Source organism: Copadichromis virginalis, linkage group LG6, assembly GCF_057382275.1.
Source record: "Copadichromis virginalis isolate Kocher_CV1m ecotype Utaka linkage group LG6, C_Virginalis_male_GT1.1, whole genome shotgun sequence".
Taxonomy (NCBI): domain Eukaryota; kingdom Metazoa; phylum Chordata; class Actinopteri; order Cichliformes; family Cichlidae; genus Copadichromis; species Copadichromis virginalis.
In genome coordinates this window covers 15,595,784-15,666,548 of record NC_140623.1, presented here as the reverse complement: position 1 = coordinate 15,666,548, position 70,765 = coordinate 15,595,784, and the positions used below count along the sequence as shown (strand labels likewise).

Here is a 70,765-nt window from a genome sequence, read left to right as displayed (position 1 = left end):
CAGTATTTGTGTTACGTTGTGATATTGGGGATATGCACATGTTTCTGTATGCTCTGTCTCATTTCTGCATATTTGCAGTTTTGTTGCAACGCTTAAAGTTTTATATCCATCTAGATATTTGAGTTGGATCTTTCGTACTTGGTACACAATTTTGTTTTTCATGTTTGTTAAATAGATTATATGTGGGGCGCACGGGGCTCCACGGTATTTTTTTTTTGAGTATTAGCGTTCAGTCAGGCTGGCCCTGGTTCCCGGCTGCCTCCCTGTTGGATATAGGGGGTGTTCCGCTATCTTTTTTTCTGCGGTTTGTGGGGTGGGTGGGGGTGGGAGGGGGGGGGGGGGTCTACTTGTTTCTAAATATGTGTCGTTTTTGTTTTTTGATGTAAGTGCCAGCTCTTTATTTGTCAAACCTCAAAGCCTTCATTTTGTCCTTCCACATCGTCGTACACCATCCACTCACTTAAGATGGGGATGAGCCACATCACTTTTACAACCTGGAATTGTCGGGGTATGGGCAAAGCTCTTAAACGTGGTAAAGTATTTTCGCATTTAAAATCTCTGTCTTCTGATATAATTTTTTTACAGGAGACCCATATCCAACCTTCAGAGCAGAGGCGATTAAGATCGGTATGGGTGTCACAGGTGTACCAGTCCGCCTTTTCTTCCAGGGCGAGAGGGGTTGCCATTCTTGTTCGCAGAACTATTCCTTTTATATTCAAAACTCAGATATGTGATCCAGGTGGGAGGTTCATACTTGTTACAGGTACAGTCAACCCCACCCCTGTAGTCCTCTTGAACATCTATGCCCCTAATTTTGACAACCCTGACTTCTTTAGTAAAATATTCAATCTTGTTTCACAATACAATGACCATAATATCATTATCGGTGGTGATTTTAATTGTTATTTCGATCCATTGTTGGATAGGTCTTCTGCGTCCCTGGCCCCAACCTTGAGAGCTGTTTCTGTACTCAATACTCTTACTAAATCTTTGGACTTGGTTGACATTTGGAGGCACCAGCATCCGTTAGAAAAGCAATACTCTTTCTTCTCCCCTGTCCATGGCAGCTTCAGTAGAATTGACTATTTTCTTATTGATTCCAGGCTTATTTCGAAGGTGGTTAGTTCCACTTATCACAGTATTTTAGTTTCGGACCATGCACCTCTCTCAACGGTAATTGACTTCAACCTATATACCCCCCAATACAATTGGAAATTTAACCCCTCTTTATATCTAAATGACTCTTTTACGGTTTACCTATCTACTAAAATCGCAGAATTTTTACAATTTAATGATAATGGTGTAGTTTCAGACTCTGTTTTGTGGGAGTCCTTTAAAGTCGTTATTAGAGGTCATATTATTGCTTATCAAGCTTCTCAGAAGAGGGACAAACTCAGGCTGCGTACTAATATTGAGGCAGAGCTGGCTGTGTTGGAGGAGAAGTATCGCGATACCGGGGCTGCTGACACACTTAATACCATTCTCAAATTGAAATATGACTACAACCACATGTTGGGGGAGCAGGTCATGAATTGTATTTGTCGATTAAAACAGAAGCATTTTGAGCTTGGTGAAAAGGCTGACAAGGTGCTTTCCAGACAGCTGAAGGGCATTCAAGCTGAAAGGGCGATACACAGAATTCTCTCTGCAACTGGCCAGTTGCTGTCTGATCACAAGCAGATAAATGACAGATTTCGCAGGTTTTATTGTCAGTTATACACATCTAGTACCATGGCCACAGTTGCTGAAATCACTAATTTTCTTAATGCTTTAGACATCCCGACTCTTCCTGAGGCTGCACGGGGCTTACTCGATGCAGACTTTACGCTGGAGGAAATTAGAAATGCAATCTGCTCCTTTCCTAATGGAAAAGCTTGTGGTCCGGACGGTTTCGGGATAGAGCTTTATAAGACACATATTGACGTTATCGCTCCCCTGCTACTTCGGATGGTAAATTGCGCAGTGTTAAACGGCTCATTCCCTCATTCTTTCTACGATGCCCATATATGTCTCCTCCTGAAAAAAGACAGAGACGAAACTAATGTTTCTTCCTATCGTCCCCTAAGTCTTCTCAACTCAGACCAAAAGATAATTGCTAAAGTCCTAACCAACCGGTTAAATAAGCATATAGGCTCTATAATTCATCCTGACCAATCGGGTTTTATCCCCAATAGATTCTCTTTTTCTAATACTAGATGTCTCTTAAATGCGATGTACTCAACGACACTGCCCAATTCTGCGGTGATTTCACTCGATGCCCAGCAGGCTTTCGACCAGGTGGAATGGAGTTATTTGTTTGCTACTCTTGAAAAATTTGGTTTTGGGTCGAATTTTTTGAATATGATTAAGTTGCTTTACGCTTGCCCTCGTTCCTCGGTCCTTACCAACCATGAGAGGTCGCTCCCGTTCCTCTTACACCGTGGGACAAGGCAGGGTTGTTGCCTCTCTCCAATGCTTTTTGCTTTAGCTCTTGAGCCGTTGGCCATTGCCATCAGAGCCAATTCCCATATCTCTGGTATAAATTGTGGCACATCAGAGTACACCATCGGTCTGTATGCAGATGATATCATATTGGCTCTTTCAGATTTAAAGATCTCCCTTCCTCCACTTCTTAAGCTGATTGACAGCTTTGGCCACCTATCAGGGTTCACCATAAATTGGAAGAAGTCTGTTCTTATGCCGCTGTCGTCTGGTCTGGGCCCTGATTTCCTGTCTAGTTTGCCCTTTAAGGTCTCCCAGGATTATTTTTCATACCTGGGTAACATCCCTAGGAACTCAAAACTCCTCTTCAGGCTTAATTATTCGGTTCTAACTGATGAGCTCAAGTGTATGATAGATAGGTGGAAACTTCTCCCACTTTCAATGATTGGCCGTATCAATATAATCAAAATGGTTGTGCTCCCTAAATTCATGTACCTATTCCAGAACGTTCCTATTTTTCTCAGGTCTTCCTTTTTCAAAGCGTTGGATGCCATTATCATGCCTTTTGTTTGGGCCTACAAGCCCCCCCGCATCTCGAAGTCTCACTTGCAAAAGCCCTCGGACGAGGGTGGTCTGGGCCTTCCAGTTTTCAGACATTATTACTGGGCCTGTAATGCCAGAGCCTGGGTCTTCTGGAATCTGCCTATAGTTGGTGATGCTGTGGGATGCAGGTCCAGCCCTAAATGGCTCGAATTGGAGCTTAGCACTGCTATCGAGCACACTGGAGCATCCTTGCCAGCTATCTTATTTTCAAAATCGGTTATTAAAAGTGCATGTGATGACTTTATTCTTTGCAACTCCATAAAAATATTGAATCAAATTAAGAGAATCTTGAACCTCCCAGTAGTGTCAACTTTTGCCCCGATCTGCCACAATCCTAGCTTTACGCCTAGTACAATGGATGCTGCTTTCAAACAATGGCCTGTCAAAGGGTTAATTGCTATAAAGGATCTTTATATTGACAATCATTTTGCCTCTTTTGCTCAGCTTCAGACAAAGTACAATCTCCCTACAAGTCATTTTTTTCGGTACTTACAAATTAGGAATTATGTCAAGCAAGCATTCTCAAATTTAGATACCATCCCCATACAGCATGTCTTTTACAATATGATGAACGAACCTCCCACCTCAAAACACTTAATTTCTCGGCTTGTCAACCTTTTTTCTTCGGCAGCCCCCTCTTGCCATATTAAAGAGGCTTGGACAAGGGACACTGGTTTGGTTATCTCTGACGATCTATGGGCTGAAGTGTTAAGTCAGATAAAACTATCCTCTGTTAACGCCCGGCTTCAGTTAATTCAATTTAAGGTTGTCCATAGACTGCACTATTCCAAAACCAAATTGAACAAGATTTTTCCTAACGTTTCCCCCAAATGTGATAAATGTAAACTTGTGGACGGTACTCTTGGCCATCTTTTTTGGTCCTGTTCTACGCTTACAGCCTTTTGGACTAGTATTTTTAGTTTCTATAGCACTGTTTATGATAGGCAACTGTATCCTGACTGTCTTATGGTGATCCTGGGCTGCTCCAGCGACTCCTTGGCACTTCCCTTTGCTGTTCAACAGGCCCTCATGTTTGGTATGGTGATTGCCAAACATCTGATTCTGGGGGAGTGGAAATCTGCCTCCCCTCCCTGCTTCAAGAGGTGGCTCGAGGAGATGGTCTCCTGTCTATACCTGGAAGAAATTCGGTTCTCTACGTCTGATTCCATGGAGAAGTTCAGGAAGATATGGGGGCCCTTTATAGACCATATTAAGAAGGACAGTCCACGCCCTGGGTCCTGACCACATTGTTTTAACTGCTTTCATTCTGAGCTGTTGCCCATAACTGTTTTTGCATGATTGTTATCAGCTCTTCCTAGCGATCTTTGGATTTGATCTTGTGGATTGGACTCACTAGATTGTGAGTTGTTTGACATGTATACCAGTTGCTTTGTTTGCTTCTCTGCTGTTTTTAACAAGTGCTGGCCTTGTACCCTGTTGTGTGGTTTGTTGCTCTGTTTTTTTTTTTGTTTTTTTTTTGTTTTTTTGGTTGTTATTGTCTTTATTGTCTGTGTTCTTCTGTCCCGCTGTTTGTGAATGTGTAAAAAAAATTTGAAACTTGCATAAATAAATACATAAAAAAAAAAAAGATGAAAGACTTTAGACAGTTTTTCAACTCTCAGTAATGCCATAGTGATCGTTTGATATATGGACCTGCAGCAGAGTTTAGGCCCAGACACGGCTAGTGACGTCAGACTTAACAACCGGATAGGTTGTCACAGAGGCGGGCTCAGTTATAGTTATTAGAGCGCTCTGGCCAGGCTGAACATTTAGAGTCTTTGCATCTGATGCTGTGAAATTCTGATAAGTGTCTCATCTTGTGTTTACATCATGACAAATATAAATTTATATTTTATATTTTTCCCCTCATAAGCTCTACATTACACATATATACCTGCTCAGTGTTTCACATTTCCTGTTGTTCTTTCTAGCATCTGTTTTCCTGGATTTGTTCTGACCGCTTGCCTGGCGTAAAGTCTGCTTTCATCTCACTAGTTCTATCTATAAATCCTGGAATTAAACGCCCTCTTCTCTGAGTCAATCAGATAATATTCTCCTCTTTAAAAAAGGATGTTTCTCTTTACTTTTTTTGCAAAACTTTTTTCTCAGTTTTGATACTTCTGCAAAGGAACCCCTGAATGTATTAGTCAGTTTAGGTCAGTTTGAAATCTGTTATTTCTGTTTCAAAGACCTGCACACATCTAAACGCTTTGCAGGCAAACACAGATGTGTCAAAAAAAATCACAATAAAGATTTGTGGGTACTGACGTTGTTTTTTTTTTTGTTTTTTTTATCATTGCTGTTGTTGTTGTTTTTATCATCACCTTTTATGGATAGGGGTGTCCTCCTTTAAGTTCCTCGGCACCCACATATCCGAGGACCTATGCTGGTCCACAAACTGTAACAGTTGCTATCGTAATGCAGTGTATCACCACATGGCGGCGCCTCCTGTCTCACGACTGGTGTCACCCCCTTTTTGTTCTTCTTCGCACTCCTCCTGTAATGGATGCTCCCGTGTGTACGCGGACTAGTGTGCTCTTCAGTAATGTGTGGTAGAGGTAGCACTTATTTTTGATATTGTAAATAAATGAGTACTTTTTGGAAAGTCAGAAGCTGTTGCTCATTCGCTATCCACCTGCACACCTCCGCGGCTGGCTTCATCTCCACCGCACGTTACAAAACACATCAGCCCTAGTAAAGAAAGCCCAGCAGCGCCTCCATTTCTTGAGGGTTCTGAGATGGAACAGGCTGCAGACTGAACTCCTAGTGTCCTTCTACCGTGCCACTATCGAGAGTGTGCTGGTGCACGCCATCCTGTGTGGTACGCTGGTTGCACAACAGCTGACAAGAAGAGACTATAGAGGGTCATCAGAACTGCAGAGAAGGTGATCGGCTGTCCACTCCCCTCCCTGAACTTAATTGCCAGCTCAAGATGTCTCTCCAGAGCCAGGGCAATTATAAAGGACCACCTCCATCCTAACCACCACCTCTTCAACATCCTGCCCTCTGGAAAAAGGCTCAGATCCATCAGGTGCAAAACCAACAGACTAAAGAACAGCTTCTTCCCGTGGGCTGTCAGAACTCTTAATGCAAACTAAGAGTGTGTAAAGACTTCCCCAACACATCCACCCTGACACTGCTGTTGATCATCTATGTGCAATATCTCAGTCTTTCCATGTTCTGTGCAATATTTTTGGCTCATGTGCAATTATTTTGGTCCACACCATGTATATAGTTCCACTCACATATGTATACATATACACTGTTTTTTATTTTATTCTATTTATTTAATTATTTATTTATTTTCCGCCTTTGTTGTATATTGGTTTCTCTTCTTCTTACTTTAGCACCTTTGTGGTTCAGCTACCCAATTTCGCTGTGCAAGAAACTGCACAATGACAATAAAAAGCTCGAAGTCTAAGTCTAAGTTGAACTGTGTGTTTGCATAGCCATATACTGAATATTTACAGAGAATTTATTAAGATGATTTCACAACATTGTACTGCATATATCACTTTCCTTGTTACTGTTGAAATGGGAGAAGATTAACAACAGTCTCTGCAGTAAGCAGCAAAAACATTTAATTCTGAGCATTGTTGTCTCCGCCTATTTTTCCCAGACAAGGCGTTGTCAAAAACGATTGAAATAGCAGCAGATAATAATGTAATGATATGACCTATGAGCCATAAAAGTAATGCAACATGAAGGGAAATTCAAATTGTTTAACAGAATAACAAAAACTAATTACAATAGAAGGAATTTATTGCGCTTTTGTCCACATGGTACAAACAGTAATTTATTCTACAACATACAAAAGTAACAAGTTGTGTCATTTCTGTGAGTCTTATCACAATACAATTTGCATACACCATCACACTGACATATATTGTATTCGTCTTCTTCTTCATCATCTTTCTCCCTTTAGGCGTCACCACAGTAGATCACCTGCCACCATCTCACCCGATCCTTAGCGGTCTTTTCTGTCACATCAACCCGCTGCGTGTCCTGCTTCAATACATGCACGAACCTTTCCTTTCTCTTTTCCTGCTGCTTGGGGGGGGGAATGTCCATCATAATCACATGTCCAAACCATCTCAACTTTTCCTCTCTCACTGTGAAACCTGAGCTGTCCCTCTGATATATAATCTTCATTCCCAATTAAAATCTTAACATCTTGAACTTTCATTCCTCTTCAGAGCACAACTCCATCCTTTCAGGTACTCCCTCACTGAAGATCACAATGTCATCTGAAGACATGCCTGACCTCATCTGCTAACCTGTCCATCACCACTGCAACCAAGAACGGGCTCAGAGCTGATCCCTGATGTAATTCCACCCCCACCTTGAACCCATCTATCACACTTACTGCACAGCTCATCCCTGTACTCTATCATATATCTCAGTCATTATTTTATTTAAATGTCTTTGAGCTTTATTCAAAGTCTTTAAAGTTTTGCACCTAAGTCATAATACATTTGTGCTAAATAAACCTGCTAAACTACAGTAATATCACAGCTTACTTAACAGTTCAGAAAACTACAAGAAAAAAGAAAGAAATTAAAACAGCCATATATAAGAAGTTGAAACAACAACCTAGAAACCTTGTTTCCAGTGTTTTCAGTAACACAGCAAAAACAGGGCCAGAGTCCTTTCTCTCAGGTCGGTCTCTCCAGGGGTCATTAGGCAGCCATCCAGATGGTGAATGAGACGAGCAGGATGAGTACAAACATCAGCGGCGTCACGCAGCCTACATACAGCGCAGTGCACACGCCACACAGTGCAGTCAAAAGGGCGCTCAGTCTGCTGAACACGATCTTCCGTATCGTAGTGCAGAACTGGGGGGAAAATGTCGACATTAGGCTGTGATAAATGACAAAGTGTGTGAGATAAATTTAGAAAAGTAGAAGATGTTTGTTCTGAAAAGGGAAAGTCTTAATGACAACAATGTGGACACAAAGTAACACTAGATGGAGCTGCTCGCCTCAGGAAATAGTTAAGTTCAAAATAACAAATGCAGGAAAACTTAACCCCCCCCCAAAATAAATAAATAAATAAATAAACATAACCTTTAAAAAGCAAGTCTTTGTTTCAATATAAATCCCTAAAAAGTACTAATAAACCATTTTTACACACAGTTTAGTGAGGTAATTATAAAAAGTCCACCCTATTTGAGGAAAAGTCTAAATTAATGTTTTTCCTTTCTAAAATAACACCTATGTAAAAAGTTTATATATAAAATGTCTGGTACAATATATATGGTCCTGGCTGCTTTAATTATATTTCCCGTCTGCAATAGATACCAGTAGATTTCTTTCTAATATGGTTTTCAAAATAAAGTGAATAGCAAAATCTACTGTCTTCTATAGGTTTTTTATTAAAAAAAATACTTTGCAAAATTCAATCAAACAAATATTTTGTAGCAGTCTAACTTCCTTAAATGCATTTATTCTGTGTGTGGCAAGGTATTCAAAAATTATGTTTCTACAACAAGAATAGACACGAGGTTTAAACGCAGTGACAAACAACCTATTTAGTCTTGTTTGAAGTCAGACTTGGAAAAAAGTGAACTTCATCCTTTAGTCTTGCTGCTGGGAGGCCTTTCTGTGTGGAGTTTACCTGGTATGTCTGGTAGCTGATGGCCATTCCATATCTGCAGTACATGACGTAGTGTTCACAGTTGTACCACAGCAGGCTGTAGGTGACTGAGCCCAGGAGTTTCTCTGCCCTCCGAGCCACCTCGTCTCCATCTAAGGGAGGCTGTGCGCACACTTTATCCACGTGGTTGATCAGGATCTCGGAGCCATAAGCAAAATCTGCCACAGAGTCCACTCTGACGCTTGCTTCTTTGGTGATGGCCCCCAGGATAAGGCGGTTATTTGTTACCATCTTTGCAATCGCAGATTTGTTTTTGGTGATCGCAGGCAGGATGTCCGGAATGAGATGAGCCACACGATCGTCCCCCAGGTAAATCCCGAAATGTGTGAATAATGTCCTGGGTACCTCAAGCAAGTCGCCGCGCTTGTACAGAGATAAATCATATTTGGGCTTCTCTTCCTTTTTAGAAACTACAAAGAAAAAGCTGAGCAGTTGGTAGAGAAACATGATGGCAGTGTGCAGCACACAGGCTGACACCTGACCGTTTTATTTATAACAGAAATGGGAGGGCCGAGTCTGCCGAGGAGGATTAAATGTTGCTCAATGTTTTAGTGTGAATTTCACAGGAAAACAAAGGAGCTTTCTTTAATCCCTTTTCTGTGTGGTTGGATTTTGAAATTCAGGCCTATTTGTGGGGTATTAAGGTGAAGCGCCCCCATCAGGAAGGCTAATTGGGCAACAAGTTCAATTCCAATTTAAAGGTCACAGTTATTGAGCCATTACACCCAAAGAAGCACCTTTTGTTAGTTTCTTTGTTGCAGACTAGATCGGCCTCCAAGTGTTCAAACCAGTCTCATTATTATTCAGTGATTTGTTGAATATTGAGAGAAATATATTAGATAGATATCTGTGATCTGTATTTATCGTAGGTCTGGGTGTGAGTGGTTGCTGGTTGTCCAGCAGCAGATTGGCAGCCTGTGTAGGATGTACCCCGACTCTCAGCTGAGATAGGTTCTTATAATTTCATGTCAAATACCCTTAAAGCCAAATGTAGTCCTGTGATGGGTTTGACTCTTTCTTGATATAAAAGTATAAAGGTTTGCGATAATCCATCACTTGCTCTCTATCTGTTTGTCAACTATTGTTTTGGAGGCTTTCTCACGCAGCCTGTTCCACAGCTGACCCTATGACCAGTTATCTGCCATTAGCATGGGTGATGCAGGCCTCTTCTTCCACTGGCATTCATGTGGCGATGTAAGAAGAGTCAGATTCACACGAGGCAAACATGTAAAAATGCATTGTTTATTAAACAACTGTCATATTCATAACCTTTATTTACATACAACATTATTATTGATTTAGTCCAATGTTAGCAAAAATAACTCACTGTATTCTTCTAATAAAGAAATCAGTTTAGTCCCCACATTTTGAGAGTAAAATAAGAAACTAATGATGCAGTAACAACATAATACATCAAACACTGTTGGCCAGTGAAATCAGAGAACTGTGACAAAGCATGAAGCTGGAGTTCAGTGTTCAGGGAGGTTTTGCCAAGTAAAAGTTCATCTTCTTTATTGGCTTCTTGCCTTGAGCTCTTTTAACCAGCCATCCAGAGAGTGAAGGGAATCAGAATTGTGGGTAATGTAGTTAAAGGTGCCATACCAAAGTAAACAACAGAGATAATTCCAAGCAGCCCGGAAACGATAACAGTGCGCTGGTCCCTGATGATTGATTTTAGGACCTCACAGAACTGCGGAGGGAAGAAAACAGGAAAAAAAAAGTTATTTATCATTGTAACATTTCTTAAAAGTCTCGGCATACTTTAGACATGGCCCCAGGCAATTCGGGATGTTTACCTGCTCTGTTTGCCGGCTCCTTGCTGCTCCGTACCTGCAGTACGTCACGAAGTGTTCACAGTTACTCCACAGTAAACTGTACGGAAAGGCTCCTATGAGCTTTTCAGCTCTCTTGGCGACGGTGTCGTCGGGCAGAGGTGGCGTCTTCATCATCTTATCAGCATGGTTCACGAGGATGCTGGCGCCATACGCGAAGTCCTCCAGCGTGTCTACGCGCACCGTGGCACACCTGTATATGCAGCCGAGGATGAGCCTCTCGTTTGTGATGACAGAGCTGATGAGCTTGTCGTTGCTCGTGAGCACGGGGAGGATGTCTGGAATCAGGTGGGCTACTTTGTTGTCGCCTAAATAGATGCCGAAGTGAGTGAAGAGGGATCTGGGAACCTCTAGCACGTCTCCCCTGCGAAGGGGTGGCGATGGAGTGCGTCGCTCAGCGCGCTCCCGCTGCCGGCTTTCTAACCAGCTGGACTCAAAGAGTTTGAACTTGAAAAGAAGGGAGACCTTCTCCACCAAGAATGTCAGCAGCTGCAGCATCGTGAACATATGCGGAGGAAGTACACCAGAGTGCGTGGGTGGAATGGCCTTTTTATCCTTCCTCGCACGAGGAGGAGAAAGACCGTCCAGAAAATCCCAAGGGCACGATTGGCCAGGAGTAACTTTGCGCACGTGCGCATTCTTCGTAGTTCGTCTCTTTAGCATCTTGCCTTTAGTTGTTTTCTGCGGTGCACACATGTGCAATTGTTTTCCGCTAAACCGCTTTAATCTGTCTCACTGAGCGCAAAACGAACTCGTGTGAAATATTAGTTCAACGAGGAACGGCAGAGTACGTCTGCGTTCAGACTGCAGATTTGAAATGTTAAACAAGATGAACTCATCATGATATGCATCAAAAGTTTTTGAATACACTGTAAGTTAAGGGAAGTCCTCTTTCACAGAGGCTGTATAAACTCTATAAACTCTATTCATAACAACTGTACTGCTCTGATAGCCACTTGTGCTCCAGCCTTTATTGTGTTTAAAAGTGGAGGAGACAAACAAAAGCAAAGTTATAACTACAAAGGAAAATCTCTTTTTAAGTTGTGTTTTTCTGTATTTTGCATCATGTCAGCAAAGCCTTTTTTTATTTATTTACTTAGTAAATGACAGATTTCTGGATATTCAGTATCAATACGTTTTTAAAAGCACAAGCTTAAGAAAAAGAACATTTGCATGAACAAAATCATTCAGTCACATACATGTGGCCAATTTAAAATCAACAGTTAACCTAATATCCATGTATTTGAACTGTGGGAGGAAGCTGTGGAAAGAACCCATGCAGATGTGAGTTCAACCACATCTGCATGGGTTTCAAAGCCAGGGGTGTCTTGCTGTCAGGAGATGGTTCTAACCAGCTCACCACTTTGCTCCAACTGAGTTTGCTCCAACTGCTCCAACCGAGTTCGATGGTGTTAGATACCTGTACATAAAACAACTAGAATAATATAAAAGAGTATTTAAAAAAAATAAAGTTAAATGAAAACTTTGTTCTCATTGGAGCTTTTTTCTGTCAAGCTAATTATTGTCATGCAAACTGTTTTTTTATTTGTGTTTTCAAATTGGACAATTAAGCTGATTATCACCCAAACAGGCATTTCTGGGCCGTGGATTTTGTTGACTCACAATCCGTCCTTTTCCATCATCAATCCAGGATCAGTCTACCAAAATAAGTTGGATGGCCTACACTTTCCCAGAGGAACCATATGATGAGATTACCTTAATCCTTCAGGCTTCACTTACACGCTCATCTTTAACCCAGATACAAATACTTTGAGAAACACAACAGCTTGTTTCGTTTTGTGCTTGTCTTTGGATCATTTGTTGCACATTTGTCTGCTGACCTCGATTCTGCAAAATCCTTTCAGAAAAGGATAAATCGTTGCTGGTATTTGACTGTGTCTGTGAGAAAGCCGGTTTAATGAGGTGTGTGTTTGATTAATGACCATAAAAAGCAATAAGCTATACAGCTCACTATAAAACTTGAGTTACACTCATAAATTATAAGCAAAGATGAGGATCAAAGTCTCATATCAATATTTGTGCTGGAGGTGTCCTAATTTAAGCTATGATTATGATTAATTAAGATTAATCACTTTAATTTCAGCGTAAATTAGTATTAGTAAGACATGTTTGTCTTTTATTATTAGTATTATTGGATAGATGAAGTCTAAAAATGCCAATATCTGCTTAAGGGAAAACCTACAATGTGTAGGTATTGCATCTAGACCTAAAGGTAAAGTGATTCTCTGATTTATAATTCAGTGTCTAAAACAATATTTACAATGAGAGTTCATTAAAAACTCTAATTGTGATGAATGAAGGACCCAAGTAAAAAGCAATGGGTTGCAATCAGTTGAAAAACTGATATCAGTCTCTCACGGCAGCAATGGTTGTTAGCAGTAGCAAACAACGAGATATTTGGCTCTTAGCTGGGGGTTATTTCTCTGTGTAGCTGACATCTAATGTCGAAAAAACATCAACGGGCAACAAGTAGCACGCACAGCTGTGAATTCACCTGTGGATGATAATGAAGAAGAAGCCACTTTCAGCTGCTCCCCACAGTGGGTGACTCCAAATTTTTGATTTTGTAGAGATTTGCACCAGAGGCTTTTTCTGACACAATCCCAAAAGGGATTTGTGTCTCCAGCTGGAACCAGCGACCTTTTGCTTGCCAAGTAAATGCTCTAGATGAAGTAATGTTTCATAAAAACTGCTTCGTGGTCCAGTTTTAAGGAAATCATGAGTAATGTTAGGCTATTCAGGACTTTGTATCTGATGAGTGCGAGGGCCACAAACAGTGCACAGAACATTGTTATTGTTATGCATTCCACAAAGGTTCGATCTGATGTATTTCTTATTAACACATGAATGTGCATATACAGCAGACAAACACAGGTAGTTGCATTATTAACATAAAAAGTTTATTTCCACAAAAACACGCCAGCAGAACCAAATAAAGTCTGTGTGACTTAAGCTGACTACAAATCTGTTACATTACATCCTGATATTAGAAGAATTACTGATGATGATAATGTACTTTTTACTCATTAGTTTGTGATATGTGGACAACAAAGTGTCAATGTCCCCGCATGTGTTACTGCAGATCACACCACCTTCAGCTGAGGCGACTTAACGTGACCGCAGGTTGAACCCGAATGTGGCCAAACCGCAAACCTTTGCCCTCCATCCTGGGGAGATTTACGCCACAGTCAAACAGCTCCAGAATTATAGTTGTGACCGCTGAAGCATCCAAACAAGGCTCTTTAAATTTAATTCCTGGTCAGATGACCTGTGAACTATGCTGACTTTGTTTTTCAGCTTTGGTGCTTAAGTTGATTACTGACATAAGGACGTATTTTCCTAAGATGTGGAATGTGGATGTTTTCATTTTAAAGAAAACTGCATTTATTCTGCATAATATTCTTGTGACCTATTTCCAGAGTATGCACAGTCTTTGTAAAGAAAACTAAAAACTTGCTTTTTTGGTTGCTTTGCATCCTGATAACGCGCGAACAGTGTAAGAATGTCAGTCGGGCATGAGCATGTGAACACATCGACAATGGCCCAAAACACATCTAAACATCCTGAACCCGGTGTTTAGAGAGCGTGCCTGTGTCTTCATGGCACTTAGAGAAAGAAAGAGGCACTTTCCATCTGGTGTCTCTAGAAAGTTCAGCAAAAGTTCAACACTGTTTAGGTTCATGGGCCTGGCAGTTCATTCTCAGGTCAGCGAGGCTTTATATCCATCCTGGGCTTGTTTTTTTTTCCACATAATAAAACCTGGTCACACAAAGGTTTATCATTTAATGTCAACATGGGGCCCACAGATCAACCATTATTAAGCTATATTAAGTCACATGTATCTTTACTGTTTGTTCTGTTGTAATAACAAGAGGTGCGTTTGCTCACAGCACCTTGCAGAGATGGCCACAGAAAAAACTATTTTCAGCAGCTACACCTTTTTAAAACTAAACACCATCTTTGGAAGGATCTGTTTACTTAGTTGTGTTTTTAAAAAAATTTAATGGCACAAGACTATTCAGTAAAACGAGGCACAGAAGAGAGTTTGAACTTTGACCCGGGGATGAAGCAATCCTTCAAGGAGCCAAATCCGGATTGGACGTAATGTCAGCTGCTGTTAAGACTAGTGTCTCCTTCATCTCTTTAAATTGAAAAAAACATATTAAAAATATGAACACTTTGATTTAATTTAGTTGTATGTCATTTCCTACAACATTATGCAGTTGCATTACAATATAAATGGCCTGTATTTGTATAGCACTTTTCTAGTCCCTAAGGACCCCAAAGCGCTTTACACAACCTGTCATCCACGCATTCACACACAGGTGATGGCAAGCTACATTGTAGCCACAGCCACCCTGGGGCGCACTGACAGAGGCGAGGCTGCCGGACACTGGCGCCACCGGGCCCTCTGACCACCACCAGCAGGCAACGGGTGAAGTGTCTTGCCCAAGGACACAACGACGGAGACTGTCCAAGCCGGGGCTCGAACCGGCAACCTTCCGATTACAAGGCGAACTCCCAACTTTTGAGCCACAATCGCCCCAATAATGTTTGGTTTCTAAACTCTGGTCCTTGAAACTGCTTGTTTTAGGTTTTTAGGTGCTTCTCTGCCCCCACAGCACTTGATGTAAGTGATTTAATACCCATAGTATTTTTTTAATGAGTGTACGTGATGTGTTGGTTGTATGGTTGTTGTTTGTTTTGACATACTGCGAATCAATTTCCCATCAGGGACAATAAAGTTACCATTGACCATTGACCTGATCATTTGACGTGTATGAGCAGGGATTACAGTCACGTTCCCAGAGCATTGTGTGATGGCATATATTAGCTGATTTGTTGATTGATTTGTCAACAGGGAACCCCAAGGGTGAGTAGTATAAAGGCTAGCAAAAAATTCCTCATGATGTATACATGTATCAGTATGTGTATTTTTATGTAGCAAGAAGGCTCAGGGCTCAAATGCACTGGGTTCATTAACTCAGTTAGCTGTTATACTACTGTTATTGCAGTGTCTGCGGACACTGTGGAGTAAATCTGACTATGTGTTCATGTATTGTCTTATGGGTATTAAACAACTAAGTACTATTGATAAATGCAATAAAAATGTAAATTCCCTCAGAAACTAAAAAATGTAATCTGCTAACACTCACCCTGCATGCAGATTAAATGTGCATTGATGATGAGATTACTTCAGATGGCCTGAATGGGACTATATGTCCCTCTAAAATAAAGCAACTTTAAAAAATGTTTTAAAATGGATTCATCCACAACAAAGCTGTTGTTAGTTACACTGATGTGTCCATGAAATTGGAATTAGCCACTGACAAAGAGTGCTGCAGTTACTCATTAATCATATCTGAGCTTTCTTTGACCACACGCCACAGTTTGGGGGTTTTCTTTGCTCTTTCACGTTGGTCTGTATTTGCTTCAGTTTGACTCCAGCTCAGACAACAATAACGCAGCAGCACATGTGCTCCTTATAAATTAAGCCTGTAACTTAGCTGCTTTGTTTTCCTAGAAAAGTAGATTTTTCCTGCAGAATTAAGGAAGAGGATCGTTAGTGTTCCCCTGCATACATACAGACTGCAAAGTCCACAGGGATTATTCCACTATGATTATTTCCAACAGCATTTTGTTCACAGACACTTTGTAACAGAAACTTGTTTTCATGAAACTTCAGTAAGGCAAAGCTTACTTCGGTGCACTTCAGTGCTGCTTATGTAGCTTATTTTCAAAGATTTAGATAGTTCTGAAAATGGTGTTAGAGTTGTCTGTTCTCGCTCAACAACAACAAAAAATAACCATTTAAAAGTCAGTTCACTGCATCAGTTTGGTGGTGTGTTTGGTGTCCTGTGTATACAGTATGTGTCTTGTGGGGTCTATTGTGATTCCACAGCCACTAGTGGTTGGTTTTACATGCCCGTGCAGTCAACTTTCAAAATAAAAGTTTCAAAGTATCACAGCCTGCCCTGTTATTGTAAAACAGTTTATCTAGTAAACATATTTTAGCGACATTATAAGGCTTGGTGGATTCACTACAGAAAGGTTTTAAAGGCTTTACAAGTAGGCTGCCCGTTGTAGTTATGATGAAGGCCTTTCCTGATTTATACCATGACCATATCATCACATGTCAGAAACCACAGATAACTACTTTGCTAGGGTTGGGGGACCCTTGTTAGGATAGTAAAGAATAGTAATAATTTTAACCGGCTGATTGAGAATCAAAGTGATCATTAAATAAAATTACTGTTGTAGGGAGAAAAGTCTCATTCATGCAAGTGTAAATTAAGCAAGCCAGAATAATTTATTAATGTGTAATTTTGGTTATTGTCAGTATGGACACTTAACACTATCTTTTGTGTTGTTAATAATTGTAATTTTTAATCAGTCTAAAATATAAAATCCAGTTTTTGTTCACAGGAACATATTATGGCATTTTTACAAGGATTGCTTGTTGTTTGTTTTATCAAGCAAAGATTAAGAAAGGTAAATAAACTATGTTACAATCTGAACTCTTGGCTAGAACGAGCTCAATTACGCTGGTTTCCAAATTCAATAATACTGTCAGGTCTTAAAGTGCAAGATGAGTCACGATTTCTTCAAACTTGCTGACAGCCTTACCATCACCAGAGTTTACAAAGACGTACAGTACATGGCGATCTCATACAAGTGTCCTTTACCACAGCTATGAGTTTCAGACCACGTCAGCTCCTGACAATGATGGCTGTTGGACATTTGAGTCACAGGATTTTCACAACAAAGTGAGTGGGATTGTTTACCTATGAACCCCTTATCAAAGTCTGGACTGAGGACCTTGTTCAGATAAATAACCAACAGAGTCGAGCTGCTCTTCATTCTCCAACGAGACGAAACCACAACTGGCAACCAAAGAAACATGGCTCCATCACTTCTTACAACAGCAGGGGGACTTTTATTACTTTTCTCTTTCTCGTCAGCAGTAAGTCACTGAGCACTGTTGCACTTTTGCTGATGTAGTTTTATTGAGCATAAAAATTGTATTGATTGTTCCTTTTTTGTGCAGCAAATCCGAGGAGACAACATACAAGAATGCAGGCTCAATGATGGCTTTGTAAGTGCGCAGCTTTAAGTCAAAGCTTTAAATGTTCTTTCGGGATGGATTATATTTCTATAAAAGCACACTGTCGTAAAGAGTTTTGTTTGTTTTGTTGACATGCTCCATCTGTGTTTAGGGAAAATACTGTCCAACCACATGTGGAGTTGCTGATTACATGCAAACATATACAGAAACGGTGGACCGGGATTTGGACAGCTTGCTAAGGGAACTGGAAACAATTGCCAATTTGACTCGAGGGGCTGAAGAAACAATTACCTACATGAAAGATACAGCTGTGGCACATCAAAAGAGCTCTGACCCGGGTAACGCAGTTATTTTGTGACATCTAATCATCTTAACACTTACATTGATGCGATCAGGTTGAGCAGCATATTGATGCGAAATCGAGAATACGGTCAAACCGGCTCATTTTTTCCATTTCAGACGTGCATTTCAAAAAGTCAACAAGTATCCTGGATGATGTTGTTCGGTTTCAGAAGACCATAACTGCTCAAGAACGGCAAATATTGTAAGTTACCTTACCAAAAGTTCAATTTATACTCTTATAACAGTTAGTTACTCCACTGCATTTGGTTACAATGCTCATCTGTTGATTGATTTTTTTTAAATCAACAACATATAAATGATTCTTTTTGTTAATATAATGTGTTGTTGCTGAATAAACATGAACTTCTGTCACGTTCTCAATGTGCAAAACACAAAACTCTAAAGGAAGCTTGAAACTGAATCTCGATACATAGCAGCATCAGTGTCCACCTATTCCCACAGTTCAATGCACTCAGGAGACATTTGTTACCCACCCTATGTCCCTAAAAATCTTTGATCTTATACGTTATATTAGATCTTTGTATAAGTTTGGGTTCATACTCAGGATTCATCTCAGCTTTTTATCTATGTATAAAACCAAGGTACATGTCATAGACTGTAATCCTCCCTTCCAGTGAACTTCAGAACGTAATCTCCTCCAATGACAGAAGAATGGCAGACTTGAAACAGCTCTCGAATCAGCTGCAGCAGAAATGCAATGAGCCCTGCAGAGACACAGTTGGGATCCAACCCACCACAGGAACAGGTAAAAAAAAGAAGAAACAGACCTCTAGGTCCGTTTCACAACAAGTTTCTCAATCTTGTCTCATCCAAACAACATTTGTTCTCTTTCAGCGTTTAGTCACAGGCTAAATCAATATGCTGCTTCAGAGCAGAGCAAACATTTATCCTAGATGTAATGTCCTGTGACCTTTTCTAGTGGATGTGATTACATAATTATTTACCCAACTTAGAAAATATTCAGGTTTTTGTGTTTCATAATAGGCTGCTCATTTTTTAAAATGCGTTTTTCTAATCAGACTGCCAGGACGTTGCAAACAAGGGCGCCACCACCAGCGGTCTTTACTATGTGAAGCCAATAAAATCAACGGAGCAGTTCCTGGTCTATTGTGAGATTGACAGCTTTGGACGTGGCTTCACAGTAATTCAAAGGGTACGTATCATCTGAGGCCATAAGTATCTTGATCTTACATTAAGTGATTCCTGTGTATTTATTTTGGGATGGAAATGAATAATAAGAGTCAGACAAAAGTCACGTACACGTGAAACCTAAGAGTAACCAAAAATCGAGGCTTTGGCTTTAAAAACAAGTCCTCTTCGGTGTCATTAGCATTTCTTTGGACCGTCCCTTTGACTTGAGAAATCATGACAGTGATTTAATAACAGAAATCATAAAATGAAACGTTTGTGATCTATTTTAATTAATCTCTAAATTTATGTAAAATTAAATATTCACTACAATTTTCATTAAGCCATGAAGGCATTAAATCATTAATGTTTTGTTAAGTAAGTGGAGAAACCACCCAATAAACTGATGAATCTGATCACGCCTTCCTGCCTACAGAGACGTGATGGCAGTCTGGACTTCCACAAGAACTGGGTCCAGTACAAGGAGGGCTTCGGTTATCTCTCACCAGATGACACCACAGAGTTCTGGTTAGGTAACGAGAAGATTCACGCGCTCACTACCAGCACCAATTTCCCCACTGTGCTCAGGATAGAGCTTGTCGACTGGGACGGCAACAAAAGGTACACACACACGATAACAGATTATGTAAGAAAGGGACTTGTGGACAAGGCAAACATGACCGCTCTAGTAGCGATGTTAGCTTAGAAGAAGAAAAGAGATGATTCAACAATTGTTACCAAAAACTAACTTTAGATCCACGATTCTCGGTGGCCGTATTTCTCCAGGTATGCCGACTATAACATGTTCAGAGTGGGACCAGAGATCGACATGTACCGGATGACCTACGGTTTCTACTTTGGTGGAGATGCAGGAGATGCATTTGATGGTTTTGACTTTGGAGAGGACCCCAGCGACAAGTTCTACACAGCACACAATGGCATGCAGTTCAGCACCTTTGACAAGGACAACGACAAGTACGACGGAAACTGTGCTCAGCAGGATGGCTCTGGCTGGTGGATGAACAGATGTCATGCTGCACATTTGAATGGAAAATACTACCAGGGTAAAACCCTCCTGGCTAAGAGCAGCCATAGTTAGCATAAACAGAGACAAATGCACTAATTAATGTGAGGTCTAAACTGTTTGCATTATCTTTATGCAGGTGGCAGGTACACTGAAAAGGATGCTGGTGAATATGGCTTCGACAATGGCATCATTTGGGTCACGTGGCACAACCGCTGGTACTCCCTGAAAGAGACCACCATGAAACTCATTCCCCTCAGCCGCATCACAACAGGAGGACAGCAGGCTGGAGTTAAACAGTTTGGTGGACTTGGAGATGCTTAAAAAAAGGGACCAGGTTTTTGTTATGCTCTCACTAACAGCCCTGAAAACTCCTTAGACTAAATAAAATGCCTCCATAGAAACTTACTGACTTTTTGTTTTTCTGTAATGTCTCCAGAATATCTGAGTTCCTTTTTCCTCTTCACTGTTTTTCACATCTTTAAATAAAGCTCTTTGCTTCTCTAGAAATGGGTGGTCAATATTTATATGGATCAAGTTGTTGTCAGCTCAGATATACATTAATGTAAAGTCAGTTTGGCTAGCTGCTGAATTATAAAACCAACAAAAAATATGTTTAAATGAAACAAAAATCTGTCTTAAGGTATAATGAACAGTCAGTTATATACACCTGTGTGTGAAGACATGCCCTGACATAAATGCCACCTTAAATACTTATGTTGTGTCCACTTTATTTGCTGTAATAAACCCCACAAACTGAATGCCACATCAAAGCCCTCTTACAGAACTTATTGCCAACTGAGTTTACTCTAAAAGCAACAAAACACGGAAACTAGGCCATGATTTTTTCTCTTTCATAAAATGAGCAGTTGTAAAATATCAGCATTGCCAGCGACCATCAAAGCACAACACCAAAAAGCTGGAAACACTTCAGTACGAGTACATAAAGGGTTCTTCAGAGAATATCTTCATTACAGTAATGAAACGTAAGGTAGGAGCTTAATAAGCATGCCCCTTATACCTTCAACCTTTTTATTATCGAAGAATTCATTCAATTTGCTGTCAGCGTTAATGTCGTTAGAATAACATTAACGCCATAACCGCATTAACACGTCAAATCTCCATATTTGCCCCCCGCCCCCCTCCAGATCTATATATGGATACAGTTTTTCACAGTTTTTCACAAATTAATTAGAAGGGAGGTTTATGCCATAGCTGTGTAAAAGCAAGTAAAAGTACTAAAAATACTGACTAGCAATTCTTTATTATTTTTTATGTGCAAGCTCTTTAAACATAATATTTTTAATGCCACAATATAGTTATTTTTGTTATTCATGAATTTTCGCATTTACTGTTTTTCAAAAAGCAGAAAAAAATGCAGCTTTAAAAAAATAGTTATTCATTTACTTGAATAATAAATACATTTACTGAAAGAATTATTCCATTAATTTGTGAGAAGTTCAGTGTGCCAGATCAAATTTGTCTATTAGAAATTGAAATTTAAAAAATAGCAACATAATTTTTGTTATCGTCATTAACGATATAATTTTGGTTTAAAACAATTTCTTGAGAGATTTACAAAGTATTTGTGTTTTCCTGTTTTTATGGCAGGTGGTCTAATGAATTAGTTACTGTGTGATCTCAGCATGTTGCTAACTGAACAAACCGTGTTGTGTGCTTGTCTGACCTAAAGCCATTTGTCGTATTGTTGCAGAGTTATTGGAAAATCACTGCCGTGTTTCTTTTGAACCACACCAACACCATTTATTTATTTTGTATTGTACTGGTTGTTCTTGTCCAGACGCGTCATCAGACTCACATCAATATCTCATGGAGTTCAAATTCCACCAGATCCTTTGTACATAATTATGCCAAATGACACATGAACTGCTATGAACACGGACCAAAGACAGTCGGTGATATTTTTGTTCTGTTTTAGGGGGTTTTTTTTATTAGTTTTTTAAACTAATCTCACAATAATGTCAGTAAAATATTCATCTTAAACTAGATTGTTTGAATTTGCCATCCCACGGCACAGGCATCGCCCACACACAGCTAGGTTAAAGTTTAGACTGGATAACCTTTGATAGATGTTCTCTTCTGGGCAAACATAGTCAGGTACAAGAGGAGGGATAACCAAACTATGGCCCGTGACACCCCCCCCCCCCACCCCAAATTAACAAATAACATTCTCATTTTATAAAAAAAAATGTTTTAAATTCTGACATTTCTGTGATGAATACTGTGTAAAAGTATAAATCATTCGGTGTTTTATATTTGTATTGATATTTTGTATTTTACTCCTCGATTGAAATTATGTTCCCATGTAATGATTTTTTTGGTTATGTTTACATCGTAGTCGAATGCTGTAGTTTGTAGTCAACTTTTACTTTTGTTTGAGTTATTTCGAACAATTATCGAGGTAAATAAAGTATGTTACAAAAGAGACTCGGTTTGAGTTGCAAATCCAAATCTAACAATTTCATCATCTCCTCAATGCAAAAAATGAGTAATTGTTATTGGGAACTTGCTTTGTTGTCATTAGGGGCTGGGTCTGTGACCCAGCGTTTTGAGTTTATTTTGTATTTTTGTCTTTCTTCTGTTAAATTGCATCAATGTTGAGTTCTCATGTTATTTGGTTCAGGGTTCATTTGTGAGTTTCTTGCCCTCTTAATGGGGTTGGGACCATCAGTTGTGTTGTGCAGAAGTCATGTTGGTACACAGCTGACAGCCCTATATGACAACTGTTAGACTTCATATTATGACAAGAAACAATCAGCTAAGTAAAGAGAAATGACAGTCCATCATTACTTTAAGAACTGAACTGAAGGTCAGTCAGTCCAGAAACTTGCTAAAACTTTAAATGTGTCCTCAAGTGAAGTTGCAAAAACCATCAAGAACTACGACGAAACTGGCTCACATGAGGACCTCTCCACGAAAGGAAGACCAAGAGTCCCCTCTACCGCTGAAGATAACAGCACCTCAGATTAGAGCCCAGATAAATGCCACAGTTTATTTTAGTTCCAGTAGCAGACACATCTCTACATCAACTGTTCAGAGGACACTATGCGAATCAGGTCTTTATGGTCAAATAGCTGCTAAGAAACAACGACTAAGGAAAAGCAACAAACACAAGAGATTCGTTTGGGCCAAGAAACACAAGGACATTAGATGAGTGGAGATCTGCGCTTTGGTCTGATGAGTCCAAATCTGAGATCTTTGGTTCCACACGCTGTGTCTTTCCACGACGCAGAAAATGTGAACAGATGGTCTCTACATGCATGGTTCCCACTGTGAAGCATGGAGGAGGAGGTGTGATGGTGTGGGGGTGCTTTGCCGGTGACACTGTTGGGGATTTATTCAAAATTGAAGGCACACTGAACCAGCATGACTACCACAGCATCCTGCAGCAACATGCCACCCGTTTTATGTTTAGTTGGACGTCCAGGCGGTGTAAGAGCTGTTTGACCAAGAAGGGGAACAATGTCCTGGCCTCCACAATCACCTGACCTAAATCCCATTGAGATGGTTTGGGATGAGATGGAGGTGACGACCTCATGAAGCTCATCGAGAGAACACCAAGAGTGTGCAAAGCAGTAATCAAAGCAAAGGTTGTCTATGTTGAAGAATCTAAAACATAAAACATGTTTTACAACATACTTTTAGAATATTTCTGCTTATCTGAAAGTCTTTACACGGTTTACTCTTGTAGGATCTATTTCTCTTCTTACATCTTACATTTCCCTCTCCTGAATTTTTTCCTTCTTTTTGGCTATTATAAAAAAAATTCTGCCCTCCTTGTAAGTGTCCCAGGAACCACATGCCCGTCCATGTAAAGTTTATTTTCTTCCCACATCTTTGCAGATTTGAAAGTTAGCTGTAGCACTATAAACTAAAATCTTTCTTGTCTGCCTGATATGTGTCAACCAGCAGGGGGCGGACGTGAGTAAATGTTAGGAAGCACTAAAGTCTAGGGTTAAAGTGTGCCATTCCACTACCTTCAATTATGCAAAATCATGCAAAATACCACACATTGCTGTCAGAATCAAAACTAAACAAAACCACATGAAAAGTGGTTGAAGTTATATCCTGATGATTTTAATGGATCTGCCTCTAAAAATATGCACTTGGAGAGTAATTTACCCATATTGTAATAATACAACACCACTGTTTCTCTACAGAAAAGGGAAGCTAATTGTCCCCCTGAGTTGCAGTAGCATAGGTCAATTGATCATAATGAACCTACTGGAGCACACAAGGCAAATTATTACGTGACTTACATCTAATGCCTTAATTTCTGCATGGTTTTTACTTGATTTTTTTTATTTTGGTTTTCCTTACACTGCCAAGACAGAGCAAATAAGAGAGCCACCAAAAGTGGTCTTTACTATGTAAAACCATTAAAAGAAACAGAGCAATTCCTGACCTATTGTGAGACTGGAGCCTGTCCCAGGTGTAAAAACATTTGTTTTCTGATCTTCGATAATAATTTTTCATAAATTCCCTCTGTCGTCAGTTTTTGATGAAAAATCTGTCAGAATTTAACAAATGGTTCTTGTCTCTGCTCATTTCTTAATGCCTGACGTGATGGCAGTCTGTACTTCCACAAGAACTGGGCCCAGTACAAGGAGGGCTTCGGTTATCTCTCACCACAGAGTTCTGGTTAAGCAATGAGAGGGTTTACCTGCTCACTACTAGCTCTAACTTCCAAGTTGTGCTCAGGATACAGCTTGTTGACTGAGAGGGCAACAAAAGGCACACACACACAAACTCACACACACGATAACAGATTATGTAAGACAGGAATTGTGGACAAGACAAACACGACTGCTCTAGTAGCGAGGTTAACTTATAAGAAGAAGAAAAATGACTCAACAGTTGTCACCAAAAACTAACTTTAGATCGACAATTCTGTGACAGAGACAAAAGTACTAATTAATGTGAGGTCTAAACTGTTTGCATTATCTTTATGCAGGTGGCAGGTACACTGAAAAGGATGCTGGTGAATATGGCTTCAACAACAGCATCCTTTGGGTCACGTGGCACAACCGCTGGTACTCCCTGAAAGAGACCACCATGAAGCTCATTCCCCTCAGCCACATCACAGCAGGAGGACAGCAGGCTGGAGTTAAACAGTTTGGTGGACTTGAGATGCTTAAAAGAGAGACATTTTTAATGCTCTCACTAACAGCTCTGAAAACTCCTTAGATAGGACTCGTGAAGCCAAGTTTCAACAGAAAACCACAGTTTTATTGCTGGCAATGAACAGAACAATGAACCAGAACTGGGAACACACAGGTAGACTCTGAAGGTACGACACGACACTGAGCAAGGGCAAACACTGGGCTAACATACACAAGGAAGTAATCAGGGAATGGAAAACAGAAGGGAGATACAGCTGGGAGACACTGGGGCTAACGAGACAGGAGGAGCAAAGCTGGACACACTGACATAAGACACAATCCTTCAAAATAAAACAGGAAACAATACACACTAACCTAAGACACGGACTGGATAGAGAGAGATAGACTAGACACTGAACTAAACCTGCAATAAACATGAGAACACAAAACCTAAGAACTAATCCCTAAACAAGAATAACTGAAACATAGATTAATAATCATCATCATCATCATCACCAACACAAGCACTACAAGAGAATAAGAAAATAACCCATAATGCAAAAACACACCAAAACACGACAACTCAAAATACTGGGTCAAACTGACCCAGAACCGTGACAGGGGCTATGTTATTGGTGGGCTTTTGTCCCCTGCTATGGTCTCCCATGTCAAAGCTGTCCTGGGTGAAGGACCTGACAAAGAGCTGTTCAAAAACCCTTATGAAAAGATGATCCAGGGAGCAGTTCACCCTGCCTGATATAGAGTTACTTGGGCCCTGCCCTAAAGTCAGGCCCAGGGAGGGTGACCGAGGGCAAACACCTGGTGGCCGGGCTTTAGTGCATGGGGCCTGGCCGAGCACAGCCCATATAAGGGACGTGGGCCCACCCTCCTGTAGGCCCACCACCCTCAGGATTTGCCGTTGGGGGTCAGGTGCAATGTGTGCTGGCTGCGCTCAGGGGCAGAGACCCTGGCAGACCGATCCCCGACAACCAAGACTAGCAACTGGAACATGGAACATGACCTCTCTGGTGGGGAAGTAGCCTGAGCTAGTGCATAAGGTCGAGAGGTACTGGCTAGATATAATTGGGCTCACCTCAATGCACATCTTGGGCTCTAGAACTAGTTTCCTGGAGAGGGGGTGGAGTTTTCCAACATAGATGGCAGGATTCGGGTCAGGAAACAGGTCCTTACTGTCATTTGCATCTTTGCGCCGAACAACAGTTCAGAGTACCAGGTTTCTTTGATTCCCTGGGTGGGGTGCTTGAGGGTGCTCCACCTAGGGACTCTGTCATCTTACTGGGAAACTGTAACGCTCATGTGGGCAATAACAGTGAGCCCTGGAGGGGTTTGATTGGGCCAGATCTGAATCTAAGTGGTGTTTTGTTACTGGACTTGTTACTGTTACAGTTTGTCCATAACAAGCACCTGCGGGTGTCCATAACTGCATGTGGCAACAGGAGACCCTAGGCCTCAGGTCGATGATCAATTTTGTAATCGTATAATTAGATCTGTGGCCATATGTTCTGGGCACTCGGAGGTGCTGAGCTGTCAACTGATGGAACTGGAACCGATGGAGAATCTGAATGGAGGCGCCCAGAGCTCCAAACAGAAAGGAGAATCTGACCGTTAGTTGAACCTCTGATACAGATGGAACAATGTGGTTTTCATTTCAGTCATGCAACACTGGACCAGACCTTTTTCCTCTCAATGATCAATCTCACTGTTCACAATGAAGCAGTTCGCAGTCATGTGTGAAGTGGCGGGAATAAGAATCAGAACCTCCAAATCAGAGGCCATGATCCTTGACCGGAAAAGGATGGAGAGCTCACTACTGGTCCGGGACAAGTTTAAGTGGAGTAGTTTAAGTATCTTGGGGTCTTGTTTGCAAGTGAGGAGAAAGTGGAGCGGGAGATCAACAGATGGATTTGTGCTGCAGCGATGCGGACACTGTACCAATCCATCATGGTGAAGAGAGAGCTGAGTGTAAAAGCGAAGCTCTTGATTTACCGGTTGATCTACATCCCCACCCTCAGCTATGGTCACAAGCTTTGGGTAGAGACCGAAAGAATGAGATCTCGGATACAAGCGGCTGAAATGAGCTCCGAAGGGTAGTTGGCCCCTCCCTCTGTTCGTAAGGGACAAGGCAGTGTAAGGAGTTCGGCCATCCGGAAGTGGCTCACAGTAAAGCCACAACTCCTCCATATCTATAGGATCCAGTTGAGCTGGTTCGGGCATCTGACAAGGCTACCTGCTGATGCCTCCTCGGTGAGGTGTTTCAGGCACTTACCACTGAGAGGAGGCTCCAGCTCCAGGACAGAACCAGGATACGCTGGAGGGATTATATCTTTCGGCTGGCCTGGGATTACCTTTGTGTTTCCCTGGACAAGCTGGAGGAGGTGGCCACGGACATGGAGCTCTGGGCGCCTCTGCTTAAGCTGCTGCCCTTGCAACCCGGCTCCTCTTGAAAGATGTTAACTCTGTATGAATTTGAATTTAAACACTGGGACCAGGATAACAAAAGGTTGAACATAAGTGGTGCTGGTACTGAAGTAAGTGGTACTGACAAGTAAACTGACAAGAAAATGCAACCGAAGGAGCATTTTCAACTAATTAGGTTAGCTGACAGCAGGTCAGTATAAAAAATCAGCATCTCAGAGAGGCAGAGTTATCAGAAGTAAAGATGGGCAGCGGTTCATCAATCTGCAAAAAACTGAGGCTACAAATTGTGGAACAATTTCAGAATAATGTTCCTCAGTGTAAAATATGGAAGACTTTTAATATTTCATCATCATCTGCAGTGCACAGGGAATCTAGAGAAATCTCTGTTTGTAAGAGACAAAGCCGAAAATCAGCGTTGTATGCTGGTGATCTTCAGGCCCTCGGGTAGCACTGCATTAAAAACAGGCATGATTCAGCCATGGAATCACTGCATGGGCTCAGGAACATTTCCAGAAATCATTAAAACACTCTCTTTAGAGAGAGCAGTTGTCAACTGTCATGCCAACGTTCAGCATGCCTTCCTTAGAAACATACTTCATCAATACTTTCTTTTTCATAAAATTAATTGTAATTAATTAGCATCGCCAGTGACCCTGAAAGCACTGTGATATAAATGACACACTAGAAACAGTCCTGTATGGATACAAGATATGTAACTAGATCATTCTCCAGTTACAGTAACTCAGCGTTGTTGTACCGGATTCTGGATGTAGCAGCTTAGTAAGGATATTCTTGATGCCATCCATGGCCCCTGACTTTGTTTTATTAAATGATTATAATAATTTGCTTTGGATAATCAGTCTTTTAATCATTTTATTACTTTTTACTTATATTACTTGTGACTTTTAGATTTTAGTTTGCAGAAATTTTGACTTTTAATAAATATTATCTTCTTTTCCTGTGGTCGCCCAGATAAACTATCTTTTAAAAAAATGCCTAACTGAACAAACTGTGAAATGAAATCTTTGAGGACAGAAAACCATTTTGTCACATTGTTGCAGAGCTTTCAGAGCATCTCAGTTGAATTGTTTATTTTGAGCCACAGTTTATTTACTTTGCATTGAACTTGTAGTACATGTCCCCGTGCATCACCAGACTCACATCGATAATCCAAATTCTGCCCAGCTATTGGCATGTGATTTTGCCGAACAATGCGCAGATTTCTAAAGCTTCTTAACAGGACAACATTATGTTAGTACAGCCAGTGACTCTTTCAAAAGCCAGTTTGTTTGTTTTTTTATTAAATTGGCCTCAGAAATTTTTGAAAAACACTGATATAAACATGACTGTTTAAATTTACTCTGCCACAATAACGCAACACACACACACTGCACCATTTAGGTTCAAATTCGAAATGGATAACCATTAATAGATGTACTCTGCTGGGCAAACATGATCTGGCACAGAAGGAAGCAAAACCAAATTTGGCCCTGTCCTCTCACCAAATCTCAAGCACACCAAATCAGGAAATCAAGAAAATGATGAAGAAAAGTGTCGTTGAAATATACATACAGCCCTGAACTCAGTAAGCTTTATGACTGTGTGGCATAGAAACAATCAATCAATCAATCAAGGCTTTATTCGCCACGTGCAGGTTGCCCTGCAGTGAAATAGGACCCCCCCACCCCACCCCCACCTTACAGACACAACACAGACATTACATGGGGATACAGGTCGGAGATCTGTAGCATTACAGAAAAAAAAACCACTGAAATATACACTACAATGGAAAAGTACAAGAGGAAAAAAAGAGACCTCTACTCATGCTGGGCTCCTGGGAGGAAAGCATGAGAACAGGAAACAAAAAAACTCCTCTGCACAAAAAAGCAATAAAATTTCCACAGCACAACATTATGGAACACGTGACAAGCCACAGGGTCGGGTGGGGGGTGAGGAGTAATCCGAAGCAAACACAGCAGCCATCCTGCCCAGCGCTACCATTCCAGTGCGGGCTCAGACCCGCTGTGTTCCCAGGAGGGAACAAGCATCGAAGGCGTTTGGAAAGGGAGGAGAGATGAGTGTGTGCATATCAGTGTATATGTATAAATGGTAAATGGCCTGTATTTATATAGCGCTTTACTAGTCCCTAAGGACCCCAAAGCGCTTTACATATCCAGTCATCCACCCATTCACACACACATTCACACACTGGTGATGGCAAGCTACATTGTAGCCACAGCCACCCTGGGGCGCACTGACAGAGTATGTGTGTGCGTGTCCAGAGTTCAGCTGAGACAGTGTCCTTCGCCCTGCTAGGCTAAGTAAACAGTCTTCCAGCCAACCCAATGTTGCCAATGTGGATTTGTTCAGGCTCTTATATTGAGGATTTCATTAGGGACAATGAAAACAGTTCCAGCTCACACATTCTGAGTGGAAGCTGAAGAAATGCCACTTTGACTCCATAAGAAACAGTTCACTGCTAACTAGGCGAGGACTAGAGCAAATGAAAGTTTGTGTAATATGGTTATGTCCCAACAGTTCTTTGTTCATCTACTGAACATTAAACATGACAATAATTTGACTGTCGCCATCCATTAAAATAGGACCCTCTGGGAATCACCAAGACCTTGTATATTATGAGCTACTATTCATCAGTTAGAGGTTAGTCAGTCCAGCAGTCAAGGTGATCAGAAGTAAACAGACAGAACCATTTATAATAATAATAATAATAATAATAATAATAATAATACATTTTATTTGAGGGCGCCTTTCAGAAACCCAAGGTCACCTTACAAAAAACACAATTAATAAAAGGAACAATAGTGATAAAATACATAAAATAAGTTCAAATTACAAAACAGAGCGTGACAACAGATAAAATCAGCATTAAAGCGAATAAGCCAGTTTAAACAGATGTGTTTTGAGCTGTGTCTTAAATACGGAGAGGGAGTCAATATTTCTTAGTGCAGGAGGAAGAGAGTTCCAGAGCCGAGGAACAGAGCGACTGAAAGCTCTGTTCCCCATAGTGATAAGGTGTGAGGACGGAACAGTAAGATGAATAGCAGATGATGATCTGAGAGTGCGGGAAACAGTGGTGATATGGAGCAGGTCACACAAATATGAAGGAGCAGATTTATGGATACACTTGTATGCAAGAAGTAAGATTTTAAAATTTATCCTGGCTTCTATGGGCAACCAGTGAAGCTGCTGAAGAACTGGGGTAATATGAGCACTTAACGGAGTGCAAGTTATGACCCGAGCTGCAGAATTTTGAAGAAGTTGGAGTTTATGAAGGGACCTTTTAGGGAGACCAAATACGAGGGAATTACAGTAATCAATACGGGATGTAATAAGACTATGGACAAGGATGGCAGCAGCATGGGGAGTAAGGAAGGGACGGGGTCGGTGAATATTACGTAAATGGAAGTAAGCAGACCGAATGAAAGAATATTATCAAGTATGACACCCAAACTCTTAACCTGAGGGGAGGGAAGGGTGGGAGAATTTTCAACGTTAATGGAAAAGCTGTGGGATTTGGTTAAGATAGATGGTGTACCAACAAGTAAAACTTCAGTTTTATTACTGTTAAGTTTGAGGAAATTGGAGGAGAACCAGGATCTAATCTCAATAAGACAGTCTGAGAGGGAGGTAGGTGGGAGGGATGAATTGGGTTTAGAAGAAAGGTAGAGCTGGGTGTCATCGGCATAACAGTGAAAATTTAGATTATATTTTCGGAATATATAACCAAGAGGAAGCATATAAATAATGAATAAAAGAGGCCCCAATACTGAACCCTGGGGCACACCAGCAGAAACAGGATAGAGAGCTGAAGAATGGGATTTAAGTTGGATAAACTGAGTGCGGTCTGAGAGATAGGAGGTAAACCAGGTAAGTGGGGTATGACTAATACCAATGGAAGCTAACTGTCCAGTTCAGAGTCACACAGGTAGCTGTAGCCTGTGCTGTGGGGCGAGAGGCAGTACACTGAACAGACAGACAATCATTCTCGCAATTTAGAAGCACTGATAAACCCATGCATTTTTTTTTCTTTTGGACTATGTCAGGAAATGGCTGGACACCACTAGATTTGATCCCTGTGGATGTAAAGAAACAATGCTAATCCAGAACAAGCAGCTATTAATGATAAACCTTTTAAGTGCAAAAACAAAAAAATCGTGGCCACAGCAATGGAAATAGGGCATTATTTCTACAATTAGCAGGAGTGGTAAGAAAGAAAGGAGCAGTAGAGCGCAGACTGAACTGGTTAAAGCAACTTGGAGAGCACAAATTATTATTATTATTATTATTAGTGTCAAGAAAAGAAGGACATGCTGTGTTCTCGCTTCACGCAGGAAATATAACGAGATTCGGAAGAGTAGAGGTTAAAGATTTGGCTTTTTTCCATTTCAACTTACCTCCTGGCCTATAGGTGGCGCTAATAAGCTGCTAGCTGTCCTTTTACCTCTTTACTTCCGGGGTATTCGGTCGTTGGAGCGTCGCGGTAGTCATGTTTTTGCGTCCGTGATACTTTTCGGGGAGCGTGCTTTGTTTACTGAAAAAAGGGATATTTTCCGCTTCTTTATAATACTGCTTTATTTTTACCGCCACAATGACTGAGGTAAGAAGATATCTGAAGTCCGTTTTTTTTGTCTTTTTTGTGCTTCCGCCCGCCCGGCAGACACATAGCCACGCTCGGCTAATAACTGCAACCACACGCTTATGGTTTTGTTTGCATTACACATAGTAAAAAGTAATTACTCCCAAAGTTTGCCGTGGTTGCACTCGTTTAAAACCCACGTTTTACTATTTATTATCATCTACAGGATGTTCAGAAGCACTCAGTCCACACTCTGGTCTTCAGATCTCTTAAAAGGACTCATGATATGTTTGTGTCTGATCACGCCAAGTCCATCGCGCTGGATGATGAAAGGTAAACGTCACAGTGTTACCTTCTAATGATTTGAAGTTGTGTTTTGGGGTAAATTAAATTCACATAGCAAGCTCTAATGTCATGTGAAATTGTTGTAGAGGTTCGATTGAACAATTTTGTACTAGCGCTTTGTATTAATATTGCTCGCTAGTCCAGATAAATGAGGAGGGTTGCCTCAGGAAGGGCATCTCATGTAAATAAAAAAATCTTTGCCAGTAGTGAGACCTACTATCATTTATGGTTTGGAGAGATTGGCAATGACAAAAAACAGGAGCTGATGCTGGTGGTGGCAGAGCTGAAGAATCTTTTCATTGGGCGTGACTGGGGTGGATAAAAATGAGTATATTGCAGGGAGATCTCAGGTCGAGTACTTTGAAGACAGAGAGCTGGATGTAGAGAAACAAGGCGGAGATGTTTTGGACATGTGCAGAGGAGGGTTTGGACAAAGGGTGTTTAAGATTGACCTCCCAAGCAGGAGAGAAAGACAAAGGAGGACATGCAGAGTGTTTGACACAGGACGATGTTCAGGATAGGGTGAGAAGGAGACATATGTTCTGCTGTTGTTGGGGAACAGTCAAAAAAGAAGGATTTGTAGATGCAACACTAAAGAGCATCAATTTGTCAGGAGTTTATTTTCAGTTTACCAACAACTCTTTTTGTCTGTAAATTTATACTGACATTATGGTAATAAGTAGGAAGTTAAAGCGCTATCAATTTCCTGCTCCAAGAAACAGAAATCTCTGTGTGTTACTGTGTGTTGTTCATGTGTTTCAATATCATTATGCTAATTTAATCAAACATATTAGATGTTTTAAGGGGAAATGCATCATTATGTCATCTGCTTGCAGCCACAAGTTGAAGATGGGGGTTAAACTGAAAGCAGACTACGGTGCAGTGTTACACCTGCCCATCCTGAGGGAAGGGAAAGACAGAGCCTCACACCTTTCGGGCAGCATGGAAGGCCACCAGAACTACGCTCAGCCAGGTGAGGATGAAAGTGTCACTGCATGTCAGAGTCACTCTTAAGTGTGCCAACAATTTATTATTAACAAATATGTGGAAATGTAGATATTTTTTTTATTATGTTTTGCTGTCAAAAAGCTCCGTTTGTCTTTAAATTTAGCTTTTCTTTGTTATTCTGAAACCTTTTATTTCAAAACTACATGATTTAAAGACATTTTGGGAATATTATTTATGTTTTAGGTGAGGACCCAGAATACCTGATCACTGGGACACATGCCTACCCGTCTGGACCAGGTAAATACTCTCAATTTGTGACTTTTTAATTTAATTTCATCATCCAATTGGAGCGTTTATAACCAGTATTTTTTTATTCGCCAGGGGTGGCATTGACCACTGACACAAAGATGCACAGGAATCCCAGTGACACCGGAGTACACTCCATGGCGTTAGTTTTACCCCCATCGCAAGCTAGGTAAACTTTGGCCCTCACACACACAAACACAGTACAAAGGCAGTCAGTCACCAGTAGTAATTTAGCATAAAAGCACTAATAACAAAATGATGCTTACTCACACATAAACCATCATTTACTCTGTGGGTCATTTGTAGGCAGGACGCGAGTCGCACAGCAGCCAGTATTGCTGACATCCACCGGCATGCAGGAGGAGCAGAGCGATCTCACCCTCCGTCATCTGCAGTGGTAGGTCACAGTGTATTCCTACTTTTACTCAGCCTTATCGGTTTGAAAGAAAGAAGTGCAAAACTGATCATCCGTGTGTTTTCAGTCACTCCTGGAGGGAGGTGGGACCAGAAATTCTGCCCTCATGAGGAGAGCGCCCACAATGCCCAAACCTCAGTGGCATCCGCCATGGAAACTGTTTCGGGTAACTATAAATCATTTCAACTTTTCTAAGTTTAAGCTTTGCTCGACACGATACAGTGGGTAAGGTCTGGGTTCTGTGTTTTGCTTAACTGTAGTTTGTTTTGTCTGGTAGGTCATCAGCGGCCACCTTGGCTGGGTGAGGTCCATTGCTGTAGAGCCTGGGAATCAGTGGTTTGTCACAGGCTCTGCTGATAGGACTATAAAGGTGAGTCAAGCAGGAAATAACAGTAAGCGACAAACTAAAAATGGCTCATCTGACATGGACTGACTAAATTAGCTCTCCTCCGAGTCATCTCTCCTCGGGATCGTTACCTGTGTTTGTTTCATAGATTGTTTTCTGTAGGCTCCAACATGCCACAGTGCCTGCTTGCAACTTTAATACCCTGCTCTTCACAGATGATTAAGTTATACTAAAAGCCCAATTTTTACCTATTAAACTGACTATGTTTCTAAATTAATCTCAGATTATCTTAATTTGACTTGAAGGCTGCCTGTCTTGACAGATCTGGGACCTGGCCAGTGGAAAACTGAAACTCTCTCTGACTGGACACATCAGCACAGTGCGTGGGGTGGCGGTCAGCAGCCGCAGTCCTTACCTTTTCTCTTGCGGGGAGGACAAGCAGGTCAAATGTTGGGATCTGGAGTACAACAAGGTATACTTTCAAACAAGGGAGTTATTGGTTTGTGTCATTCAAAACAGTTTATTTAGCGGCTTTATGCTGTAATGATTTACACATTCACCTGTGAAGGTTCCTTTGGGAGGTGACACAAATGTTTTTTGGGGGCTGCATCTGGCATAAAAGCTTTTCCCAATAAAACAGGCACAGCCCTGGTGAATAAAGGTGCAACTGAAACTAGCTAACTTGCTTCTGTTGTGGCTCATTTTCTTCTTTTTCTCTCCTTGTAATGTTGTGGATGTTTCTTGACTATATTGGTTTATATTTTAGGTAATTAGGCACTATCACGGACACCTCAGCGCAGTGTATGATCTGGATCTGCATCCAACCATCGACGTGCTCGTGACGTGCAGCAGAGATGCCACAGCGAGGGTAAGCTCTTACTTTGTGTTGAATCAGCGAATGACATTGATGGAATGACCTAAATGGATCAGGTTTAAGCAGTACAGTGCAGAAAACTGTGTGACAAACAGCCACAGACTGAGCAGCAGGCATACCGTCATCTAAATGTTCTCCGTTGATGTTTCATCGTGGGACTTTCAACTGCGTTGGTATAACGACCCCTCACATATTGAGGTGGTTGTTAATCATAATGGAAAATGACCGAAACAGAGTAGAGTCAAGGCACATAGGTACTAGTGAAAAGAAACTTACCAGTCATGGATCGGCCCCCTCCAGCGCTCAGACCTCAAAGTGTGGGATCATCTTCACAGAGGAGAGAACCAAAGACAGCCAACATCCAAAGAAGAGCTTTGTTTGTCCACCACAAAGCCCAGACTTAAAATTACAAGAAAGCTTGTCTCAAAGAGAGAAGAGAAAATACGAAGAAACGAGGGGTGGCTCAACCCTTTTGCACAGTACTATATTATAATAATAATGGATTGCATTTATATAGCGCTTTTCGAGACCCTCAAAGCTCTTTACAGTTCCACTATTCACTCTCACATTCACACACTGGTGGAGGCAAGCTACAGTTGTAGCCACAGCTGCCCTGGGGCAGACTCTTCCACTAAAGGGCTGTGTTCAGATGTGATGTGGGTTATGAGATGACACTAACTGCTTGTCCTCCCGGTCCATGCAGGTGTGGGACATCAGGACGAAGGCAAATGTGCACACACTGACCGGTCACACAAACACTGTGGCCACGGTGAGATGTCAAGCAGCAGAACCACAAATTATCACAGGTACAATTATGTTTTTTCAAATCGCTCACAACAGCAGTATAAACCCCTCAGTAAGACAGGCTTTAAAGTGGTTTCTCTTCACTCTTGCCCCTAATGTGTGCTTGGTTTGTGCAGGGAGCCACGATTCAACCATCAGGCTGTGGGATCTGATTGCTGGGAAAACCAGAGCAACTCTTACAAACCACAAGAAGTCTGTGCGAACTCTGGTCCTGCACCCCAGACAGTAAGTGGTGTTTTATATGGTGGCGTTGGTTGGAGTGGAGGAAACGCAGCATGCAGACTCCTCAAACAATGCATATTCAAAATTGGTTTGTTGTTATAAATATGTTTTTACAGAAGCTCCTTCGACATGAGGCAGGTAAATGCAGGTGTTACTAATCGCATCAGTTAGTTTTAAGCCTAATTAATGTGATTAGTAACACCTTTGTTTACCTGTTTGATGCCAAAGTGAATCCTGTAATTTAAAAGAAATAAAGTTTTGATTGATAATGAAGATAAATTAAAGCTTGAGTCATGATTTAGGATTACAGGAGCACATTTGTTCATAACTTTAATTGCAAGAACTCATTAAGAGTTGTTGTTCTTCAGATATCGATGTCATATTTGTTGTTTTGCAGATATACTTTTGCCTCTGGATCCGCCGATAACATCAAGCAGTGGATGTTCCCAGATGGAAACTTCATCCAGAACCTGTCGGGCCACAACGCCATCATCAACACTCTGGCTGTTAACTCTGATGGCGTGTTGGTGTCTGGAGGTAATAAAGAGCTGCGGTGCTGTCTTTAACTGTCTGCCTTTTTTGTTTGCTTGTTTTAAATCATTTTATTGAGGCTAATGTTGACCTCATTACACACAGCCGACAATGGAACTATCCACATGTGGGACTGGAGGACCGGATACAATTTCCAGCGTATCCACGCAGCCGTGCAGCCCGGATCTCTGGACAGCGAGTCGGGAATCTTCGCTTGCATGTTCGACCACTCTGAAAGCCGACTGATCACGGCAGAGGCTGACAAGACCATTAAAGTTTACAAGGAGGATGACACCGCTGTACGCTACACTGTTACACTCTACTTGTATTTCTGTGCCGATTCTTATGCAGCAGGAAATAAAATAAATAATAACCATGTTTTCTTTCCTGCAGACAGAAGAAAGCCACCCAGTCAACTGGAAACCAGAAATCCTCAAGAGAAAAAGATTCTAAAGATTTATTTGTTTTTCTTGCCACAGTAACAGCAGTGAATTATATTTCCACCAACTTTTGTTTGCTTGTGCTTTTTCTGTCAGGCAAACTCTCAGCTTTCTCAGAAGCATGCTCTTTATTCTAAAAACCATTTGCAGTCCTCGTTGTATGATGTTAGTCCGATAAAGCAGCCGTTACGGACTGCCAGGAACCTCCCCGAGCGTTTGTTCTTGATGATAACGGCTCTCTGATAGCTCTGATCCGACTCGTCCACCAACAGAAGCCACTCTTCACCTTCAGAAGGACAGACTTCAGAGTGGACCTGCTCAAGTCAAACCCTTCAAAGGAAATGTGTTTGGAAGTTTTAGCCAAGAAAGAAAAAACTTGTATTGTTTCAGCAGAATTGGTGTTTGTACAGACATGGAAAGTTTATTATGCTCCATTTGAATAAAGACCACATTTTTCACATGCCTGCGTTTGTTCAGTTGAGGTGGGTTTTGTGTACTCACCGAGGTATCCGTGGGTGAAGGCGTTCCTGTAGTACTTACAGCCGTCACCCTTGATCTCCTCTCAGTAGCACTGATCTCCACAGGACTCGCTGAGCTCCACTGTGGTTCTGCTTTCAGCAGGTTTCTGCATTATCTGCTCACCTGTGAGGTCAAGTTGGAACAGCAGAAATGTTAGATGAATCTAAAGTGGCTGCCACTTTGTAATTAAGTGGTTGACTATCAGTAGACTTGGGAAATGAAAGGCCTAGTAATGCTTAATATGTATTCATGCTGTGTACAACGGGATTATTCTATGAATAATTTTCCATATTTTTCTCCCAGTTAACAGGAATTGAATTGCTTTCATTAAAGCGAGTTTTTACCAGACAACCTTTCTATTGAGGGGGATTTATTATTCCTGTTGTGTAACGATGTTCAACTAAGTTTTTTATGAAAATGTGGCTCAGCTACGAAACAGTCTGGCAAATTTCTTCTGACCTCTGAAAATATCTTCACTTAGAGAACTGCTCATTGGTTATTTTCTCTTTTTGAGACATCCTTTGGCACATGGTGTTGTTTGTTAATGTTTCCATGGCTACCTAAGTCCTGCATGTAGAGCTTGGAGAGAGAACGACAGAAGGCTCGGCCAGGTTTCTTCTTCAGACGGGCTTTTCTTGGCTCTGGCTGCTCCTCCACCTCCTTCGGAGGTTCTTCAACCATCAGTAGGTGGCCCGCATTATACATGATCTCCTCTTCTAGAGACCTGAGACACATGTCAAAGTGCTCTTCATCCTCCTCTGCATTTCTGGGAGACGACAGCATTGATGGTTGAGAGTTCAGATGTTACAGTTAGGTGCACTTGTGATCTCTAAAATATATTTTATTTAGCTAAGATATTTTTTTCCAAGACAACATGAAATGGTGACATTGTTCCAGGAAATTCAAGGACACGTGTGACTGAAGGACGACACTTTCTAACAAATGCAGTTTCCGTCCTGCTAAAATTTCAGGTTTTAAAACGTGTGCTCCTCACCTGAAGTCCACCCACAGCAGGCCTGCAGTGATCAGTCCCAGCCACTCACTGGCCTCCCAGTTGTTTGTCAACATCACCGGCATAATGATGACCTGCCGTTTTTCGGCATAGTTGAGTTCCTTCTTACAGCACTGTGATGCCTGGTAAGCCGGAGTCATAAACGGACAGATCACAGCAGCCTCTTCCACTCCTGCAGCCATGCTGAAAACGCACACAGATTTAATATGCACAACACAGTAGTGATGAAGCCCATCAGAGATTAGAACAGATGAAACCTGTTATCCACGTCACTTTGCACTCACGCGTCGTTGATGTTGCCCGTCACCCCTCCTTCGATGTCCCTGTGTCCATCCACACAGGGAGCCCCTCATCTTTCAGGTGATCGTATATCTTCTTGACAAGAGGCTGATCATCCCACTGGTAGGAGAGCAAAATGTGAGACGGCATTTTTTTGGTTTTTTAAATTTTACTTAGATTTATGAGAAAGAAAAAGTCCTGTGATGCTTTGGAGTGGGTGGTTTCTGAGTTGCTGAGCAAACTAACCCAGACAATGAGCCCCTTAGCTATGCTGCTTGTTTACTGTGGTCAGATTACACCTGTTGTGCGGTTGCAGCAGGCCATGATCGCAACTACAAGCTGCAGGACAAACGAGAGGTCAGCAATGACAGTAAACTGTAAGACCAGCATTTTCCAGCCATTCCTACCATTTATTATTTATACTGAGCACAGTTTAGACTTACAACAGACAGACTGAAGTCTGTTATGAAGAAATAAGAAACGCCCTATTTGTGTTTATGATACCATTTACTTTAGCTATGACGGATATTATTGTAATGTTTTTCTGGTTTAAATATAATTAGTTTAGGTTTTTATGCAACAGTGTTTTTAAAGAAGCACAAACTGCACAAACAAATTTACATTTATTCAGAAATCCTTGTACATTAGTATCAGCTGCTAACAAACTGCAATCATGTCGTTATTATCAGGGTGGTTTCTTTCATCTTGTGTTAGTTTTATGCTTCCGTTTCAAAGAGAAAATCATAAAAAAAAGTATCTTGTCTGTGAAGTTTTAAATATTTTATGCAGAAACATTGAAATATTCAGGAAAAATTAACTATCATCATTGTAAAACTGTAAAATTGTATATAAAATAGGTTTTTGTTTTTTTTTCCCCAGTGAAGGAAGCAAGCTCCCATGCAGTAATCATCTTTTATACATTTCAGAGCTCTTGCTTGCTTTATGCTCCTGAGAGCTGTGGCAAGAATCTTCCCATTGAACATGAGATATCAATGTAAAGCCCAGGATGTCCTCTATTTGGTACAGCAGGACTTATTGGGATAGCTACAATAAGTCAAAAGATATAGACCAAGAATAAATGTCCATTACAGAGGACATAAATGAATAGGCTGGTTCTCAGCTATTCATGGACTTTGCAAATGCACAACCCCCACACAGCCACTAGGGGGACCCCAAGCTGCAAGCTCAGCCTCATATATTTGGGAAAATATTTAAATGACCTGTTTTCATTTGGAGCCAGCTGCTCTCTTCTGTGTGTTTACTGAAACACTTGTGTGGTTAAAACTGAAATGTGGGATATTGCCAAAGCTTGGCTGCAACGACAGGGAAGCTGTGGTGGATCATTAAAAAAAAAAAAAATCACCATTAGGATATCTTGTTGTGAATGAAGTCTGCATATGATGTATGACTGACAGCCTCACATCTTCACGAGGAGAATAAGGGTGGCCCAGGCTGCAGTGAAACCCGGATTGCATCAAAATGTGTTTATTTTTTAAGCATAAAATTAAGAAAAGAAGAAGAAATCTACAGAAATATGCCCATGATAAAGGAAATATTTGCTTCTGTGGAGGAGGAGCCAGAATTTGAATAAAAAAATAAAAACAAAAACAGAAAGCTGAAGTTGAAGAGGATGTATTACTCTTCTTATTGTTGCTGGGCTTTTCTTATTTGAACTTTAAAATAGATGCTATAGTTTCTTTGTATTTTAATATGGTATTTCACTTTATTTTCACCTTATGGTGTAATTTTCACACCGGTGTGGATGCCAGTTAGGTTTTGATTTGAAATAGCGGTTTCATTAATTTTATGTTCACCTGGAAAATTTTGGAGGAAAACTGTGCGAAGAAGCTTCATTATTTACTTTTATGTAGATTTTAATTGCTTGCACCAATTTTTAGGTCTTTCATCTGAATTTGAGATACATAATTATCACCATGGATCATTGGATCAGCTTAAAGAATTTAACCTCTCCACCCCCACCCTCCCAGTTATCGTGTTATAAACAGCGATCCCCAAAGAGAATCTCAAAAAGCTAGAAACGGCCCTGATAAACTTCAGTATTTTGCTGAGAAGCTCGTGTGGATGTTACATTGAGAATCCTTAGACCTGAGGAGACATCGTCACCCCAACCCCCCTAGGACTAAGTGACCGGATAGCCTTGATTTTTCCTTTCTTTTCCTTTTAAAGAGTGGTACAGTTTCTGCTTTTTACCAGCAGAATGAGCCACCCTAACACTTATATGTTCCTTTGCTTAGACGGGAGCACTTTATTAAATCACTTCAAGCTCATACTAACCACATTACCACAAAGGGGCCTTTTAGGACACCGTTTTGGCTCAACTGGTGTGATATCCGTATTTATTCCACTTTCCACCTGACTTCTTCCACAGGTCAGCTATACTAGGCCACGTGTCAGCAAGAGGCACTGAAGGTAATCTCTCAGCCTAATTAAATCTTAAGCAATCAGGGCCACAGATGGAGCCGACCAGCGTGGGACGCGCCGCCTGCCAGGAGGAGTGTTCACGGCGCACAGTTGGTGCCAGTCAGAGGTGTCGAGTTATGTGAAGGAGCCAAAGGGGGATTTGCACTGTGCCATGGCTGGTTAGGCAACGGTTCACGCAACAAGCTACTGAAGTACGGTGAAGGAGAATGACCGCTCGCAGTCGCCCTGCGCGCAAAAACGCGTTCGTCCGTTTCGGTTCGGAAAAGTGCGCTCAAACGTGAGGACAAAACTGAGGACTTCGACTCGAGAATATGCTGGCGGGCATCGACCTCAACAAACCGAGAGCTCAAAGCCACGCGTAAAGGAGGAATGGGGTGCAAGGATGCCTCAGCTTCGCTCCTTCAGACGCTCGTCCTGTCCCTGCTGTGCGCACAGTCGCTGGGACAGGTCTTCAACCTCACGCTGTCTGTTAAAGAGGGTCTTCCGGCCAGAACTATCGTTGGAGATCTGGGAGCGGGACTAAGCAGGCCGAGCACTGGGTTTTTCATCTCAGAAAGCAGAGACTCGTATGTTTTCAGAGACTTGGAAATAGACGCGGACACGGGCATCATCTCCACAGCTGTAGTCCTGGACAGAGAGAGCAGGGATAAGTATGAATTTGTGGCAGCCACTCTCACAGGTGAGATGATAAAAGTGACAATAGAGGTGAAAGATGTGAACGACCATTCTCCCGTGTTCCCCTCCGAGCAGGTTGAGCTGGAAATATCAGAACTGAGCCCACCGGGGAGTCGGTTTCAGATTGAAGGTGCTAAAGACCAGGATGAGGGCGAGTTTGGTACTCAGGGATTCAGGATCACAGAGAGTGAGATGAGTGACTTATTCCACCTGGATTATCGCAGTGGACCTGAGAACCACCTCAACCTGGATCTAGTTCTTAACAATAAGCTAGACAGAGAAGCGCAGGACTTGTACACGCTGACAATCGAGGCCTTTGATGGGGGGATCCCAGCCAGGACTGGGACTCTTCAGGTGAACATCCACGTCCTGGATGAGAATGACAACCCGCCTGTGTTCAACCAGACTGAATATCACACCTCAGTGCGTGAGGATGCTCCAGTCATGTCTGCTGTGTGTCAGGTGCAGGCCACTGACTATGACCTGGGTGACAATGGCAGACTCACATATGAGATCAACAGGAGGCAGAGCGACCCAAATGAGGTTTTCTCCATCAATGAAACCACCGGGGTGGTCTATCTCAACAAGCCGCTTGATTTTGAGACTCAGGCTTTTCATGAGTTGATCATCAGCGCGAGAGACAACGGGGTTCAGCCTGAGTACAGCAGCACTTTCGTGGGTGTCAGAGTGCTTAACATCAACGATAACAGCCCCACCATCAGTGTACTGTTTCTCAGTGACACAGGAGATGCTGTGGTGTCGGAATCAGCAGCAGTCGGGGACTACGTAGCCCGGATTTCAGTGTCGGACCCCGACCTCGAGGGGGAGAGAATCACTGTCACACTCGAGGGAGGTGATGGGAAGTTCACCCTGAAGCAGACAGATGACTTTCTGTATGCACTGTGTGTTAACTCTGAGCTGGACAGGGAGGAGAAGGATTTGTATGAGCTGAAGGTGCAGGCATCAGATTTTGGCAACCCTCCCCTGAGCAGTGAGACGGTTTTCCTCCTGAAGGTGTCGGACATGAATGACTGTTACCCAGTCTTTGAGAAGGATGCGTATCTCATAAGTATTTCTGAAGATGCTCCTCAGGGGAGTTCTCTCATCCAGTTTCAGGCTCGAGACGCAGATGAGGGTGCAAACTCAGAGGTCCGATACTCCATTCTGAAGTCCAACCAGGACAGCCTGATCGACATCGACCCGGAGTCAGGCCTGGTCGCCACAGCTGCAGCTCTGGACAGAGAGACGCAGATGGAGATATGGTTCCTGGTGGTGGCAGCGGATGGAGGAGAACCGGCTCTGTCATCCACAGCGACAGTCACGGTGCTCGTGGAAGACGTCAACGACAACGAGCCAGTGTTCGAGCAGCAGCTGTACAATGTGTCCATACTAGAGCAGAGCGATGTTGGAAGCTGCTTTTTACAAGTATGTTGGAGGATATTCAGCATCATTTTGGTGACTTATCTAAAAGAACAACACATTATTGTTTCTGAATGGTTCTAATTACATTTTCTGTCCAAGAAGGATCCACAAGATGATAATAATGATAATAATAATTGGCACTGAATCAGAAAAGCTTATTAACAAGGCAACAAATATATATATTTTTTTACAATTTGGGGAGCTGACACTCATATGAAATCACATGCATATTTATTTTTTTTTTTACAAGAACACATCCACACACAGACCAGGGGAGCGTTTCACTTGACTTGGCACTCATCTCAGTAAAATATCAGCTAACATGGATTCACAGAAACAAAAATAAAGATATCTTTGTAGGTTCTGAAAGATTCACAGTAAATATCCAGCATCTTGTGCTCTTTTGCTGTGTCTGTCTTACGTCTTATAAGACAAAAGTAGCCTTCAGTCTGTTTGCACAAAGCCGTCAGTGTTCCTCCTAAAGATGCTCAACATGCACCCTTTCCAGCTTAGCTCTGTGGCTTTAGTATGACAGATGTGCTGCCTGGTACCACACTCCAGCAGGCTGGCACAAAGTGCATCCCAACACAAAGGAACATTTGTTTAAGGGCACATTTTCTGCAAACAAGAGATTTGATGAATATATAAGGACTGAAAATTTCTAAACATCTGGCTGACTTTTAGTTGTTTAGTTCCCGATTCGAACTTTAGCTACGACGCTTCAGAATACTGAAGATGTCATCCAAAATAAATGCGAGAACTAGCAGGAGCAGAGGTAACCAGAATATCTGGGAAGTCGTCTATAAGGAACCCCCCTCTGTCGCATGATTTTGCAAACGCAGCACATATGCTTTATTCTAAGAAGCAAGCTTCAAAAAACTGACTGGGTTTGCGTGACTGTCCAGACCTTGACCCGTGTCTTTAAATTTCCTTTGATCAGAGTTCACAAACTGGGAGGTGATATCATCTTTATGACTGTAAAATGAGCGCTCTATCTGTGAGACATGTCTGCAGTCACAGCCACAGGCAGACATGAAAGGAGCTGCACAGGATATAAGGCGCGTTTTTACTATAATCTTTATACTGCAGGGATGGTCCTCGCCCTTTGATTGTGGGGATTTTTTATGCTTTTATTATGTTGACTCTCACTGTCAAAGGAAGACGCGTATTATGATTCATAGTACAAAGCTTAATCTAAAAGCTGGCAGTTACTGTAGTATGGGAGTGCTGTTTTACAAGGAATATTTCTTCTAATATATAAACACTTAAACATACCAAAAACTGCTAATTTTTACATAAAGTATTTGAGTAGGAGCACTTCATAATTTACTATATATATATATATATATATATATATATATATATTGCAGTTATGTGCACACAAGCTTCATAAGATGAGGGACATGAATTGAAACACAAAGCATGAATGAATTCATGTGAAACTGCATGAACCACAAAGACTGTCTAGTGTGTGCTTTGATTCAAGAACAATATATTCGTTAATGCAGTTATTGATTAATAATAATTAGTCAGTTATTAATCACGTCCATGTCATTTCATACTGAACTCTTTCGTTCTCAGATCACTTAAAAACTGGGCAGCGATGAACACAAATGTCGTAATCATTCAATCATCACTAACTAAGGAGGTGTTCTTCCTCGCTTCATCATCATCATATAAGTTCAGTTATATTGTTGAGTTATTGATAAAGGCCTTGTTATTATTTTCATTTTCAACGAGCAGTATCAGGTACAAAATCTAAGCTCACCTAAACCAAATAATCTACCTGTGGACATTTTTCAAAAGTGTTTCTCTTAATTCTTTATATTTTTATTAAACATATTACATGTTTTACCTTTGTTTTATTTTTAGCATTACAGTGTAATTGTTTAGGGTTTCCCCTTTAAACATGTGCTTATTGAAATAAAGGATCAAGGCACCATTTTTATCAGAAAGGTAACAGTTACCTGTTAAAGTTGTGAAGAAAATCATCTTAGATGATCATAATTACACCATATGCAGCACATATAGCACATTATAGGCTGATGATAGGTTTTAAATTAATTATTTAATTTTTTTTTTCCCCACATATGACCTTAGATATGAATATATAAGTTTTACACTAAATTGTTCCCAGTTATTCTGCAGCACTGGTTTTAATTGAATTTGTCTTTTGTGTTAACGAAATGATTTAAGATGTTTTCATTTTTGAACCTCCTGTTTTCATGCCTGCATTTCTCTTCTCTTTAGGTCGTCGCTACAGATGCAGACAGCCCTGAGTTTGGGACGCTGCTCTACTCTCTGTCTGATGGCTTCGACAAACAGGCCACACATCCGCTCTTCCAAATAAACCCCCACACCGGAGAGCTGTGCGTCTCCCAGGATATTGATCGAGATACGGGACAGACAGTCCACGACATCCTGATCAAGGCTGAGGATCCAGTGAGTGACACGCAGATATATAACAGTGGATTTCATTTAAACAATTCGTCCCTAATTTCTGGGTCCTAATAAAATTCTCTCCCTCAGGGAGGCTTGAGTGCTCAAACCTATGTGCACATTGAGATCGAGGACTTGAACGACAACGCTCCAGTGTTCAGCCCTGAGGAGTACACCGTGAGCATCAGCAGCCACGCGCAGCCTGGCACAGAGATCGTCAGCGTTATTGCCACTGACAGAGATTCTGGCAGGTTTGGCCAGGTTACCTACGACCTCCTTCCTGGCGACATGTCCACTTTGTTTTCGCTGGATAAACAAACAGGTAGGGCCGTAAAGATGTGAGAACACTTTCTGTTGTAGTCTGAACATAAGTGTGTGGACACAATTTCCAGTGAACCAACTGTTGCTTTTCCAATACTGAAATAAATAAAGCTTTGTGTAGGTTTCAGTCTTGGTAAAGGATAGCATTTTGACTTCTTAAGCTTGATTTGTCACATTGATCCAATCAGTAGTCTTTAAGTAAACCGTGTGACTGGCAGGCTCCATTATTCAGGGATAAACGACTGCTTACTTTGTGTAAGTCCCCATGAAATGATTGTCAATGTCACAGCTCAGCAGGGGTGATGCAGAAAGCCCCAAAAGGCTTAGATCCCCAGGTGGCTAAGGGGTAAGATAAGATTCGTGCTCAGCCAAAATTTAACACCATGAAATGGATAAATTATAGGAAAAGAAAACTTTAATCTGACACTTTTCTGCCTGCATTTGTTTATATAGACATATATTGATTCTCTTGCACTTATAAGATGCATTTTGGTTACAAAAACAAGCCCTGTCCTTCCCATCTGTCAATATAATAAATGTGAAGTGTTGTGAATCTCATTTCACACATTTGAAAAGCAGAAAGGAACTGGGGAAAAATAAAAACATTTTAAATTAATTTCTTTATGTCGTATTTTTCTTCTGTAGGAATGCTTCTCCTGACCTCCACTCTGACCCACCTGGGCACAGCTAATGTAAAGCTCTTGATAACAGCACAGGACGGAGGAGGCTCGATCTCAGTCAGACCTGCAGAGGTCACGATCAATGTTTTACGCAGTGCTCAGGCTCCAGCTGTGTTCCAGAGGTCACGTTACGCTTTCACAGTGCCTGAGGACGCACCACCAGGGACACCTGTGGGGACGGTGCAGGCCATCAACCCAACAGGTTAGACGTGTATTATCTGCTCTTTATTATCCAAACTGATGTTAGAGCAGCTGGGAGAGAGTCATCACAAGGTCCCAGACTCTACCTCTGCTGAACATCACTACAGCAACGGGAGAAGTTTAACAACTAAGATTTTGTTGAGTTACTGTAGAGGACACAACATACACCATATGGGGGAAAAAAGCACTGGGGTCACCTGTAACTTCACCTGCTCTGCCACTTCTTGGCTGTAACCCCACTAATAGGTGATCAGGGAATCACTTGGAGGGACGAAATCCCACAAACTTACTTGTTGCATTGTTGAAGTAACATTCTCAAATTCATTGAGCCATTTTGGCACCATGATGCTAAAATTTTATACTCCAATGGGACTGAAGCAGCTGAGTTCAATAACAGAGAGGTGTGTCCCAATACTTTTGTTCATATAGTGTAATTTGTCAGTCCAATTATACTCTGAGAGCTTCAAACTCTCAGTAAAGGATCTGAATCAGTCCCTCAAAATAAAACATCAGTTTTAAAGCTGAAAAACATTTTGAACATTTTATAAGTTTCTCTCTTCTTTATGCTTTTGTCACGAGTGCAAACAAAAGGAACAAAGCGTAAAAGTGTTCTTGCATAATAAAGCTATAGTAAAAGCTTCAAGCTAGTCCTGCTCCAGCGTCCTGCTGTAATCACGTGCTGCTGAGAGTTACGTTTGTGTGAGCAGAACTCTGAAAATCACTGAGTTTCTTTTTGGCCTCCAGTTCAAAGAAATTCAGTTCGGATGGTTCGTAAACTTTATCAGCTTTATGGTAAGATAAGCTAAACAAGCAAAGCTAACATCTGTATCTTGAAATATATATTTTTTAAACCTATACAGCTGTTTAATATGAGGTGGATTAGTGTAGGTACTGACATTATCGTGCTTCATAGGTCTCTTGAAACATAATAACTGGATTTAGACACATTCAGAATAGGTGGCTGTTACACAAAGGCATTAATATCCCAACAGATGATTGCGACAGAAAAGTTGCTCAAATCTCCTTTCAGACATGAAGAAGCTAAAGTTTAATCTTTAATCCCTTTGAGTCTCACGAACACATGACAGATAATAAAGAGTAGCTGTGCAGTGTACTGCATCTACATCAGAAACAATCCTGTTACAGATCAACCTGCTCGTTTTCTTCCTTGTTGTTCTAAACTTATTTATTGGGCGCTTTCTGTTAAATATAACAGCAGGTTGTGGTGGCAACAGTTTAAGTAATAGAAGAGTGGATATCATTTATAATTTTATTCTCAGTATCTTAAAAAAACCTCTGCGTAGATGGTTTTCAAAGAGTAAAGGGATTCATAATTATCTCCTCATAGTCTTGTTTTTCCACCGAATGCCTTCAACAGCTAAACGCCCCAACAGCACTAGACAGTCATTCAAGGCTGTCTAATCACCTAAGAGATTAACACTTCGACTTAAAGCAGAAACAGCAGAATTGGGGCTGTTTGACAGGAGTCAAGCACCATTAAGCTCTCTGCTTGTTTCAGGAGTTTTTAGTTTACAGTCGAAGCACAACAAACACTTGCAGGGGATTAATGGGATCTTCTGGCCTGTGCTTTAATTACTTAAAGTGTATTAGCGTGTGTGTGTGCATTCAAAGTTACATCTGATTAAATCCCAAGACATCTAGAACAATGTCTTTAAATGTCTAATTTATGTAAGCCCTTTAAATTTTTATGACTATTTCAAAGGGAAGAAAGTGGTTATTTTTGTTTTTTCTACAGACTCCATGGAATCTGTATCTTATCGAATCTCTTCTGGAGACCCTCAGAGTTTGTTCTCCGTTCATCCAAAGTTGGGTCTGATCACTAACCTCAAGCCCCTGGATCACGAGTCTCAGTCGTACGCTCTTCTGGTTCTTCAGTCCTACACCGACGCCTCTCCCGTTTACAGCACCACCCAAGTCAACATCACTGTAGCTGACGTTAATGACAACGCCCCCATTTTCCCCAAACATAGTGACACCATCACGGTGTCACAAAACACTCGACCGGGAACCGTGTTGTTCATCGCTCACGCGCATGACTATGACAGCGGTGCCAATGGTCGGGTGCAGTATTACCTGAAGAGCAGGGAAAATGGCGTGTTTGTTATTGATCACAATCTCGGGACGGTTACGCTAAATGAGAGTTTAGAGATGGATCATCAGCAGGGATACAAGCTGGAGATTGTGGCCAAAGATGAAGGAGAACCTTCCCTGAGCTCCACCCTGACCCTCTCAGTAAACGTAGACCAAACGACTGCCGAAGACAGCCTGGCATTTGAGACCTTGATCTATCACGTGGAGATTGGGGAGGGCTACAGGAAAGATGCTCGGGTCATCCAAGCGAGGGCTCACCGAACCCGTGGAGCCCACATTTCAAACTCCGGCATCATCTACTCTTTGGAAGGAGAACCTGGCTTCCCTCTGGTTCCGTTTCGGATTCACCCAAAGACGGGATGGTTGTATCTCTCAGCCAACCTGGACTATGAGACAGAGTCCAAGTATCATTTTCGAGTGTTGGCTACGGAGGCTTCACTGTCAAATACCACGGCTATGGCCACAGTGACGGTGCTGGTGCTGGATATCAATGACAACGCCCCGGTGTTCAGCAGGGACGTTTACTACTTCACTGTGTTGGAGGGGTCGTCGCCACAAGGTCTGGTGGGAACCGTCAAGGCCGTGGATAAGGATTCTGGGAAAAACAGCCAGTTGTCCTATCTCCTGCTCTCAGATGGGAAATTCTTCCGAATCAATGCTAAAACAGGTACAAACACATCAAGTAACACCACCTTAAAGTTACCTTGTGCTCCATGGTCACCTATGTGACATTAACCTTTCTCCATTTTCTGCCAGGTGAAATCATCAACTGGGTGGCACTGGACCGGGAACAGTACAGCCAGCACAGTCTGAAGGTGATGGTGACAGATCAGGGTCACCCTCGTCTCAATGCCACCGCCATCGTTCACATCCTGATCGCCGACATCAATGACAACGCACCGCAGTTCACTTACCTGCCAGCCAGTAAAGAGCTGAATGTGCTGGTAAGAACGATGCGTCTTCATCACAACGTGATGCAACTACTGATGCAATCAAAAGCAGTCTTGATAAATTACAGTTACATCTGCGCTCCAAACTGCACATGCTTCTCAATAACATTTAGCTGTTGTTGCCTTTTGATGCATCAGGAAATGCATTTGTCACTTTAGCGGTAAAACTCAGGAAGTTCACATCTAGGCAAAAAACAAATTGTTAGTCTGTAAAGGTACTTTAATGTTGTTTTGATTAATACCTAACCAAAATGACAAGCACAAGGGCAGGAAAAAGTCCTTTACACTAAGAAAAAACAGAAATAAGAAGAAGACACAGAAATAGTGAAGACAGACACAGAGCAGCTCATGAAGCAGGCAGTTAAAGACATGGAAAAGAAAAACTACGTGAAAACTAAGTACAGGTCGACGAGTTAATACAAAAAAACATGACAATATTCCCCATATACCAGCATTATTTAATATTAGAAATTATTACACCGTCACAACATCCCCCACATGTATCAATACATGCTACACAAATTGATATATTATAGATTTTGGTGTCATCGTGTTGTCTCTCAAAGACCTAGTACCAGGCAAAAATGATCTAAGTGGGATAATTTATCTAAGTAATACTGTAGCATGTGTATATGCTAATAAGGACCATGTATGATCACTACACAACATCAGCACACATTAAAAAGCAAGTTTAAGGAGAGCAAATATCAAAATATCATAAATTACTTCAAGCACTAATTTACTGTGAACATAAACGTATATATGTGCCATGAAAAAATGAACTCGAGATAAATATGACTTAGTGTCTAAGATTAGATACAGTTGTGCAAATTCTACACTATATCTTTAGTGTATGTGTTGTTATGTTGTCAGATGTAGTTATGCGCTCTACGTGTTCACTTCAGATATGGGCTGGTCTACAGTCAGGATCCTTGGTCACGAACATGTTTGCCAAAGACTTGGACGCAGGAGAGAATGGAACAGTTATTCATTCACTGGTCACAGGTGAGCTGTAAACGTGTGTCCTGACTGACTATACAGACTTGGTCTGAAAAAAAGTTTTTTTTTAGCTGCATGGGATGTTTTTGGTAAATTTTATGGTTTTTAGGGTGCTGAATCTAAAAATGATCTCCATTTCCCTCAATCACGTAATCACGTGAGTTCACATAAAAAACAGCGATGGAAAAAAATAAATATTATTATTACAATTAACTATGCATAGTGTTTCTGAGATTCCTTACCTTTCACTATGAACAAAATAAACCTGTTGGGACACGATCATCTGAGCTCCTCATGCCACCAAGCCCACCGCACCCCGACCCCCTGTCCTCAATTCCTCACATTTTCTATTTATATTTCTCTTGAGTTTCACTCTTAGAAATATTAAATTAATGTAAGAAATTATTATTGGATATGTTTTTTTGACTCAAGTATAGGATACCAGACTTCAGTTTAAAAAGGGGCATCGTACGCTTAATTAGACTAAAAACAAGAGTTGTGGAAGCAAACCTGACGAGGATGGAATTTAAAAGATATTTTTCATAGTTTCAGTGAGTAAAAATCTATAAGAAACAGTCAGAAAATCCCGTGCCGTTTTTTTGTTGCAGACCTGTGTTATTAACAGTTCGCTCTGTTCGCATCTCTTTTTGTCTGCTTTCGAAGATGATGATCTGGAGCACTTTGAGATTGACAGCGAAACTGGAGATATCACAACAACAGAGCTCTTCAACCAAGATGCAAAAGCGTACTACACTCTGAAAGTGACCGCCAGGGACAGCGGAGTCATCTCTCAGGAGGACACTGCAGTCATTCATGTACAGGTACGGGCTGTGCTCCAGTTAGGCCACACCTTTAAAAACAGTGACATATTATTTAATTGCAGTATGAACGATCAGCTTTAAGTCAAGAGATTTTACAAAAATACTGCATTAACTGTTTTGGAAGTTTACACTCATTTTTATACAGTACAGTATTTTATTGCTTTATTGTTTGTATCTTTTCATGCTAACTTTAAATTAATAACCGTAAAGAGTAAAGCTGGGTTTGGACAAGTGCTTTCCTCCCATAATCCAAACGGAGGGAAAAAAGGTAATTATAGCAAACTAAAACTTTGTCTTTTTTTTGTGCTTTTCAGATTCATGGATTAGAAGATCCGTACGGCCGCTCCGATCGCCAAATTGTGAGACGCATTTTGGTGCGGGAGGACACGGAGCCTGCGACTGTTATTGGCTCTGCACATGTTTCAGATAAAGGGAGATTTCACTATTCCATCACTGAGGGGGACGGGAGTGTTCACTTTGGGATCGACAGCTCCTTCGGTGACATATACATCAACCAGCCGCTGGATTACGAGGCTGCCATGCAGTACTTCCTCGTGGTTCGTGCTGAGGACGCCAGCCTCATTCCCATCGTGAATGTGTCTGTTCTGATTTGCGTGATAGTGGAGGATGTGAACGACCACACGCCCTGGTTCCCTGATAAACTGGTGATGTTTGGTCTGAGGGAGGACGCTGCAGTCGGATCGTTGGCGTACGCTTTTCATGCCAGAGACGCTGACGGGACCTTTCCAAACAGTGCCCTCCGCTATGAGCTCGCCTTTGACGCTGAAGTCAGCGGGTCATCATCACCCTTCCCCTTTCGGATCGACCCTTACACGGGGAGCCTGACTGTAGCAGCACCTTTAGATCGCGAGAGCACCCCCAGCTTCGCATTCACTGTAACAGCCACAGATCAGGCGAAGGAGAAGAATGAGCGTAAACAGGCTTCGGTGACGGCTCAGCTTTTCCTGCTGGACGTGAACGATAACCGGCCGGTGTTCGTATCGGCAGACACAGCTCAGGTGATGGAGGACGCAGAGGTGGGGAGTCTGCTGCATCATTTTGTGGCCATAGATGGAGATCAAGGTGAAAATGGGATCGTTTCCTTCTCTATTATTTCTGGAAACAAGAAAGGCTTGTTCACACTGGAGGAGAAGACAGGTATTTGTGATTTTTGCACAGCGGAAAAAATTTATTCTAAATAAAATTTTACCTAAAAAAAAAACTCATCAGACTCACCACATGAATATCAGACATATGAACGTCTGCTGATTCACAGTGAATTCAAACATCAAACATTTCACTTTTAAATGTGAAAATTAATTCTTCTTTTATTTCCTTCCTTCTTTTTCAGGCCTCTTGCTTCTCACTGCCCCGTTGGATTATGAGACAGAACGTTTCCACCGTCTGACCGTCCGTGCGCTGGACCAAGGCCTGCCCTCACTCTCCTCCACCCAGACTCTGACAGTGGAGGTCGGGGATGTGAATGACCAGGCGCCTGTGTTTAGTCAAACCATTTACACCGCCACTGTGGCAGAGAACAGAGACCCTGGAGAACCAGTGATCAGGGTCTCTGCCACTGATGAGGATTCAGGTAATAATTCATTTGACTGGCGATACGTCAGAGGTAATACCAACAAATAATGGCTGAAATGGGACATTTATACTGAGGTAGTGTACATTTAATTTTGAGCTCCAACTATTTAAAAATTCCTAATTTTTGATTATATTTCACAGCATTTAAATTTAGTTTGAAATTGCCCTGATATTAAAGTGGAGACGGCAGTTTCCCTGTGAGCTACCTAGATGGCAGCACTAGCACATGTCCATGAAGCCTAAAACCATAAATCCGCTAACCATGAAAAGATGAAGGCATCAAAATAAAGTAGGAGCCAAATTGCAAAACTACAGCTTTTCCTGGCAAGACAAAGTACAACAGTCCATGTTTATTACTTTTTTCTCGTACCATGTGCCGTAATGCAGCTCAGCTTCCTTGTCGAACTTCAGCTCTGCTGTTTTTTCACTCCATTAACAGTTTAATTGAAACCACACCCTGCTGTTTTCCTCATATGCTTTTCGGTTTTTTCTGCTCTGCTCATTGCACATCCCACCGAATCTCATTCACCCGACTCTTTAATCATATTCCCAAATCTACACATTGACACTGTTTATTTTAACACATCGCGCACGGGGCCTTCTACATCCCTTTTCGTCTCCTCATTGTTGACAGTAGGATTCTTTTTAAATACTGGAGATGGAGGGCGTGCGGCAGGGGGACCTGTACAGGAGGGGTTTCAATGTGAACTAACATTCTTGGGGGTGAGAATTGTCCAAGAACAGCAAGCAGACAGCTCCTCTGGGAAATCTGAAAGGTCCTCTCTCATCATGATTTCCATAATCCAAGCCATCTGTGCCAATAGGCGCTGTGCGTTCTCATCCATCTCCTCAAATCGCCTCGTCTGGCAGGCCGGCCTGCTCTCCCACCAGTCTTATTTGATTATCATTTGTGCTGCTTTTTTCCCTGCAAACTCTCACCAGAGATGACCATTGTTTTGTGTCTCTGATGATCTATGTATGTAAGTTTCCATGTGCTGGAGTCAATCACAGAAGAGCTGCAATGTGAATGAGTGTGACAGCTAAACTTCTGAGCCTTCTGGATTTCCCTTTGTTAAGCAAGAGTTGAGATTTTGGGAGGGATTTTTTTTTTTTAAAGAGTAACTGTGCTGTCTTTGTGTTCAAAAGAAGAGTTTGATTATTTACAAAGAGGTTTGATGGTAAGATTTGGTCATTGTGCCAGGGTTGCACTTTGGCTGAAACTTAAATGTTTTGATGGAACACTTTTGTTTGTTAGTACCCGGAGTGGGAATTGTTTATGGTTGTTTATGCACAAGAGACAAAAGTGACACGGTTTACACCAAAAGAGTTATGAAGAAGACATTGACAGAGTTTTGTAGTTTTGACACCTACCAAGCAAACCAAGTTAACAGCAATGTAAATTAAATCAGTGAACCAAACAAAGCTAAGCAGAAGAAGTCTAGTAATCGAGTTATGCTCTTATAAAACATCATACAAGTGTGTGAATAGACCGTAATTTCAAAAACGTGCAAATGCCCCGTGATTCAAATGTTTTACTGCTATCAGCATAAAAGATATCTTAGTAATCATAGCCTTAAATGCTATACGCATTCCTCGCCTTGTTCTATCTTCTGAAACTAACGTGATGTGAAACGTGCATCATTGTGATGGTCATCAAGACCACAGCTTGCACGTAAAGTTGAAGTGAACTCTGCGTTTGCTTCGTATCACAAGAACCATAAAAGCTGCAAGCAGCAGGCTTTCGCTGAGGTTTTAACTGCCTTGTGAAGTTCAGTGGCCACATTGTTCTCTTTTCCTTGAGATAAGCGCTGCCTGAAACAGAAGCAGCAATAAACATGAATGGACTTGAACTAAAGTTGAATGTGTGAGGTAGATAACGATTCAACGACTAGAGGTATCGGTTTTTCTGGAGATCGTGAGCATAAAAATGCACTGTGTTGTTTTTGACATCCATAGTCTCATTAGAGAAGCCACATTTTTTGTCTCACCAGTGTTAAGGCCATTTATATCTACTTGAAACTGGAAATGTTTTTTTCAATAGAGAAACTAGCGTGTATCGTTTGTCGGGGAGCATATCTGTAATGTAAATCACTGGATTTCTGTAATTATGCAGCATCATCTGATATATGATCAAGTTGATTTTTTTTTTCTATTAACCTTGATTTTCCTTTTTTTTTTTTTTTTGCTTGAGCATTTGTTTTGAGGTCTGTGACAGCATTTACATTCGCCTCCTGTGTTCATGTCCTCAGAGGAGAACGCTGTGGTGTGGTACAGTCTGCTGCCGGGTCCCGGCTATGAGCTCTTCAGCATCAACCCGTACACCGGCCTGATTACCACCACCTCCTACCTGGACAGAGAGCAGCAGCAGCATTTTACTCTCAGAGGTAGGACACATAAGCAAACATCTGTTAGTCCTGAGCAATAACATTTTAAATAACAGTTTTCAACAATAAAAGCCAGAAGTAAAGCACGTATCTATTAACAAAAATGAGAAAGTTTAATTATAAGTTCAGGGTTAACAAACTCAAGGGAAAATCGGCAGTTGTGCAAAACAATGCAGTAAAAGTCACATGTTTAATGACTTCCAGAATGATAACACTGAAGACATCAGAATTATGCTCAGAAACTAAGTAACTCATCACCAAAATGGATTTTTTTCTGTAATAAATCAGAGCAATCTAATACAACAACAGTGGTAAAAGGAAATCTTGTGTTTGTCAAGTGTCGTGACAAACGCGCCAGTCAGTCGTACAGCATTGGGCAAAAGTCTTGGGAAATAGGTGGAGGAGTTTGTTGAAACGTGTAAAAAAGTTTTCTTCTAATGCTTTAAGTAGTCTTCAGGAATAATTCTCCAGGCTTGTTGAAGGACATCTAGAGCTCTTCCTTGGATGTTGGCTGCCTTTTTTTCGGTTCTCTGTCAAGATGATACCACACTGCTTCAGTAATGTTGAGGTCCGGGCTCTGGGGAGGCCAATCCAAGACTGATGGTGTTTAATGGTGTGTTTTTCTATGCAGGTATGCTTTGACTGCATTGGCAGTCTGTTTGGTATCATTGTCAATCAGATACTTTTCAGATAATATTGCATAGTTGAACAATACCTGACGGTACATTTCTACGTCCATAACTGGTTGGAATGCAGCCGCAGACCATGACTGAGGCTCCACCGTGTTTTACAGATGGCTGTAGACACTCACTGTTGGATCTCTGTTCTGACTTCTTCCCCACATATTAAGATGATTTGAGCCAAAGATTTCAAATTCATTTTCATATCACTCCATAAGACCTGATTTTCATTCTAGTTTTTCTGTAACTTCAACCTTTTCTCCTGTTTCTATTCTTTAAGAATAGCTTCTTGAAAGCCAATAAGACCATTTCTGATGAAGCTTTAGTGAACAGCAGATGGATCAACTGAAGGGACAGATACATCTCTCAGGTGCTTTGTCAGGTCTTTGCTGGATTGTTTTCCGATTTGTTAAGGACATGACTTTTAGATTCTGTTCATCTCCTGCAGATAGTTTCTTACTCTTGCCATTTCTTCTTTTTTCCTCCAGTTTCCTCAGATTTTATAAGAACGTGGTGCACACTAAGTTTTCAGCCAACAGGTCTTTAAGAATCATCTTGTTGGTGCAAAAATACATTACTATTCCTGTCAAATGTGTTATGTTTGGTATTTTTTGTGGATATAACCAACGATGAGATGTGTTTTTGTGGCAGGGCGCTAGAAACAAAGGGAAAATGAAACTGAGAATGAGTGAAAAAGCAGCCAATGTTTAGCAAAAAGACTTTGAAAAACCTCCAGAAAGACCTGGAGAACTATTGCTCAAGACACAAAATATAAAGAAATAAGGGGTGGCTCAAGGCTTTTGCACAGTACTTAAAGTCAGTGCAAATTTCTGTAATTGTTCAATTACAGCCTGTCAGGCAGAAGATACAATCTGCTGATGAGGCAGTCTGTATGGAGGTGATGTTTGTGTTGAGCTGCCCTGTTATTGCATCACTAATGGCTATGATCAAGATGTCCTGAGGAAAACTGGTTTCAAAGACATCCCAGCTAATGTGACAACAGCTGTGTAAACAGAGGAATTTGATTCCTTTCATATCACGACCTTGCTTGCTTAGCCACACACTCACAACGATAATTGGGTGAGAGCCTGCATCTGAAGGGTTATACAAATACTTTCATTCTGTACCTTCTCCTTTGTCACGCTTCACCGGCAAAGCCGTAAAGAATTTAAGGTCGACTTTCTCCGTTAAAGCAACGTTATTCAGCAGATTGATTTATGTTAAGGAAACAGAAGACTGTTAAAGGGCTGAGCTACAGTATAGCTAACCTCTTCTGACTGCACCGCTACACCCTTCTGTCTTTTCGAGAGTTTGCTTTCGCTCTCACATGGGTGCGTGCACTAATTACATTCAACAGATTCACCAGCGTTTGGTGAAATGTTTTCACATGTTTTACCATAATATTTGTACAGTTGCCAGTATAATTAAAAATAAAGTCCCAGTAATTAAATATAATAACAGGAAGGCCTGAATATTTAGAAGCCACGCCAAAATCTCACAGGGCTTATTGGGAAACACTGAAATGAATTGGAAAGAAATAAAAAAATTCTTGTCAGCATGTGTTAAAAGCTGTGTCTCATTATTTTCCGTTGACTGATTTTGGAGTTTTTACTGCTATTAAACATCCAATCTGGCCACACTGGCAACACAGCCAATAATTGCCTCATTGCTGTGTTGTAAGAAAGAATCTTGAGTAAAATTGTTACATATAATGTGTACAGCATGGCTTTTTAAAATTATACTCTAGTGTTGAATGAGTTATTAAAATAACAGCGTGTGACATATCTGAGACATTCAGACATTAAGACATCAGGTTTACAATAGCTACACTTTGCTTTTGGTGCTATTTGGATGCTATTTAAAACATGCCAAAGAAAAATAGAAAAAAGGGTCTAAAGAACATGCTAATAGTATTAGGCACTTGTTGTTTAAAACATCAGTACTTATTATAAAGCCTGTGGGTGTCAAGCATTTGAATATTTTAGTAAATAATTAAAAAAGAACTGGTGAGGAAGCCTCTGTGTCCTTCCTTTCTGTTCCTATCTCCAGTCCAGGCTCGTGACAGCAGCGCTCGGCCACTTTCGAGCACGACGACGGTGATGTGCTCTGTGCTGGATGACAACGACAACCCCCCAGAGTTCATGCAGTCATCCTTCCGCATCAGCATCCCGGAAAACCTTCCTCCTGGGGTCATCCACACCGCCCAGGCCTCTGACCCAGATCATGGAGAAAATGGCACCATTCACTACTCCATAGTTGGTGAGAAGATCAGACCTTGTTTTGTATTTCAAGCAACTTGAAAGTTTTACCTGTACTTCATGCCGTCATTCAGTGAATTCAAGGCTACTACTGTAATGATGCCACCTTTGCAACAAGTCCATTATTGGCTCGCATAAAGTGGCAGCTCAGGCAAAGTTGCAGAGCAGGTTAGTTGAGTGCTGATGCAGTCTGAGCAGCTCTTGTAGGTGCGTAACTTGTGGGTAGTCCAGTATTTTAGAGCATATCATTTATTTAACAGTTAAAGACTTGCACAAACTGTCTGTAGTGAAGGGACAAGCACAGCTTATCTACTAACTTCTTGGTTCAATATTGAGCTGTGTGCATATAATGTTTCTGCTTGGAGAGACCATTAGCAGCATACATTTAGTCTGACCTTCAGATAAATGAAGCAAGCAAAATTCTAAATGGATGAATGTCTGACTGCTTGCTTTCAAGACATCAAAAGTGCATTGTTGAGTCGAGTGGCCAAAGTTAAAGTGGAATTATCCTTTATTTCCTTTCCACTGATGTCATCTCTGATTGTCTGCAGGTGAGGACTACAGAGGTCGGTTCACCATCAACAGTCACACCGGAGCCATTAGCACCACACAGGTCCTTGACCGGGAGGAAATGCAGAATTACACACTCACCATCCAGGCCCGTGACTATGGCCCCACCCCACTCAGCTCCTTCACCCAGCTCCATCTGGTGCTGCTGGACCAGAACGATAACATCCCTTCCTTTACCCGCAAGAACTATCATGCCTCTATCAGCGAGGGCCTCCCCGCAGGAGCTGAAGTCCTGCGTGTAAGTGCGTCGGATCCTGACGAAGGGTCTAACGGGGAAGTGACCTACTCCCTGACAGATGATAACAGCCAAGGGGCCTTTTTAATCGACGCCTTCACGGGAGCGATCCGCACCACCAGGTCTCTGGACCGAGAGAGCAGAGCTCAGTACAGCCTCAGAGCTGTCGCTACCGATGGATGCACTCAGGGACCGCTGAGCTCTTTGGCGTCGGTCACCATACAGGTGGAGGACGTGAACGACAACATGCCGGTCTGTGAGCAGACTCCCTTCAACGCGTGGGTTTCCATGAGGACGCTGGCGAACCAGATAGTTACCACAGTGACAGCAGCAGATGGGGATCAGGGTGAGAATGGGACGATACATTATGCGTTATCAGACGAGGACAATCTGTTTGACATCAACACAGAGACTGGAGAGATTTCGCTGAGAAGACGAGTGAGAGCGGGTTTCTCTGGGAGGAAGCTGCAAGTTGTCGTTTCAGACAGAGGACATCCTGCTCTGACCTCTACCTGCCTGGTTTTTATCCATCTGAAGGGAGAACACGAAGGACTGCAGTTCACAAGCAAAGTCTACAACGCCAGTGTCAAGGAGAACAGCAGAGCTGGTACGTTGTATCTGTTTGTCTTGTTTTCACCGATACCACTGAACAGCTCAGTCATTGTTTTTGTCTTTTTCTTTCTAAAGGCACTTGGATTGCAAAGGTGGAGGCCAACGACCAAAGCAGCAGCAGACAAAGAATAACATACACCATATTTAGCGGCAACGAGAACCAGGTTTTCTCCATTAACCGTCACACTGGTAATTAAAATGTTAATTTCTAAATACAACTTTTTAACCAATAAAACCGTCTAATCCCGCAATTTAGGTTTTCTGTTAGTTTTTTGTATTATCCCTAAATTACCCCTTTTCAAAAAACAAAAAAAAATCAGCTTTTCTGGTCCTTCTGCATTTTTTAATACATACGTATTTCAAAACCATGTATGATTTTATCATATTTTCCCCCAAATTCCTTTTTTTGACTCACGTCTACATAAAGTAACCGTGCAGACACACCAAGTCAAATACACAATCTCATACTGATGTTGGACTGAACGTTCACCACAAAAACTTGAACCTAAAAGTACTTCTGTCGACACTTTTGTTGTCAGATTGAAAGCTGTGTTTTTCTTTCCACTACTTTACCATGACTTTTCTATTATTTGGTGAAAAGAGGCCAAAGAGGAAAAGGCCCTGTTCACAGAAGGGCGTGAAGTAAGATGTCAATTAAGATTATGATTTGTGTTTTTAAAAATAAACCTTATTGGCTTGATATTAACTGAGCTGTACTTCCTTTTGAGTGCAGCTTTTACCTTCATGTTACCGTCTTATGTAGGTGAAATCCGAGTGCAGAAGGATTACTCTCTGGACTTTGAGGTGAACCCCCACATCCAGCTGGTGGTGCTGGCTGACAGTGGGCTGCAGACAGCTCACTGCAGGGTCTCCATCACTCTGGTGGACATCAATGACAACGCACCACAGTTTGAACACAGCAGCTACAGGACAGCTGTCTGGGAGGGCCAAGTGCACAATACCTACATTATGCAGGTAAACTTTCGGTAATAACGCCCTCATTGATGTGAGATGCATGCAGTGATCCCTCTAATACTGACCGCTTCTCATATTTTGAACAGGTGTTTGCCTCCGATGCTGACAGCGGCATGAACGGCCAGATTGAATACTCCATTCTCTCTGGTAACCTTAATGGAGCTTTCATTTTGGACTCTGTACGAGGAATCCTTGCGACCAATGTTTTACTGGACCGCGAGATCACTCCATCATACAAGTATGCTCAAACTGCTCAATAAAAAATATTAAGTAAAACTTTATTGCACACATAAAATTGATTCTACTTCCAAAATGGAATCAGCTACAGTTGCATGTTTCTTCTACTTCACTTCTTCGTAAATGTTAAAGCATTTTAACTGGCGTAGTACAGCAATTATTTTGGTGGCATTTTACAATCTTCCTACAGTCCTGGTGAAAAGAAGATACACCTTCTTTCATTTCTAAGCTTTTACGTATCAGGATATAATAAAAATGATCTGGTTCTTAGCAGGTCTTAAGCTCGGATAAATACAATATCAGATAAATCACAAAACGGGGCATATTGCACCCACTCTGCCTCCTGAGCTGCAAAACTTCTGGAACAATGTCTGCTGGACAGATAAGATCAAATGTCTTGTTAGGTGAAAACCACACACAGCATATTAGCAATAGTCAAGTGTGTGGTGATTTGGGACCTGGGCACCTCGTATACCAAGTCATCTAGACTCAAATATGAGGCCATGTGCCTGACAGGTGAAGTCTGAAATTGGGTCATGTAACAGGAAATAGATCCCAAGCACAGCAGCAAATCTACAAAACAAAAGGGAAAAGAATGAAGGCGTTGCAGTGACTCAGTGAAAGTCCAGACCTCACACTGATAGAAATGCTGTGGCAGGACCTTAAGAGAGCTGTGCACAAACAAAGTACCTCAAACCTCAATAAGCTGAAAAAACATTGCAGAATGAGCCAAATTTCCTCCACTACCATGTGAGAGGCTGATAAAGTCATACAAAAACGATTAGTTCAGGTTGTTGCTGCCAAAGTTGGTGCTACAAGCTACTGAATGATGGAGTGTGCTGAGGTTTTTCACACACTGTTTGGCTTAGTTTTGATAAATAACTAATGATATGGTGTAATGTGTTGTTGCTCATCTGAGGTTGTATTTATCTGATCTTAAGACCTGCTAAGGACCAGATTATTTTTATTTTATTTTTATTTGTAAAATGTTAGAACTGAAAGAGGGCGTACTTTTTTCTACCATGACTACAGGTGAAGATTTTCAGGATTCAAGGTAGCAGCAGTTTGGGGGGTTTTTTTGGGTTTTTTTTACAAAGTACTGATTTGTCTCTTTTACAAGAAGGGGCCAAGACAACGTAATAAATCTGAATTAAGCCACCCATGGAGCCTGTAGTTACAACTGACAGTAAGCCTAACCCTCTTCACTGCACTGGTCTTCCATTTCTTTGAAAGGCAGAAAGGAATAAGACTTGACTAACTTTTCCTCCTCCACATTACAATAAAACAGGATTATATCTTTGTGATTGTGGGTGTAACCAAGAAACTCTGTTTTACTCTGAGTCAACAGGCCCGCTCAGCTGAAAAATGGATTTGAGAATTTGACTAAAGCTCAGTTGTATTATTTGCTAATTTCCTACCTTTCTATATTAAAGGCTGGTTCTACAGGCAGCAGACAGGGGGAATCCTCCACTGAGCAGCACCGCCACCGTTAGGGTCCAAGTGGTAGATGTCAACGACAACAGCCCTGCCATTCCCCCCATGGATCCTGTACTTATAACTGAGAGTAAGCCTAACTCCTGTCAATGCACTGCTCTTCCATTTCTTTGAATGGCAGAATCTCTTCAGTACATCAATACTTACAGTTTTTGTAGGACAAGATTTAAATCCAAGTTCATTGTAGTTTAAACTACAATCTGCTATTCTCTGCCTAGATCTGCCAGCAGGATACATGGTGACCCAAGTGACTGCAAATGACGTTGACCTGAGCTCGACTATCACCTACAGCTTCTCAGACAACAGCAGCACCAATATTCCCTTTGCTATCGACCGGTATACTGGCGTCATTACCCTGACTCGAGCCCTGGACTATGAGGAGCAGACAGAGTACACTCTGACGGTCTGGGCATCTGACTCAATTCACCAGACCAATGGAGAGGTTAAAGTTCAAGTGCTCGATGTCAATGACAACGCTCCAGCGTTCACCCAGGACTCCTACCAGGTGCAGATACAAGATTTTTCAGTCAGATGGTTGAAAGCATTCATAATCTTAATTATGTGGTACTCAAAATATTCCCCCATATATATAGATATATAGATATAAAATAAATATTCCCCCCTCTAGCAGAGGCCTGCGCTCTTCTGGACAGCACCTTATATACCATATACCAGCACCACATATATAATAACTCATCAAAGTTTGGATTGGATCATTTTCCTAAAAGCCCGTGGCCTAATTGAATGAAAGTTAGAAAAGGAGGTGGAATATGTAAAGAGTAAAAACTTTCAGTAGATTCAGAAAACTTTCTGCAGATGTGATTTGCTCTTTGTTTTTCTCTTGGAGGTGGAGTTATCAGAGCTGGTCTCAGCAGACACGTTTGTCGTGTCCGTGTCAGCTACCGACAGAGATTCTGAACTCAATGGCAAGATCAACTACAGACTGCTTTCATCTCCCCTGCAAGGCTTTTACATCCAGCCAGAGGATGGTAAGGAACGGTGCAACTCATGAAAAGGGAAAGTGCTCCCATACATGATGTATGAACACTGACAGCAAACGATTACTCTATACTCTTTGCGCACATGTATATGGCACATGCAGTATCTAAGTATACCAGAGTTACTATACTCTATACTCATACTCTACTGATATCAAATGTTATGACTGTCTAGTGGTATGATTTCTATATTTAGGAGTTGCTCTCTACATTGAAGGTATCTTTACTTGCACAGTTAAAGTCATGCATGCCTTAACCAACGGCACACTGAAAACCTGACTGGGAGCAGCTCAGGATACAGCAGGAAATGATACTTGGACTTTTTCTTCTGCCAGTAGCATTTTAGCAATGTGGAAATATATTTTTGAAGTCTTGTGCTAGTGAGGTTCTTGGACAAGAGCGAAAAAAAGCCGATTAGAAGTCAGCAAGATAGAGTGCTTTGGATGAGCCGTGCCTGTGTTATTATCTCCCTTTTAAGAATCCCTAAACCCAAGAAAGAAGATAAATCCTACATAGCTGAAACCAAACCAGCTCCCCTCAGTTCTGGCCAGTTCTCTTTCACTTAAGAGTAATTTATGGGCTTTTACCAGGTTTGAACCCCAAATTTAATATCAGAGAAATGCATTTGCCCTGTTTTGTGGTGAGATGCACTAATGGAAATTTGCAGCAATGTTGCCGAGTATGGTGTTTTCTGTGGTACGGTGTGTCTCTGTTAGAGTAGAGCCTCAGAGTGAATGCAATCGTCCTGTAGAAAACCTTAAGTGGCACTGAAGTGGAATAATAAATTAGATGAACAGACACTTTGTTGCATTTCACCAAGAAAATTGCCCTTCCAGTCAGCACATGGAAATAATGTTGCAATGCTGTGTCTAATGACCACGGTAGTTTTGATTTAACCCTTAATAAATTGATAGATTGTTACAATACACTGATCTTAAGAGGAGCAAATCCTTCAACTGTATATTTCTTAAACTGAAGGCCAGGTCTTTGAATTCAGTGAAGAATATTTTGGTCTAAATGACCATATAACCATGTATTTATTTGCTTCCTGATATGAGCTTCTTTTCATATCAGGATTGTCCACCTTTCTTAGTCTCCGAGTGCTTCTTGAAATATCCAGTGTGCATTGGGATCATTATTCTGCTGCATTGAGTCTGTTAATCCATCTTCACAAAGAAAAATGAAGCATCTGGTGTTGTGCTGCTCCTCCTGGGTCAGATGAAGTCCATTCAGGGAAAGTGACCAACTCCAAAATAACCAAAAAAAACCCTTGAAAGTTCCCACCAGCATGTTGCACTGTGGATTTTTCTTCCATGGCAGAGTCATTATCTCTAGTCTTTGTTTTCTTGTATACACATTTCGGTTGCTACCATAAGCTGAGAGAAGAACAGTTTGTTTAGAAATCACTATGGGTGCTTTACAGATTACACTTGATTTAGTCATTTCTATATCTGTGATGAAGTTTTCTGTCCGTCGGGCTTGATGTAGTGATCTTCTGATTACTTTTCGTCTAACAAATCTTGCTTTACAAAAATATTCTATTGTTCTCCCTACCGAGAGGAGGAGGGGTAGATACCAAAAACAGCTCCAACTCATGGTCACACTAAAGTCAGTAAAACTTTATTTTACCCACATTTTTTTATAGATCGTCTTCAAATTCCACAACCTCATATTAGACCTCGGGTGGCATGACTGCCTTGGTTGGCTAAACATTTGACCTTTGTTGTTAGCGCCAAAGATCAAAGTTGACCTTGGAAAAATAATTTCAAGTAACCATTTTGAGTAATATATCGTATGAAAGGGCATGGAGGGAGCTGTACAACTTACTCTTTAGGTTTTCAATGTAACGCCTTATGATGTCACAAAGACACCGTAACAGGCTGATGTCGTCATATTGTAATGAAAGCAGGCTGACGTCAGCATGTTGTAATAAAAACATCTAAGTTTTAGTTTAGCCCCTGGCCTTCGGTGGAGTTGTGCTCTCAGTGTTCTTGTTTTACTATGTTCTGTTTTAAGGGTTGTCAAAATATCTGATTATTACCAGATTTGTTGGTCATGTTTTTACATGTGGTTTCAGACATTCGGATCCACAACATTTTGAATCATGTTACTGACTACCTGAAGTTTTATCTTTGTTCCCGTGCTTGCCAGTATATATATTAAAACTTATTATTAGATGCAGCAATGTATTTCTGTCATAGATGGTCATAGCTGGGAAGACTGCAGGCCAAACCAAAACCAAAGTACTAAACTATGGGCTAAACTTCCAAAGAGTTAAAGAGTTTTGCAATATTTGGCATGTATTGTAAAAAAAAAAAAAAAATTATTTCCCCTTGTTGAAAAACAAAGATGTGAATAAAGCCTTTATATTAATTTAGCCTTTATTTTAAGCCTATGATTATATGCTAATAGTCCTGTTTGTGACTGTTACTGCCTTTAGTAACAGTCATGAATGTTAGAACCATTATCAATACAACAATATCAACTGGTCCTTTAAAGCAACTCATTAACTGATGGGAATATATTCTATTTTGCAGGGTCTATTTTTACTAACAAGCCCTTAAAGGCCATCACAAACAGCAACCTGATCCATCTTCTGGTTGAAGCAAGAGATGGAGGAGATCCTATGCACTCCACCGTTACCTCCATAGACGTGCTGATTTTGGACACCAACGACCACGAACCTTCGTTTTACCAGGACATATACACACTCACCGTCCCGGAGGACACGCCTATAGACACTACCCTGCTGACTCTTTCTGCAGAGGACCAAGACTGGAGCCCTGAAAATACCTATTTGGACTATACCATCACCGGAGGAAATGAGGAGAAAAGATTCTGTCTGGAAGTAAAAATGGTTCAGATTGAGAATCAGATTAAAAATGTTGGAAAGCTTGTTCTTTGCAACGCTTTAGACCGTGAAACTACTGAGAGCTATGCATTAACAGTGAGCGTTTCTGATCGAGGAATGCCTCCACTGAACAGCTCTACCGTCGTCATGGTGACTGTAACAGACTGCAATGACAATGTCCCTGTGTTTTCCAGCACAGAGTACCATGCACAAGTAAGTGAAAACAGCCAGTTAGGTACCAAACTAGTCCAGGTCAGTGCCCACGATCCTGACCTCGGAACCAATGGCCTGGTGCGGTATGATATAATTTCTGGGAACAGTAAAGGTCACCTTAAGCTTGATCCTCAGTCTGGCCTCTTAGTAGTCAACAACTCTCTCGACTATGAAAAAGACTCGAAATACATCCTCACCATCAGAGCATCGGATGGTGGCAAATCATCTGAAAACCATAAAGTGGCATTTACGATTGTCTTCATCGCGGTGTTGGATGAGAATGACAATACCCCATATTTCATGTTTCCTACAGTTAACTGTTCTGTGCTGGAGAACCTCCCTGCATTTACCCATGTATGTTCTGTTCACGCTGTTGACAATGACTTAGGCCCTTATGGGCAGCTCACCTACTCTGTTATGTCCTCCTGCTTCATGAACTATGGCAGTGGTAACCCAGAGAGGAAGGAGGCCTTTGCCATCGATCCCCTGACAGGCGACATTCACACCAGACAAACCTTTGACTACGAACGAGAAAGCGAGTACTGTTTTATAGTGGAAGCCAGAGATAAAGGTGACAAAGCTGCTACAGTGAGAGTCCAAGTAAATATCAAGGGAGTGGATGAATTTAGTCCGGTCTTTACCCAGAAGCAGTATCACTTTCTGTTGCCAGAAAACATCAAGCCTGGTGATACGGTCGGTTACGTGATGGCAATGGACCATGATGGAGGTGTGGACGGGGTGGTGGAGTACTCACTTGTGAATTCATCACCTTTTTTCTCCATTAACAGAACAATTGGGGCTATCTTTGTTTCTGGTCCTGTGTATCATAGGGCAGGCAGCCAGGACATGGTAGAACTGGTTGTTTCTGCAGCTAGTCCTAGATTAGGCTCCAGGACTACAACCTGCCTGGTTTTTGTCAATATCTCTAGTTCAGCTGAAGCACTAACTGGAGTCCCCCTGGATACTCATATGCTCAGTTTGACTGTTTCATTAATCATGTTTCTCTTTCTGCTTATCCTTTTTGTGAGCTTGGTTCTCAGATGTAAGCTCAAAGATGCAGCCATCAGAAAGGCTGCTGCCATTGCTACGCACTTGAGCCATGGCACAAGCTCGCTCACGAGACATAATAACCAAACACAAAGTTCCATGTCTTTGCATGACATTACACGCCCAAGCATCATGGTGACTAAAATGGACATCTCAAACCCATATAATCCATCAGACTCGAGCGGGCGAGGTTCAGCGGAAGGCGAGACAGCCGAGGACCAGGAGATCAAGTGGATCAACGAATACCCCTGCCGTAAAAGAAACGAATCTGCCCAGAAGTCCACAGAGATCCCAGACTCTGCCTTACTAGGAGATAATATCTCTTGCAGTTCCATCGATGTAGGACCAGAGCACATCTTATCAGTCAATAAATGTTTAGTCTCAGGGATAGCCAGCACAGAAAGTCTCTACCACTTCAAAGAGGAAGGAGGCGGCGAGGGACTACTTCCTGGAATACTCAGGATGAGAGATTTAAAGGAGAACATGGGGATAAAAGGGTTCGCCCCCCTTTCTGAAGCCCAGGCTTCTGCAGATTCTCTCTCCTCACTGGTGTTTCTAGACGAGGAGTTGCAAGGTAGCTACTGCTGGGACTACCTTTTGGACTGGGAACCCCGTTTCCAGACTCTAGCCTCCGTATTTACTGATATTGGGATGCTCCCTGATGAGGAACTTGAAGGTGGCCGTGAGGACTTAGCAGCAGAATCGAGTTGTCTCATGTACCCACCACCTCTTATAACAGGGGTAGCACAGCAGGGCATAAGGACCGTTCCTCCACGAAAGCCAGGGCGTGTGCCAAGCATCGTCAGACGACCCTCTTACCGGAAATATGCTTATTCCCCCTTAGCCAGGAACACTGGACTTACCCCTTCAGCTATGACACCTAATTTCTCCCCATCACTGTCTTCGCTCACTATAAGGACCCCCAGTGCCTCACCAGTTGTCTCAGACACTGGAGTTGGGGGGATCAGACTTGAATCAGGACCCCTCACTGCTAGCCTTTTAGAGGCAGAAATACAGGTATAGCCAAAGATTTTAAGTGACATCACTTTCATTTACGATTCACCTTTTGAAGATTTTTTTGGGAGACACTGCACAGTTTGGTTGTGATTTTGCTGATATTCAGATATATTCCTGGTATCATTTCCATAATAGTCTCATTGTCCACTTGTAGGGTTTTAAGGGGTGATACAGTAATACAACACAATAATATCCTATTGAAGTTATTGTAGTGGTTTGCATTCCGGGCGAAATCGTAACTCACTTCAGTAAAAATACTAAATTAATATCTGGAAAACCCGGACTGAAACCTGTCTTGCATTATATCCTTGTTATGTACATGTCTGAAAAAGAGCAGATGTTCTAGTCAGCAATTAATTACCGAATGTTTTATTGTAAACATGTATATGAGCAGAAAATGAAACACTTTGTTATTGCAGTTGGTTGCAGCTTCTAAATGGAAACTTTTTCATGGTTGATTTAACTTTAATAACCAAAGAAAGGCAATATTTTTCTGCGGTTAGCTATGTTAGCTGCTTCCTGGAATAATAAAAAATGGTATTTTGAATCCAGGCCTTTTTGCCTCCCCTTTTCATATAATCTCTCAATAAATCCCAGTGAGAAACAGAATACATTTTATTCCTTCAATTTAATACTTTAATACTTTTGAAGCTAAAAGAAAGACTGGGTTAGTGCAGCTATCTCTCAAAACCAAAATGCAGTTCAGGAATTCCTCACTGGTACGAAGTTTATACAGATTGTACTGTTTCTGCTGTCTCTATTCCTGAACCAGCTCCAGATTTTTGTCATTTTCTCATGATATATATTCATGATTGTTTCTGTGTGCTGTCTGTAAACTTTGGCCACCCTGTTAATAAACAGAACTTTAGGTATAATTTTCAGAGAAATGTATAATCTAATCTAAAACATTTGTAAGTAAATAATTTGTAATAAAAAAGTTTCTCTTGGGCTTTTTTGTGCTACCGAGTTTCTTTAGGATAATTTGATTTGCATGTGTACGTATTTCCTCATTTCCAGTGATAAAAATGTTTTTTCGTCACTGTAACTGAGAATTAGTGACATGAACCAGTAATAAAGACAGGATTCTTGTGGTGGGGCAATAATAAAACAGCTCTTTAAAGGCATTTTTGCAACAAATACATTAAACTTTTATGATGTGTTTTCCCAGGATATTGCATTTTACGCTTCAGACGGTTTTCTTTTCATGAATCTGGTCTTTCACATGG

At 41.4% G+C, this 70,765-nt stretch overlaps 5 protein-coding genes and 1 pseudogene across 6 annotated transcripts; 3 read left to right on the top strand and 3 right to left on the bottom strand.

Moving 5' to 3' along the window:
- Positions 1 to 7,703: 7,703 nt before the first annotated feature.
- LOC146707529 (lecithin retinol acyltransferase) lies at positions 7,704 to 9,126 on the bottom strand. The gene is made up of 2 exons (XM_085460868.1): positions 8,641 to 9,126; positions 7,704 to 7,859 (listed from the first exon to the last, which is right to left on the bottom strand). Exons 1-2 carry the CDS (start codon positions 9,124 to 9,126, stop codon positions 7,704 to 7,706), a joined length of 642 nt encoding a protein of 213 aa, XP_085316994.1.
- A 796-nt stretch (positions 9,127 to 9,922) lies between these two features.
- Positions 9,923 to 11,207, bottom strand: lrata (lecithin retinol acyltransferase a). Its single transcript, XM_085460867.1, has 2 exons — positions 10,476 to 11,207; positions 9,923 to 10,369 (listed from the first exon to the last, which is right to left on the bottom strand). The coding sequence occupies exons 1-2, from the start codon at positions 11,205 to 11,207 to the stop codon at positions 10,217 to 10,219; spliced, it is 885 nt and encodes a 294-aa protein (XP_085316993.1). The 3' UTR covers positions 9,923 to 10,216.
- A 6,146-nt stretch (positions 11,208 to 17,353) lies between these two features.
- On the top strand, positions 17,354 to 20,623 carry fgg (fibrinogen gamma chain). The gene is made up of 9 exons (XM_085458907.1): positions 17,354 to 17,496; positions 17,581 to 17,628; positions 17,750 to 17,936; positions 18,058 to 18,142; positions 18,576 to 18,706; positions 18,981 to 19,114; positions 19,526 to 19,710; positions 19,876 to 20,153; positions 20,253 to 20,623. The coding sequence occupies exons 1-9, from the start codon at positions 17,434 to 17,436 to the stop codon at positions 20,435 to 20,437; spliced, it is 1,296 nt and encodes a 431-aa protein (XP_085315033.1). The 5' UTR covers positions 17,354 to 17,433; the 3' UTR covers positions 20,438 to 20,623.
- Positions 20,624 to 32,145: 11,522 nt separating this feature from the next.
- Positions 32,146 to 37,963, top strand: plrg1 (pleiotropic regulator 1). Its single transcript, XM_085458906.1, has 15 exons — positions 32,146 to 32,293; positions 32,499 to 32,605; positions 33,454 to 33,590; positions 33,809 to 33,862; positions 33,947 to 34,040; positions 34,178 to 34,268; positions 34,354 to 34,452; positions 34,564 to 34,656; positions 34,955 to 35,104; positions 35,399 to 35,500; positions 36,210 to 36,312; positions 36,427 to 36,535; positions 36,930 to 37,069; positions 37,169 to 37,362; positions 37,457 to 37,963. Exons 1-15 carry the CDS (start codon positions 32,285 to 32,287, stop codon positions 37,514 to 37,516), a joined length of 1,542 nt encoding a protein of 513 aa, XP_085315032.1. The 5' UTR covers positions 32,146 to 32,284; the 3' UTR covers positions 37,517 to 37,963.
- Positions 37,632 to 39,463, bottom strand: LOC146707525 (uncharacterized; annotated as a pseudogene). The gene is made up of 5 exons (XR_014921009.1): positions 39,319 to 39,463; positions 39,017 to 39,217; positions 38,583 to 38,788; positions 37,963 to 38,145; positions 37,632 to 37,789 (listed from the first exon to the last, which is right to left on the bottom strand). The product of XR_014921009.1 is annotated as an uncharacterized LOC146707525 (transcript).
- Positions 39,464 to 41,817: 2,354 nt separating this feature from the next.
- dchs2 (dachsous cadherin-related 2) lies at positions 41,818 to 70,487 on the top strand. Its single transcript, XM_085458905.1, has 20 exons — positions 41,818 to 43,855; positions 46,103 to 46,294; positions 46,382 to 46,613; positions 47,258 to 47,494; positions 49,250 to 50,272; positions 50,362 to 50,549; positions 51,461 to 51,560; positions 52,218 to 52,375; positions 52,690 to 53,533; positions 53,727 to 53,966; positions 56,218 to 56,352; positions 59,082 to 59,291; positions 59,842 to 60,702; positions 60,783 to 60,896; positions 61,471 to 61,682; positions 61,769 to 61,920; positions 63,353 to 63,483; positions 63,632 to 63,918; positions 64,261 to 64,402; positions 66,949 to 70,487. The coding sequence occupies exons 1-20, from the start codon at positions 42,125 to 42,127 to the stop codon at positions 69,543 to 69,545; spliced, it is 9,786 nt and encodes a 3,261-aa protein (XP_085315031.1). The 5' UTR covers positions 41,818 to 42,124; the 3' UTR covers positions 69,546 to 70,487.
- Positions 70,488 to 70,765: the final 278 nt, after the last annotated feature.

Coding starts and splice junctions, on each gene's coding strand:
- lrata (XM_085460867.1), bottom strand. CDS start 11,207: ATGTGTGCACCGCAGAAAACAACTAAAGGCAAGATGCTAAAGAGACGA. Junction 10,370..10,475: donor GGAGCCGGCAAACAGAGCAG/GTAAACATCCCG, acceptor TTCCCTCCGCAG/TTCTGTGAGGTCCTAAAATC.
- plrg1 (XM_085458906.1), top strand. Junction 34,041..34,177: donor TTACCCCCATCGCAAGCTAG/GTAAACTTTGGC, acceptor GGTCATTTGTAG/GCAGGACGCGAGTCGCACAG. Junction 36,536..36,929: donor CTGGTCCTGCACCCCAGACA/GTAAGTGGTGTT, acceptor GTTGTTTTGCAG/ATATACTTTTGCCTCTGGAT.
- fgg (XM_085458907.1), top strand. CDS start 17,434: ATGGCTCCATCACTTCTTACAACAGCAGGGGGACTTTTATTACTTTTC. Junction 17,937..18,057: donor TCAAAAGAGCTCTGACCCGG/GTAACGCAGTTA, acceptor TTTCCATTTCAG/ACGTGCATTTCAAAAAGTCA. Junction 19,711..19,875: donor GACTGGGACGGCAACAAAAG/GTACACACACAC, acceptor GTATTTCTCCAG/GTATGCCGACTATAACATGT.
- dchs2 (XM_085458905.1), top strand. CDS start 42,125: ATGGGGTGCAAGGATGCCTCAGCTTCGCTCCTTCAGACGCTCGTCCTG. Junction 46,295..46,381: donor TGATCAAGGCTGAGGATCCA/GTGAGTGACACG, acceptor TCTCTCCCTCAG/GGAGGCTTGAGTGCTCAAAC. Junction 60,703..60,782: donor CAAGGAGAACAGCAGAGCTG/GTACGTTGTATC, acceptor TTCTTTCTAAAG/GCACTTGGATTGCAAAGGTG.
- LOC146707529 (XM_085460868.1), bottom strand. CDS start 9,126: ATGTTTCTCTACCAACTGCTCAGCTTTTTCTTTGTAGTTTCTAAAAAG. Junction 7,860..8,640: donor TCAGCTACCAGACATACCAG/GTAAACTCCACA, acceptor TTTTCCCCCCAG/TTCTGCACTACGATACGGAA.